The 60948-nt window shown below is 43.0% G+C and overlaps 1 protein-coding gene across 5 annotated transcripts; it reads right to left on the bottom strand.

Annotated features, from left to right (window-relative positions):
• Nucleotides 1-1258: 1258 nt before the first annotated feature.
• On the bottom strand, nt 1259-40869 carry Ddx6 (DEAD-box helicase 6). 5 transcript variants are annotated; one of them, XM_052758182.1, is made up of 14 exons: nt 40748-40869; nt 37731-38198; nt 34497-34560; nt 33211-33315; nt 19884-20013; nt 18993-19139; nt 17001-17095; nt 15524-15646; nt 13447-13575; nt 12246-12362; nt 10825-10888; nt 8437-8538; nt 6718-6900; nt 1259-5483 (listed from the first exon to the last, which is right to left on the bottom strand). In XM_052758182.1, the coding sequence occupies exons 2-13, from the start codon at nt 37928-37930 to the stop codon at nt 6725-6727; spliced, it is 1452 nt and encodes a 483-aa protein (XP_052614142.1). In that variant the 5' UTR covers nt 37931-38198; nt 40748-40869; the 3' UTR covers nt 1259-5483; nt 6718-6724. The 5 variants fall into 5 exon arrangements, with proteins under 5 accessions (XP_052614142.1, XP_052614134.1, XP_052614160.1 ...); XM_052758174.1 differs by lacking the exon at nt 40748-40869 and adding an exon at nt 40576-40685; XM_052758200.1 differs by lacking the exon at nt 40748-40869 and adding an exon at nt 40601-40673.
• Between the last annotated feature and the right edge of the window lie 20079 nt (nt 40870-60948).

Genomic DNA, 60948 nt, shown 5'->3' with positions numbered 1-60948 from the left:
AAAAAAAAAAAAAAAAAAAAAAAAAAAAAAGGCATGCACCACCACCATTTCACACAAAACTGTAAATGTTGGTAAACTGATTTAAATCCCAAACTAAACTTTTTTTTTTTTTTTTGGTTTTTCGAGACAGGGTTTCTCTGTGTAGCTTTGCGCCTTTCCTGGAACTTACTTGGTAGTCCAGGCTGGCCTCGAACTCACAGAGATCCGCCTGGCTCTGCCTCCCGAGTGCTGGGATTAAAGGCGTGCGCCACCACCGCCTGGCCTAAACTGTTATTCTAAGCTAGCACTTGTGCTATATATACTCCAAATCACGCCTAGCAGGCCAAATCCAGCAAGATCCTGAGTTTCTGAGGGGAGGGGTAAAGGAGATGGAGAAAAGTGATTGGGATCCTTTTGCCACAACCTCCAAAGCAGCTGAAACTCTGGGGTGTTATGCTGTTTTCCACGATCCATTTTTGTGCAATCCTTTGCCAGATGGAGACCTTTTCTTGCAGTATGGACACTCAATAGTTCAGCCTTCTTTGTTGATTATCCTTTTTCCACAAAACTGCAATGTCAAAAATCTATTGTTGGTGTGGTGGCACATGCCTGGAATCTGAAGCCCAGCTTGGGCTGCATACTGAAGCTTTTGCAATAAGCAAAGCAAAATTGTGCCATCTACTTTGGGGCTTATTTTTTTCCCAATCCTACAATGCTCTGGACAGTTACCTTTCAGCTGAGTCCGACATTTGTTCTTGTATATACAGCATTGCTGTGGCATGCCCACCCATATTGTCTGTCAGTTTATGGGTATTTATCCAAGTGTGTGAAGACTGGAAATGTAGACGGAGTCAAACTAAGGACACTCAGTGACCGGGGTTGCCTCCCAGTCCTGTTCTCCCCGACCCCATCTCTCCACCTGAGGTTGATCTTTCACTAGCAGATTTTGTTGCATCTCAGCAGCTCCGAGGGAAGACTGGCAAAGGTTGTCTTCGGAGTGTTTGGCATCTCATCTACTTTCCTTGTAGTTCTGTAAGACTCGTGAACATTCTGCTTGACAATGATTCTGGAGCTGATGACTTCGAATCCCAACTGATCTTGGCTTTCATCTGTACTATGAAAACTGTGTGAGGCAGGAAATCTAGGGTGGATGACCGAAGTCTACAGGTTTATTCAAGCAGGCACACAAGAAGCCTGCTGATTCACAACCTCAAATACCACAATAAAATGTTCTAGGATTCCTGGGGGCACAACTTCAAGAACATACATACAAGACACATTTGGAGTTCCAGTGGGCTTTTATTGAGATAAATTAACAAAAAGAAATAATCAAGATTTTACCAACCATCTTTTCTGAACCATGTATAAACTGTGAAGACTCGGGTCCTAGACATGTACATACAATGTAACACATTCCAACAAAAACATACCCCCACTGGAACAGTTGCCAATTAAACAGAAAGCCAATTTTCCCTTTCCCCAAAATGTTTTCAAAATTTTAAGTTCCCACTGTTGAAAGTGGAACTGGTCCCTTGTGGCTAGGGACATTAGAATTTTCTTTTTTACTGAACAAAAATTGTAATTTTTTTCTAATTTGTTTTGCTTCAAATAAGGGAAGTGACTTTGTTTTCTCCAGGCACCCTTCCCAAGAACCACTGGTTAAAATACAGCAGCCTGTATCTTTAACTAACCCAGGCCCACCCCTCCCTTGCCCTGCCCAGCTTTGTCTACTGGAGATTTAAATACACTTCTGTTGGAGTCTGTCAGCTGTGGAGGGGCAGAGTCCAGGCCAGGCCAGCTCCCTCTGACCTCAAATTGGTTACAACCCTTGGACACTTAACTCTTTATTCCAAAGATGAGTTTTTATATCAGAGAAGAAAATAGATTTGCTTTGGGAGTTTTAAAAAACTATCTTTATGAATATAAAGCAGAACTACAAACTCACCAAAGTCCACATAAATTCACCCCAAAGCTGGCTTATTTCACCTCCCATGAGGCCAATCATTTTGCCTGATAAAGACACTTGGCAAGAAAATCATTCCACAGTAACAATTTTAAAGATACACAGAAAGTTGAAAAAAATGTACCCAATTAAAATAACATGGCTTAATTCCCAAGAACTTATTTCATCTTTTTGTTACTCATCTGAAGGTCAGGAGTGTGGCTAAAGGCAGTTTCCCATGAGGTTACGAGCTTCCAAAGTGTTTCTAAATCCTTAGTGCAGACTCCCTCCCTTTTGGGACACAGTACCCTCCCCCCCACCCCTATTAAAAAAAAAAAAAGAAAAAAACGAAATCAAACAATCAGAATGAGATGTTTTGTTTCCAACACTTTTCATCAAAGCTTTGTGCTGCGCTCTGTTCTAACTGAGCACGATGGTGTCCAACACAAAGCAAGTGGCCAAGGAAAGATGCCCTCACCTCATTCTGAAGATGAATTATGACAACCACCCACCCCACCCCACCCCACCCCACCGGGCCAACCCACGATTACGATGACAGTACCCATTTGGAAATAATTTAGAACTAGCTAGGCTCTCCTTTCCAGGAAAAATCATTTTATGGTGAATTATTCCATTCCTAACGGAAAGTTTTGTTCACCTTCGGAACATAAAGAGAAAAACAAAACAGGCCCTGAGGCAGTAAGGTGTGTAACAGTCCTATAACTTATTACACAACTATATGACCAGAAGCTAAAACCACTGAGGTGGATATAGTCTGAATATTAAAAATAAGATAGAGTTCTCTCATCCAAATGAACCACTGGAAAAAACAAAACCATTACTTTAAAAATTACTGGAAAGAACCTGAAAGACAATCTCCAATAGTAGCAATGTTCCTTATTAGGAGGGATTTAAAAAAAAAAAAAAAACACAGACCAGGCTTTGACCCGGTCAGTAGGGCATCTTCCCATTACCAGCTCGTGTGAGCTGAGCACCACACCCCCCCGCAGCCTCTCCACTGTCCTGCGGTGGTACCAGCTAGTCCAAGTGCCACAACTCATCAGAGGCTGTATTCAGTAATGCTCCCATGTGGAGTCTGTGCTTTAAGAGGGACCTGTAGGCATGTGGCACCTGGCAGAGCAGCCCAAGGTTGGCAAGAGGCTGCATTTTTTGTTGACTCACCCACATGCCCTCTGGCGAGATACTAAATGCATTTATACTCCTTTCCTGCAATGTTCTACATGGATGATCCCTCTCATCTCGCCAAAGGCAGGAAGAAAGAGAGCCGCATCAGTACAAGGGCAAGATTTGTTGGTCAAAAGGATATTTTTTAAGACCCCTCCCCCACCCTCCCTAAAAAAGTGACTTCCTTAATTTGGTTTATGTTTAGTAACCAACATATACTGGACTTGCCCTCTGGGGTTTGTACTGTGCAGCTCTTGCTACAGTTGTTACGGAGTCAGGGTTATGTCTCATCAGGAGGCATCTGCAGGATTTTCATTCCCAAGGAACTTGGGATTGAGTCACAAATAGTTTTGCTTTAGAGCTAGGCAAAGTCAAAAAGCATCTTTGAATAATTGATTCCTTTATTCAGGTGAGTTAAGCATGAAAGCATACACATACCTTGTCAGTTCCAAGGTTTTGAAAAATGATGGAATATGGAAGTCAGTATTTTTTTAAATTTTGTTTTTTGCTTTTTTTGTTCCCTAGATGCCTCCTGACTGACCTAGTACACTGGGTTAAAAGGGAATTAAAAACATTAACAAAAAAAAAAAAAGAAAAAAAAAAGCTCACTGGTTCATTCATCTCACTCCTTTTGCCTGGAGATCAGGCCAAACATCGAGCTTGTTGGGAGGGGCACAATATACAGCAACACTCCCACCTAGAGCGTCTGCCAGCGACTCACAGTGCAGAATGACAGGTGGCAGCACAGAATGGGCGGCAAGCAGCTTTCTGCAGCAGTGACCTTGACAGTGTTCAGGGGTCGCCCATTCACTCCTGCCAAAGTGTATGTATCAAGGTGGGCCAAGGGCAACTCACTCCCACACCGCAGGTGACTGAAGACAGCTAAGCTTCACCACTGCCAAGCCCAGGGAGCTGGTACTGGCTGGTCCTCTGAAGTGCAAATGCATGCTTCACACACTCTGCTCTCAAACTGCACTCCATACCCTTCTCCCACTCCAAGGAAGATTAATCTTTGTTCCCCTATGCAGAACTTGGGAAGTTCCTCAAACGTTTAGAGCAGGGGAACCAACTCACGGAGCTTCTCAGAGCTCTCAGGAATCACAGATTTCTATCTTCCTTGCTCTCTGCTACAAGAGCAGTGTGGTGGCACAGAGTGCCTCCTGGGCTTCTGGGCCCCTTCCCAAGCCAGGGCTCCACAGGTCTGCTTCCTAGATCTAGTCAGAGGCCAGAGCACTTTAGAATTTAGTGTTGCAGAAAACTGAGTCCCTCTCATCTTTAGCTGCTCCCATAATCACTCTAATCCCCTTAATCCCAGCAACCTTCATCCAAAAAAAAATAATATATATATATGTATATATATATATATATATATATATATGAACCCAGAAAAAAACTTATTTACAAAGTTTATACAAGTATACACATCCAATTTTCTACGGGACGCGCTTTGCCACAGAGGAAAGAGGGTCAAGGCTCTGACACGTCTCCACGTCAAGTGCCATACTGCTCATGGAGGTGTGTGAGCCAGGGTAGTGTTCTGCTGTAGAGCACAGAGGCTTGTCATATGGCTCCTGCAGTGAGAGGCTGCTCTTTCCTTTGGGAGCGACGATGGTGCGTCTACTCAGCCCAGAAGAAAATTTTACTTGGTATTGTTTTTTTTTTTTTTAAATACATGTATTTACAGTGTGGATGGACTGCAGTTGTGAATCAACTCCTCCATATAAAGAAAAGAAAAATGGCGCTACCATCACTAGTCCACCTTCCGGCCCTGGGCATGAGGACTGGTACAACAGGAAGAGACTTCAACTTGAAACAAAAATGAACAGGCAAAGAAAAAAAAAGAGAAAAGAAAAGAAAATAGAACATGACTTTGTTGATTCCTTGGGCTGTGTGTAAAGATGATATTCTTAATGGTCTCGTAGCATAAGGCACTTCGCACAAATAAGTACTAAGCTCTTCAGGCTTAAAAACGGATGACTGATCAGGGAGAAGTTGAAATGCAGTAGAGTCAACTGTCGGAGAACTGTAGACAGGCGTGTCTGCTCACCAAGGTTCTTCTCCTTCCAGGGTTTCTCCCTCCTTTTCTGTTTCCTCTTTTCGTGTCCCCTTTCCCCAGAAAACATCTTTAAAAACCAGCAGTTAGTGCAACGAATGTTCAGTCAGCACACAGTGCAAACAAGTGGAACAAAAACGTCTATTTCTTCTTCTTCTTCTCATTTTCTCTTTACCAGTTAAAAAAAAAAAGAAAAATGTCTGAGCTCTTATATAACTCTTCATAGTTCCAAAATAAAGATGAAAAAACCCACAAAGAGAAGAGCACCCCCCCCCCCAAATGATGTGTCACAGATCCAAGGAGCCTTTTGCAGTTTGTCAAAGCCTATGGAAAAAGTTTAGAAATTTAAAATTAACACCCATGAAAGCAATCTAAAACAAAGAGACATGTTTTCACAACCTCTCCCAAACTCTCTTCAGTACTTTCTCCTGAAACTACTGGGGTCTACTAGTTCCCTGCAAGAATCTCAGCTGGATATGGTGACTCACGCATATAAATCTAAGCACTCAGGAGACCAAGGCAAGAGGATGTGAGTCAAGAGACCAAGGTATGAGTCTGTCTTAGGCGAGCTAGGGCTACAGACTGTCTCAGGAAAAGGGGGGAAAAATAATCAACCAACCAACAACTTTCCTCACATGCCCTAGGATTCTGATAGAAGAATGAATGACAGTCTCCTTCACAATAATAATTAAGAGGCCAAGTGTGGTGGTATTTACACATCTTTAATCCTAGCACTTGGGAAGTGGAAGCATGAAGATCAGGTTCTCAAGGCCATCCTACAGTAGATGAAGAGTTTGAAGGCACTTCTGGCTCCCTGAACTTTCTCAAAAACAAACAAAAACTGCCTTTCATTTTATTTTGGAGACAGGGCTATGTAGCCCAGAATGACTTCAACTTCACAACTCTACATGTAGTCCCCAGTGCTGGGATTGCAGGCACTCCCAACAGCACATGGCGGGAGATCCCCTGAAGCCACAGTAACAGTTAAGCCTCCTCTTCCTGCAGGACTGCAGATTTGTGGTCGTGCAGTGCCCTCTGTCTTGGGTTCAATCTCCAGCACAAAAGGTCTGCACTGTGACTGCAAAGTGAGGCGTCAAGCCCAGGCGTCTCTCTAAGGAAAACTTTGCCTCACACCTGAGCACAGCCACAAATGCAATGTGAGAAACCAGAGGAGCATTTTAAAAAGACATGTCTATAATGTGTTACATATTTGATAACAAGGCATTACAGGTAATTTGACTTAACTTATTAATGCACCCATCCAAAGAAAAAAAGGACAGGGTTTGTAAAAAAAAAAAAGGGGAGCAGGAAATCTTTTTATACAAGACTGCCACTGCCCTTTGCCTTGCATTATTCTGAGAACCGAATCTGTGTCAGGTGCCACTCCTATCACATACTCAGCACTGGCTTAGTCTCTAAGGACATGGTTGCCCCACCCAGGGGAGTCTTGGTTCTCATTCCTATTTCTGACACTGGGCACAGCTCCTGAGGCTGGAGGAGGAGGACCTTATTTCTTTCCTATGTCTGAAGGTGCTGATCACTCTGGTCAGATACATACGTGCTTGTTACGGTTTCTCGTCTTCTACAGGCTCGCTGTGGTATTCTGCCACATATAGGCTCTTGTCAATGTTGCTTGGGATAGGTTTAATTTCTGTTCCCAGTTGCTCCTCAATACTTTTCAGGTTGAATCGATCATCATATGTGATCAAGTTGATGGCTAAGCCAAGATGACCAAAGCGACCTAAAAAAAGTGTTTAATGAATTTAAACTATGCTAAAAAATTTAAAAAGTGGTAAATAAAATGAGTTAAAGCAACATGTATGTTCAAGTCTTTAATTTGCCAAAACATACAGCATTAATATTTTCAATTGGTGACATTCTGAATGGTAGAAACAAGACAGAAAAAACAAACAAAACAACTTATGGTTTTTCCTTTGGCTCATCAACTGTACTCAACAGGAACTGACTTTTCCGGGGCACCATTCCCTGAACAATATAGCATAACAACCGCTTACAAAGTCAGCCTGAGTGCACAAGCTACTGCAAAGAAGTCCTTATGTGTAAGATGTGCACCACTTATATGCAAATACCACATGTTTAAAGAGACTGAAAGTACCAGACTTGGATGCTGGCAAAGGTCCTGGAACCCATTTCACACAAACACTAAGGGATATCGCTATACTTAAGTTATTTTCATCAAATGACAAAATGGATGTTTGTTTGCACAGCTGTCAAATTATACAACCGAACAGCACATTCACATCACACTATCCAATCAGCACAGCTTTCTTGTACTCCATTTCAAAACACATAACTGAACAGCACACTCACGTCACACCATCCAATCAGCACAGCTTTCTTGTACTCCATTTCAAAATACACAACTGAACAGCACACTCACGTCACACCATCCAATCAACACAGCTTTCTTGTACTCCATTTCAAATTAAGCATGCAGTAATTACTTTAACCTTTTTTTCCTTTTGGGGGGGGGAGTGAGATACTACGCAGCCTAACTTTGTGTTAACAAGCTGCAGTTGCAGGTGGTTTTATCTACTTGATGTGGGTGTGGGAATCAAACTAAAGAACTTTACAGGTTCTTTAACAGCAACTCTTACCTCTCCAGTCTAACCCCGCCCCCAATTTTATTCACGGTCCTCCTGCCTCAGCCTCCTAAGCCCAGGGATGAGAGGGTATGTGTCACCATGTCAGTTTGAGTTTACTTTTTTTTGGTGTGTAGCAGGGGTTGGTTCTCAATTATGTAGTCCTGGCTGCCCTCAGATCAGTATGTAAACCCAGCTGGCCTCTGATGCAGGCGTCACCTGCTTCTTCTTCCCAAGTGTACACATCTAGTCAGCCTACTTTCAAAAGCACTTTTTAATTTTATTATTATGTGTATGTGTGTGCATGCACGTGTGCTGGCAGCTGGCTCGCTCTCTCTACTATGAGTTCCAGGACTGAATTCAGGTTACTGGGCTTGTGCCGCAAATACCTTTACTCACTGAGCCACCTTGCCGGCCTCCAGCTTAACTTTAATGAATGACATAAGCCACCATACACCTGTAATCAGACTTAGGAGGCTGAGGCAGGTGCATTTTAAGTTACAGGACAGCCTAGGTTAATTAAGTAGCCAGACTTTGTCTCTAGACACAAAGATTTACTAATGAAAAAGTATCAGACAACTAAACTTCTGTGCATTCACTGCTCTCATAGTTATTATACTTTACAAAAGAAAAATTAGTGATTATATTTGTCATCAAGATGTCTGTTCACTCACCCGATCTTCCAATACGATGAAGATAGGTCTCTGCCAGCTTTGGGAAGTCAAAGTTTATTACCACATTCACAGCTTGTATATCAATACCTCGGGTAAACAGATCTTCAAAAAAAAAAAAATTAGTAATTTTCATTTTATCTTATTTTATTTATTTATTTATTTTTTTTTTAGGTTTTTCGAGACAGGGTTTCTCTGTGCAGCTTTGCGCCTTTCCTGGATCTCGCTCTCTAGACCAGGCTGGCCTCGAACTCACAAAGATCCGCCTGCCTCTGCCTCCCAAGTGCTGGGATTAAAGGCGTGCGCCACCACCGCCCGGCTTCATTTTATTTTTGAATTGAAACAATTGGAACCACAATGCATTGATTTCTAATGTATCCTATGTTTATTACTTCATTCAGTTACTACTGGCACTCTTCCATGGTTACATACATTATTATAAACGACTTTCTGTTCCTGTAAAAGAAAAGTCTCAAAAACTATCTAGGGAACAGCAATGCAGGAAGATGATTGCATAAATGAGTCTTACATTGAATAACTAATGATTTTCTTATTCTACTGTCTATTTAATCTGAGACTTACAAATTCAGTATAGCTCAGAAAGGGAATTCTAGAAGTCCTTCACCCACTTATCTCGATGACTAGTACCCACCCATCACAAACCCTCAAACAGGGTCATAACTGGGTCCCTCGCCTCTCTGCATCCCCTTCCAAACCATTCACGACGTTGCTTTTTTCCTTTTTGGGGATAAGGTCCCTGGTGGCCCAGGCTAGTCTTGAACTCATGCTAGGATTACAAGCACTCACTATCATACCTTGTTAGACCTTTATGGCCCATTTTTTACCCAAGTCTTCAAACCCGAAATCCCCTTTTCTCCACATCTCAAACTTACCCAGTTTATAAAGTCAATTAATACAGCATCTCAGCTGAACCTACATGACTTTTATACTCTAATAAACACCAGAACTAGTAATATTAAACACTTCACATTACTCCCCTGTCAATCAAGCTCAATTTTTAAGACAGGCCTCACTCACTCTGTAGCTTTGGCTGGCCTTGAATTTGTTAGCAAACCAGGTGGGCTTTGAACCTGAAACAACCTCCTGCCCCACCCCAGTGCTAGCTTTTTTTTTTAGCATTTTCTTTTTACTGTCCTTTCATTTGTATACTATTTTAAGGCTTCTATCTGAGCTGCTACGGCAAAGCCTAGTACTTCCAATGAAGATTATATGGTATGCAAATTTTGCTTTAATTCCATATTTTCTGAATAAATCACCATTTCTTAAAGGAGAAGTAGCATTTTACTTTTATTTATTACTTTGCTTTTTTGAGATAGGATCTCAATCTGTAGCACAGGCTGGCCTCACACTGCCCTCAATCACCCCAATGGGTAGGATTTTATATATGGCTATTTCTACATTCCACACATAAGCAGGCTGACTGAGTGCAGTGCAGAAAACCCTAACCCTAGGATTGGTTCCCAGCATCAAGTAAAACTTGGCATATTGGTGCATACCCATAATCCCTGCACTCAGGAGAGGAAAAGCAGTCATCCTGGGCTACATGAGACCCTGACTCAATAAATAAATAAAACCAATTAATCAGTGTAGTACTTTATGTATTATATAAGTACTGTTAATTACTATCAATGTCTTCCCTTTTCTTTATTTTAGCGTTAGAGATTGAACTCACAGATCCTAAACCCCAACTTTTTACTTAAAAGTGGAAAAATAGGGGGGAGGTGCCTGATGGAAATGCAGTTTCTATTTTCTTTTCTTTTCTTTTTGGTTTTTCGAGACAGGGTTTCTCTGTGTAGCTTTGGAGCCTGTCCTGGATCTAGCTCTGTAGACTAGAGAGCTAGGTCTGCCTGCCTTTGCCTCCCAATTGCTGTGATTAAAGTCGGGTACCACTACTGCCCAGCCTAGTTTCCATTTTCTTATGTAAATTGAATTTGATTAACAACTTTAACATTCATCAATAAGCTACTTTATGGGTTTTTCAAATGCAGGGGAAAATATAATGGATACATCTATAAACAGCCAAATATTTCACTGCAATTTAAAAAAGTTAACCACTCAATAATATGACTGCCCAGGTAAGACATGCAATGTCTGGGCTGGACAGATGGCTCAGAGGTTAAGAGCACTGGCTGCTCTTCCAGAGGTCCTGAGTTCAATTTCCAGCAACCACATGGTGGCTCACAACCATCTGTAATGAGATCTAGTGCCCTCTTCTGGCCTGCAGGGATGCGTGCAGACAGAACATTGTATACATAATAAATAAATAAATCTTTAAAAAAAAAAGACCTGCAATATCATGGCTTCACTATGTTACAGAAAGTAATCCAGACAATACAGAGAACAGTGGCCCAAGAAATACAAAACACTTACCAGTGCAAACAAGATTACGGCATAAGCCATTTCGGAAATCATGAAAGACACGATTTCGATGTTCCTGTGGGGGAAAGGGAGGATAAACTATTTGAGTAATATTTATATACAACTTAAAATGTCCACCACGGTTTTTCCTACCCAATCAGTTCTTCATACAAAATATCTTTTTTACAATTAAAAAAAAGTCAGCTTACAAACCACATATATATTAGCTTAGCTTCATCCTTGTTTTTAACTTCTCTGATTTCAGTTATCCATAATCAACTTTGGTCTGAAAACTTTGGAAATAATCCCTAAGTTTTAAAGGACACACTTCTAAGGAGTGATGCAATTTGTATCCCCCTTTGTCTACGATGTGAACCACCACTGTGTCCAGTGAATCTACAGTGTATAGACATTACCCATGTCCTTTAACTATCTTGGTTACCAGATAAACTGTCACAGCTATCAGTGTTCAAGCAACTTTTCTGCAGCAGTCAAAAACTGCTTCACTCATTATGTCTGTGTGGTCTTCTTCACTTCATCAGGCAAGCATTTTATCATTTTGTCAGCCCAAGGAGGATAGGTATAAGATATGCTGAGATCACGTTCATCTAACCCTTATGACAATACATTGTTATATACTCAGTTTTATTATTCTAGTAAACCTTTTATTATAGTTAATAGTTAAACCATATCATAGTACACATGCATATACAATCTAGTATTGTTTATGATTTCAAGATATCCTAAGTAAGGAGAAGTTACTGTGTATTGAATTCTACAGCAGCACTTTCTGTAAAAAAAAAAAAAAAAAAAAAAAAAAGCCTGTATTGTTATCCTCCAATAAAGGAGTCACTAGCCACAGGGAACCAACAGAAACTTTGAAATGTACTAATTTGACTGAGGAACAAAACTTTAAATTGTAGTTGCTTTTAACTAATTTAAATGGCTACATGGAGCTATCTATTAAGGTTATTGCATTAAACAGAACAAATGCAGAAACTACCTGGGAAAGAATGAATTCCACTGTGTTCTTCCTGTGCCCTCCCCCTCCCCACAGGGTTTCCTGCAGCTCCGGCTAATTTCAAACTTACTATGTAGCAGAGAATGACCTGAATTCTTCATTTCCTCTCTACATCCTCTAAGTGCCGGGATTTCAAGCACAGACAAAGAGCTCTGACATTTCTATACTGTTCTTTAAGACTTGGTGGTTTAAATGAAGGGTTGCTAGGCTACTGAAGAATAGTTCTTTTGTTCACTCTTTTCTTGGTATGGGGGATTGGAACTCAGGACCTTGCTCTATCACTACACCCTAAGCCAAACAGTATATTCTCAAACACAGGCATTAATGGAACATCAAACATAAGAAAACAAACACTTAAAACAATTTTTTTTGGAAGGGGTTAAATCTATGCAAGTTCTAAACTTACACTCACCTGCCTCATTTTAGCATGGATATAGAAGCAAGAATAACCCAGCTGAGAAATCTTCTTGGCCAGTAATTCAACTCTCTGAGAGGAGTTGCAGAAAATGATGGACTGGTTTATCTGAAGCTGAGCACAAAAGAAGAGTAGGAGAAAGACAAAAACACTTGTTTTGCCAATCTTGAAAATATTATTTAGCAAAAACTTTAAGAAGTCTAAAATTGAGAGTCTCCTAAGAGATGGGAAGTTGTAAAAACATGTAAAAATTTAGTAAACAGTTGCTGATAACAACTATTTTTGTTTTTGTTTTTTTGAGACAGGGTTTCTCTGTGTAGTTTTGGTACCTGTCCTGGATTTCACTCTGTAGACCAGGCTAGCCTCAAACTCACCGAGACTCACTTGGCTCTGCCTCCTGAGTGCTGGGATTAAAGGCATGCGCCACCGCTGCCCGCCCGGCGCTAAGAATTGGTTTTGTTGCAGCAGAGTGTTTGATAGGGGCCACCTAACTGCCCCAGACAAAAATACAGATTCAGTGGTCACAGAAATCATGGCCTATAAAGCCACTGCTAACACCAAATCAGCAAATAAGAACCAATGCTTTGGGGCTGGAGAGAGTTCAGCGGGGGAGAGCATGCACGGCTTCTGCAGGAGTCAAGTGCAGTTCTCCACACTCTCACACACACATCTTAGGATTCACAACTGCTATAACTTTACTTCCAGGGGTTCTGACACCCTTTTCTGGACTCTTCCATTCCAGCAGCTGCACTCATGTGCATATAACCCCACCCAGACACAGACTCATACATACACATAACTAAAATAAGTAAAACAAATAAAAAGAACTACTGTTTCTAGTGAAAATACAGAGTTAGGTACTTGTGAGCCTCTGGTTGCGTTTTGTCAATAGATAAGCATGTAATTTCACGTGTTTTCACTTCTTTAAGCATTTCTTACTTAATAATCTATAGTCTCAAACCAATATAAGCCATGACTGCAAAAAGCTTACCCAATACCTATTTTCCCTGCACAGTCTGTCAGCCTTCTTGTGCTGAAGAGGACAGGACACATTTCAGCAATAGTGTAGGGCCATTTTAGATGAAATCACGAAGGAAACACTAAGACTTTTTGACAGTGAAGATAATGGGGAAGTGATAAACCTGATTTACTGGGAATTAGTGGAGGACAAGACTCAGCAGGAAAGCCCACTACTTACCCTGGAGAAAAGTGTATTGAGGCAGTGTACTTTTTGGCGCTCCGTTACATATGCGTAGTACTGGGTCACTCCCTTCAGAGTTAGTTCCTCCATCAGGTTAATCTCATAGGGTTTTTGCAGATGGGAATTCTGGAGGGGCGGAGAGGAGAGTAAAGGAAGTCTTAAGGTAAATACTGGGATTCTCGATTAAATTGAAAATGCATACTTTTTTTTTTTTTTTTTTGCTTTTTTTGGGGGGTGGGGTGGGGAGGTATTGAGGAATTAAACCTAAGGCTTCAGGCATGCTAGGTAAAGAGCTTTACCCCTGAACTCAATTTCTTTTTTCCTCTTCTTTTTCTTCTGAGACAAGGTTTCTCTGTGTGGTCCTGGCTGTCCTAAAACTCATTCTGTAAACCAGGTTGGCCTGGAACTCAAAGATCCACCTGCCTCTGTCTCCAAGTGCTGCCTCCCATTGCCGGGTGTCTGAACTCAATTTCTTACCCTAAATTTTTATCTTTTTTTGGTGTGTGTGTGTGTGTGTGTGTGTGTGTGTGTCTTGCTGTAATGGATGCATCTTTTTTTCAAAACAAGTATTCATAAAATAAACAAATTAACCTAAAATGGTAGATCTCAGATTCAAAATGTAGCTATGTTAGAGATGGGTGTAGTTGTACATGCCTGTATCCCACCATTCAGAAGGCTGAGACAGGAAGATAACCATGACCACACAGGTAGTTTCCGGGACATGTTTTGTGTACAAGATTTACCCAGCATCTATGGAATATGTCACCTTGGTATGAAGAACTAAATAAATAAAATTAGAACTCACTTTCTCTTTCTCTTTCTCTTTCTCTCTCTCTTTCTCTCTCTCTCTCTCTCTCTCTCTCTCTCTCTCTCTCTCTCTCTCTCTCTCTCTCTCTGAGGCAGAGTCTCACAGCCAGGCCATGGTGAATCACACCTTTAACCCCAGGACTCAGGAGGCAGATACAGGCAGATCTGAGTCCAAGGCCAGCCTGGTCTAGAGTGAGTTCTAGGACAGTCAGGGCTACATAGAGAAACCCTGTCTTAAAAAAAAAAAAAAAAAGAGAGAGAGAGAGAGAATGTCTATGACACTATGTAGCACTGGATGGCTGGAACACCAGGCTGGCTTTGAACTCATGGAGATCCAGTTTATATAATTTAAAAAATATATATATATATATATTAGCCAGATGTGGCTGCACATACTTTTAATCCTAGCACTTAGAAGGGGGAGTCAGGCCGGGTGGTGGTGGCGCACGCCTTTAATCCCAGCACTCGGGAGGCAAAGTCAGGCGGATCTCTGTGAGTTCGAGGCCAGCCTGGGCTACAGAGCGAGATTCAGGAAAGGCACAAAGCTACACAGAGAAACCCTGTCTCGAAAAACCAAAAAAAAAAAAAAAAAAAAAAAAAAAAAAAAAAAAAAAAGGGGGAGTCAGACCTCTGTGAGTTAGAAGCTAGCCTCCTGACCAGGGCTACATAGTGAGACCTTGTCTCAAAAATAAAACAAAAAACCCAATTGTTGTGGGAAGTCCTGAATGCTGTGAATATACGTTGCTATGATTGATTGATAAATAAAACGCCGATTGGCCAGTAGCCAGGCAGGAAGGATAGTGTAGGCGGGACAAAGAGGGAGGAGAAGGCGGGGTGGAAGAAGGCTGAGTCGGAGGCACTGCCAGCCGCCGCCGTGAGTAGCAACATGTAAGATACCAGTAAGCCACGAGCCATGTGGCAACTTATAGATGAATAGAAATGGGTTAATTTAAGATATAAGAACAGATAGCAAGCAGCCTGCCAAGGCCCTACAGTTTATAAGTAATATGAGTCTCTGTGTGTTTACTCGGGGAATTCAAGTGGGAGAGATTTGTCCTGACTGCCAGCAGGCTGCGACACAGGAAAACTTCAGCCACCCCCAATTATAATAAATCCATGAACCAATCTTTACTGACCACATGAAAAGAAAATCCTGAAATAGCATAAAGCATACACTCTGGTAATAAGATATAATTACAGGTAAAAGCACACACACACTCCTAAGTATCATGACCACACCGATTCCAAGCACAGATTTAATACTTACCATGAACTTTTGTACACTAAGAGGGAAAGTAGCGGAATATAGTAAAATCTGCCTATTTTTAGGTAGTGTGAGAATAATATCCTCCATAATCTGCACAAAATCCTGTGACAACAACTTATCTGCCTGTAATACAAAGAAAAGGCAATTTTAATGAGTAAGGCATTAAAAGTTTTGGTTAGCATATAAACAAAGGGCAAACCACAACCTACAGGCTGTTCCTGGCTATGAACATAAATTCTTTAATACATACAGTATCCAAGGTTACCTAGACAAATCCTCAGTAATTCAGGAGAAAAGGAGCCAAGTATGGCAGCATATGCTTGCAATCCCAGTTCCCAAGTGGCTGAGGTAGAAGAGCTGAGAGTCTGAGGTCAGTCTGGGCTATACAATGAAACTGTCTCAAAACAGAGAGAGAGGAGGCTACAATCCCTACCTAAAGAAAATTATTAAAATAAAGAAAAGGGTCCCCAGAGGGAGTGGCACTATTAGGAGGTGTGGCTTTGTTGGAGTAGGTGTGGTCTTATTAGATGAATTGTGTCACTGTGGGGGTGGGCTTTGAGGTCTCATACATGCCCAAGCCACACCCATTGAGACAGACCACTTCCTGTTGCCTGTGCAAGATGCAGAACTTTCAGCTACTTCTCCAGCATCATGTCTGCCTGCACACCACCGTGTCCTAACATGATGATTATGGTCTGAACCTCTGAAAACTCTAAGCCAGCCCAACTAAATGTTTTTGTTTATAAGAGCTGGCGTGGTCATAGTTTACAAAACCAAACCAAACCAGGTTCTGAATTCCAACCATTTGGGCTGAAACTGCAAACAGGCTGTCTACATCCCATAACAACTTTCTAAGACACCTTGACTTTAACAGACTGTAAAAATTAAGTAAAAGCATGTTACGATGTACTTAATGTTGACATAATATTTGGTGCTATTCCTCATTAGTCAGTAATCTAAAACAAACCAAACAGGAAAATATTCCAAAACATTAATACTGACAAGCTACATGCATAAAGCACTGCTAGATCCAAGAGACACACAGTTGAGTAAGTTTTTATTTTTAAGACCGGACCTCACTATGTAGCCCTGACTGGCCTGAAACCTGCTGTGTAGACCAGCTGACCTCCAACTCAAGAGACCCATGTGACTCTGCCTCTCAGGTGAAATACCTGGCCTCAGTTAACTAAGTTCTTAAAAGGAATTTATATTAGGTTATAGCCCAAAGAGACAACAAATTTCAAAAAGACCGAACAATATCAAGTAGCAGATTAAAGGGTTGATGGGCCTTACATGCTTTTAAAATGTATCACTGAATAGGAAGACTTAAAATGAACTTGGCTTGGTTATTTGGTAACATAAATATCTGGATGTTTACTGAAAGGTCAAACAAAAACAACTTTTGCTTTATTCACTGAAAACTGTAAGCAAAGCTTCTGATAGTACAGAAAAGTCCTTTTAAATGAAGAAACATTACCTCATCCAATACTATCATCTGGACATGGTCAACCTTTGCTACTCCTTTCTTGATAAGATCCAGGATTCTGCCAGGGGTAGCGATCACCACATGTACTACACGAGATTTACAGGAAAAAGAGATTCAGGAAACATACATTCTTATTAATTTTATCTTGCACACAACACACACACACACACACAAAATCTACATAATTTTATAGTATGTATTTATCATTCTAAACACTGTTTATAGAGATACAAATTAATACAAAAATGTAAAAAGATGTGTTTTGGGCTGTATATTCCCATTTCACCCCATGACAGCTAGATAATATTTGTTTCATTTCTACATTGAGTAGGCTAGTTTCCCAAATCACCAATTCCAACTAAGCGGCATACAGCTTTTGTCTTATGATAATCTGCAAGAAATAACAGCCAGACCACAGGGTTTCCCATACAAAAGACAGGCCTTCAATCTAGGCAATATTGCTCAGACTGTTTTAAAGGGAAAACAGAATGGTTACTAAAAACAAAAACTGTACAATTAAAAAATATAGCCAAGTTAACCAAATAATAAATAATACATATTAACATTCTGACCATACTTGATTTTAAATGTGCTCTTGCTATGTTGTTGACTCTTTTACAGCATTATACCATGGAGAGCCTTTCATGAAAACTGAATATAAGTCAGTCATTCTTTACTTACTCTGTGAAACTACACTCAGGCTATATACCTCACTGTATTTAGCCAATCTCCCAAAATATTTAAATTTACCTTCTTTTTGAGTACTACAAACCAAACCAGAGTAAACAACTTTCTATGTGTGTATGTATACACACACAAAAATGTTGTGTGTGTGTGTATAGCCTATTTACCCAGTTACTTGAAAATAGAAATCCATAATCTGAAATATTCTGCCATGTATATTGTATACTCATGTTATAACACAGCCTACTTTTCACAAATGTGCATTATTGATAACTAATACTTCTTAGCCTTGAAAATTAGAACAATTTTAATATAAATTCAGTACTTTGAACCAAATTAAAGAATACTAAAAAATATTTAATCCCAGCTTTCAGGAGGCAAAGGCAGGCAGATCTTTGGGAGTTTGAGGTTTAAGAACAGCCTGGTCTACACAGCAAGTTCTAGGACAGCCAGGCCTACATAGAGATACTGTCTCAAAAACAAAACCTGAAAATACTAATAAAGGTAAGTATCCTTTTTAGTTATCCATTTGTTTCTCTTCAAAGAAATGTTTTTCCACTGTTCATTTTCTACTGCAGCACTTCTGATCCTGGATTCCTTGTTTTGTTATGACGGGGCATCATGTGCTCTGGGCTGGCCTCGAACTCACTATGTAGGCGAGGATAACCTTCAACTTTTGAGTTTTGATCCTCTTGTTTTCACTTCCCTAGTGCTAGGATTACAGGCACATGCCACCAAATCCAGTTTATTTGGTGCTGCGGACAGGAACACCCAGGGCTTTGCATATGCTAGGCAAGCCTTTTACCAACTGAGCCACCCTTAGTCCCACTGTTAACTTTTATTTTTATTTTTATTTTTTGGTTTTTGAGACAGGGTTTCTCTGTGTAGCCCTGGTTGTCCTGGAACTCGCTCTGTAGACCACTCACAGAGATCCACCTGGCTCTGCCTCCCGAGAGCTGGCATTAAGGGTGTGTGCCACCACTGCCCGGCCCCACTGTTATTCTTAAAAATATTTTTTAGTTATTTTCTAAAAGAAAACACTTGGGGGCTAGAGATGGTTAAGAGTTCGTACTGCTCTTCCAAAGAATTCAAGTTCAATTCCCAGCACCTACATCAGGTGGTGCACAACTGCCTGTAACTCTAGCCCCAGGGAATTCAGTGCCTTCCCCATTGGGCACCTGCACACACGTGTGCATAACCACCCCTACACCCACATTAAAAACGCCTCTAAAACACCAGTCAACAAGAGGCGCTTGTGACTGCACCTGGTCAGAGCGCGGCTACGTTAGCCGTCCCTACCTGTGTCATCAAGCCTCATTATGTCATCCCGTAAGTTGGTTCCTCCCGTGGTCGCCATCACTTTGGCCCCTCCCATATGTTTGCTGACCTGGATGCATATCTGACTGACCTGGAGAGCAAGTTCTCTAGTGGGAACAATCACCATAGCTAGAAAATACCCAAGAACGGGGAGGGGGGAGAGAAACATGTCATATTTTAGAAGCTTAAGAAGCTATAAAAATAGTTTCACTGGGGGATTAAGTCTAATCACACAGGCATAACATAAGACAATATTTCTAAAAGTCTTAAACTACATTTGACAGAAGAGATTCACTAAACTATAGTAAATGACTCCTGCTCAGATTCTACTTACATCATATGAAAGTAAAGTGAGATAATTATAAACTTAAAAGTTGGAAAATTTAAGAACGCTTTAGAGGTGAAATCTTAATTATAGGAACTGACTCCAGAGAAAACTATAGAAATTTGCTTCTCTTCCATCGTCTAAGCTCTTAAAACTCCCAAAGCTCAAGTCTTTATAACAGAAGCACTTAGTGTTTCTACAAGGAGCCCTGCTTACACAGCTCCCACAAGGGAATTCAGTTTCATAGGCCATAAGCAATAACAACTCATTTAACCTCTCAACAATTCAGTTTTCTTAACTAGAGGGCAATAAAACTTACTTTTCTTATCACACATGGATATTCTCAACTGTGTGCCATATAAAAGTACCCTGAAAGTGGGAAATCCCCTTTAAAAGTTGGGATCACTTTTAGACAATTAGGCCAAATACTGTAAGAACAGAATAGTCTGTAACAAGTCTGGATTGCATAAATTTGGACCAAGAGTAAAACCTACAACGCTCCAAGTGTAACCAGACAGTTTCTCTCTCACACACTCTGTCCAACTAACCTTGAATAGTGTCCTTCTTCAGGTCCAGCCGCTCAAGTAAGGGAATGAGGTAGGCACCGCTTTTGCCTGTTCCATTTTTTGCTCTAGCTAAGATATCCCTACCAGATAAAGCGATGGGAATGCTCTCCTCCTAAAACAAGGCAACGGAAAAATTACTTGTGAATAAAAGCAGTCCATAACCAGATTCTTCTCTAAGTTACACTGAAGAATAAATACCCTTCTCCATACTGCTTTCAAGCGTACTGTTCAGATTTTGCATGAATGGCAAAGACCCAAGTGGATTAGCAGTGATCATTAACACCATTATGAACCAAAAATTTGCCAAAACTGTTCACAGAAAATATTCAACTCCGGAGTAACAGAAAGGGCAAGTGAGGTAGGCTTGGTGGTACACACCTCTCATGCCACAGGCAGAGGCAGGCAGATCAGAATTCAAGGCCAGCCTGGTCCTGACAGCCATAGACAGTCTCTCTATGCAGAGAAAAGATTCTGTCTCAAAAATCAAACAAAAAACAGAGTGCTTGTATGTGTATACAAAGAAAGTAACAGAGGAAAAGGAGATCTCAAAGAGCTATAATAGTCTTGAAACAAAGAGCCAGACACAGTAGCTCACGCCTGTAATCCAGTGGGCAGGAGGGGCAGGAGGTGAAGACCAGTTTGACTTATATAAGAGCCTGTGTGAAAAAAAAATCACACCAACAACTCCAAGGACAGAGTATATAGCATATGCTATTTTCAGGCCAGTAAAGCCAGGAAAAAAACTGAACACCGGACTGGAGATGTAGTGACTGAAGGCATGGTTAGCCATTTGTAAGGTCTTTGGTTCAATGCTCAGTACAAAAACCCAAACAAACAAAAAAACCCAAAACACAAAAACCCAAACAAGCCGGGCAGTGGTGGCGCACGCCTTTAATCCCAGCACTCGGGAGGCAGAGCCAGGCGGATCTCTGTGAGTTCGAGGCCAGCCTGGACTACCAAGTGAGTTCCAGGAAAGGCGCAAAGCTACACAGAGAAACCCTGTCTCGAAAAACCAAAAAAACAAAAACAAAACAAAACAAAAAAAAAACCCAAACAAAGAAAACAACAAAAAACAAAACCCAAAGCAAGAAAAAAATTGTAGATTAGACAGCTTCTCCTTACTTGAAATAGAAATATAGCAGTAACCTAAAAACATTTATCCCTGGGTCCTAGGAGGCACTTATTTTTTATTTTATCAACCTCCAGTGTCTTTCCCAACTTCTTCGTCCTGAATCATGTTCAACTGAAGACGCATCACTGAAGCGAAACTTCATTTTCTTGTTTTGGTTTTTCAAGACAGGGTTTCTCCATGTTATAGCCTGGCTGTCCTGAATCTCGCTCTGTAGACCAGGCTGGCCCTGAACTCACAGAGATCCACCAGCCTCTGCGTCCCAGCGCTGGGATTAAAGGATGCGCCCCCACTGCTCCCCTCACTTTCACTTTTGAACTTACTGTGTCATGTACGTTTTCAATAACCACAACAAAAATAGTACTTATTACCTGGGACACAGTAAAGGATAACCAAGTGACTGAAAACTAAGCACACACATAGAAATTGAAAGGGAAATAGGCACAAATTAAGACAGAACCCACTGTTCAGCTACAGATCCCCTACAAACAACCTGCTCACAAACTTGTCACTTAATGAGCTCTAAGTTTGACAAGAGTATTGTAAGACAAGGTGGTTAGAAAGCGTTCATGTAAAAATAAACTTAAAAAAATTTAAATTATGTGTGTATGTGTGTCTGTGTGTGTGTGTCCCTGCAGAAGAGAGTGTCCAAGTCCCTGGAGGTGGAGTTATAGGCAGTTATGAGTCACTGAGGTAGATACTGGGAACCCAACTGAGGTCCACTGCAAGAGCAAGTGCTCTTAATAATTAACCATCTCTCTCCAGCTCCATAAAAACCAAGGTTTTTAAAATTCAGAAAAAAAATTCTCTATAATTTTCTTAAGGCAAATATCTATGTTAATAATCTAGTAATTAAATTTAAAAAATGGTGGCGGCGGACGCCTTTAATGCCAGCACTCAGGAGATAGAGGCAGTCAGATCTCTGTGAGTTCGAGGCCAGCCTGGTCTACAGAGTGAGTTCCAGGAAAGCCAGAGCTGTTACACAGAGAAACCCTGTCTCAAAAGAAAAAACAACAACAACAACAAAAACTATGTTCTACCACCCTCAAAACTGACATTACAAGTCAGCTAACTACGTAAAACACTCTCATTTCTTATCCCCAAGCTTCATATAATGGCTCAACATCATTGCACTTCAGAGACAAACAGCCTTGGTCATGAAACACTAGAAAAGACAAGGTTACTAAAAAAAAGTGGAAGCTAGACATATTTAGGCATAGAACCCTTCACATTTGGGAGAAAAGAAACTTGTTTTCCTTACAAAAGCTTCTTTTCCCTTACTCATCTCAAAAAGTCAAAGCGTGAGAAACACTCAGTGCCCCCTGATTTGTTTCTTTCATATGGATTCTCTCAGTCTGTAGTCCTGGCTGGTCTCAAACTCTTGGGGAGCCTCTTGCCTCAGCGTCTTGAGTACTAAGATTACAGGCATGAGCTGCCAAACTCAGTGAAATATTTCAAAGACAATGTTTTAGAAAATTGTATTTTGTTTCAGAGCCTTTAGCCTCACCCCAACCCCTGACAATTCCTAGAGTAAATTAAGAGTTTATTTTATAACTTAACTGGCTCAGAAAAGTCAGGAAGAGCCCTTGCTGTACAAGCCTGCTGACCCATCCCTGGATCCCAGGAGGAAAGCAGAGGTCAACACCTGAAAGCTGTGCTCTGACCTCCACCCACTGCTGTGGATGTGCCCCCCCCACCCCCCCACCTCCTTCCCCACATTTTCAAAATGTGCTGGAAAGTCAAAGAATTGAGCCTGCTCAATGGTTCTGGAGCTCCAAATTCAAAATATTGTTTTTGAATAAAAGGCCAAATATAGTAATTTGCTAATTATACCAAATATATTTTATATTATCTAAATGGAGAATAACCATCTCTATATGGCTTTTGGAGGGGAGGGAGCAAAGGGTCGCTTGTAGCCAAGGCTGGCCTCTTAACCTGCTACATAGCACAAAACGACCCTAAAATTCTGATCCTCCTTATCTCCATTTCTCAGCAAGTGAGTCAGTCATCTTGCTCAGTTTATTTGGTGCTAAGGATCAAACCCAGGGCTCCAAGCAGGCTGAGCAGGCACCCTACTGAGTCACAGCCCAGGAGAGAGAGAGAGAGAGAGAGAGAGAGAGAGAGAGAGAGAGAGAGAGAGAGAGAGAGAGAGAGAAAGAAATATATACACATGACCACTTTTTAAAGTAAAGCTCAAGGACAGTTTGTTAAATTTAAACACAAACCCCGAGTAGGCCAGCTGTGAACTTCAGCAACTACTGGGAGAAAGAAGGAAAAGGGCCATGGAATTTAAAAAGTCAGCCACAGGGGGAACAGAGAGGCTTCAGAGAAAAGTGGAAGCCAGGTGGTGGTGCACGCCTTTAATCCCAGCACTCCAGAGGCAGGCGGATCTCGAGTTCAAGGCGGATCTCGGAGTCTACAGAGCAAGTTCCAGACAACCAGGGCTACGTAGAGAAACCCTGTCTCGAACTCTCCCTATCCACAAGGATACAGAACGAAGAAAAATGGTAAATTATGCTCTTCTGAGTAATTCAGAAAAGTGAGAAAAAAAAATTTTTTTTTTTTCTGGAGCTAAGGACCAAACCCAGGGCCTTGTGCTTGCTAGGCAAGCGCTCTACCACTGAGCTAAATCTGTAACCCCGAGAAATAATTTTAAATGATAGCTTTTCTTCAAGCTCTTCTACAAAAAAAAGGGAAGAGCCCCTTTCAAAACACAGAAAGTTTTCATTAATCATTACTAAAATAAAAATTAAATCATATCTTAAATGATGACAGATCACTTGTGTAGTATTTCTGAGAACACAAATACTGAATAGTTCTGTTTTTTTTTTTTTTTTTTTTTTGGTTTTTCGAGACAGGGTCTCTCTGTGTAGCTTTGCGCCTTTCCTGGATCTCGCTCTGTAGACCAGGCTGTCCTCGAACTCACAGAGATCCGCCTCGCTCTGCCTCCCGAGTGCTGGGATTAAAGGAATGCGCCACCACTGCCGGCTCTGTTTCTTAAAAGCAGATTTTTATCTTTTGCATGTGTAACCCTGCTGACTTGAGTCCCATACCCAAAACATGTCCTCTGATTTCCATGTGTGCCATGGAAAGTATCCACACACACTCACTCTCACAAACACACAAATAAAAATTTTAGAAATTAAAAATAAAAAGATTAGCCAGGTGGCGGCGGCGGCGGCGGCGGCGGCGGCGCACGTCTTTAATACCAGTGCTCAGGAGGGAGGGGCAGGTGGATCTCTGTGAGTTCTAGGCCAGCCTGGTCTACAGAGCGTGATCCAGGCAGGTTCCAAAGCTACACAGAGAAACCTTGTGTCCAAAAAATAAAATAAAATAAAAAGAAATACAATGTCCAGTGAGACAAGGCTGGCTGGGGTGGGTCAAAGTTCTTGCCTTTTGACTTTGAGCATACATGGAAAGAGCCATCTCCTAAAGGCTGCCTTTTGACCTGCACATGTATGTCATGGCAGCCATATGCTCACATTCACAATAATAAATGAAATTAGAAAAAAAACCATGAGCTATCCTTTAGCATAATATACCATGCCACCATAAAAAAAGACAGAATTCCTACTCATACTTGTTGATAAAGGCTAAGAAACAGAATTCATGGGGGTGGGCATGGAGATGTGGCATGGTGGTGGTGGTGTAAATCTTTAATCCCAGCACTGAGGCAGAAGCAGGAGGATCTCCGAGTTTATGGCCATACATGCCAAAACCCTAGGTGGGGGTGGCTTTTCTTCACTTGACACACAGTGCCTGGTGCACACAAGGAAAGCATTCATCACTGAGCTCTACCAATAGGCTTTTCTTTAAGACAGTTGTTATGTTACTATGTACCCTAGGCTATCATGAAATCATGAAACCCAGGCTACTACGTTTACAAGGGCACACACCTCCACAGCCCACTATCAGGAGTATTTCTAGCAAACCCTAAAAGCTAAAAAAAAAAAAAAAAAAAAAGTTACTCATGGTGGTTCAAAACTTTAATCCCAGTACTCAGGAGGCAGAGATAGGAGGACTGCCATGAGCTTGAGGTACCCTGGGCTATTAAGACACTAACTATCTCAACAACAACAACAACAACAAAAAACCCAAAATGCTGAAAAAAAAAAATGTCCAGTGACAAGTGTCCTGTTCAAAGTGATAAAACAGAGTAAGGAAAGTCCATTCACCTCTCTCGTTTGGAATTAAACTGCAACGGACAGTTAAATATATTTAAACTACATACTTATATGTTAGAAGGAAATACGGAACCTCAAATTTTTAGAACTAAAACCAAACAAAAGCCAGGAAAATACAGAGTCACAACCATTGATATATGCCTATATCAATTACCAAAAGAAATAGCTCTATGGTTTTAAAATTATTACAGAATAAGTCACAAACAGCCATGACTTCCATCCCCTACCATATTTTTTTTTCTTTCTTTTAGAGACAGGATCACATGTAGCCCAGCTGGCCTCCTGATGTAGCTGTGGATGGCTGTGAACTTCTGATCCTCTTGAGTGTTAGGATTGCAAGCATGTACCACTAGACCTGGCTGACAGTGTCAGGCCACCCGGTTTATGTGACACTGGTCATAAACCCAAGGCTTTTCAGACATGCTAGGCAAGCCCCCTACATCCTAGTCCTTAATGGTATATTTTCTACCTACAATCCAAGTCACAGGCATCAGATGATAATGCTTTCGGTTTAGTTTCACAGACAGCATTAATGTCTGCTTACTATACACAGCAGTCAACAAGAAAAGCCGTGAATTTGGCCTCCTTATGTAGCTGTGGATGACTGTGAACTTCTGATCCTCTTGAGAGTTGGGATTGCCTTCTGGTCTTAATGCCTTCTTCCTGCTTTGAGTTTATTTTGTTAATCTTCTGTTGTATCAGAAGCTGCCATTATTACCACAGGCTGCAGTTGTTTTTTTTTTTTTTTTGGTTTTTCGAGACAGGGTTTCTCTGTGTAGCTTTGCGCCTTTCCTGGAACTCACTTGGTAGCCCAGGCTGGCCTCGAACTCACAGAGATCCGCCTGGCTCTGCCTCCCGAGTGCTGGGATTAAAGGCGTGCGCCACCACTTTTTTTTAATGCTGTGGAATCAAGTAGTGTGTGGGTAGCCTGTTAAAAACTGCAGCCTGCCGGGCGGTGGTGGCGCACGCCTTTAATCCCAGCACTCGGGAGGCAGAGCCAGGCGGATCTCTGTGAGTTCGAGGCCAGCCTGGGCTACCAAGTGAGTTCCAGGAAAGGCGCAAAGCTACACAGAGAAACCCTGTCTCGAAAAACCAAAAACAACACTAAGACTGAGGTTGGGGATATAACCCATTCCCCACATTGCAAAAACACAAATAAAAAGTTAAGATAGTTGGTATTGACGGTTTCTCAATGCCTGGCTACAAAGTTCTTTAAAGGGTATGCATTGGGGGCTGGAGAAATGGCCCAGCGATTAAGAGTACTGACTACTCTCCCAGAGGACTAGGACTCAATTCCCAGCATCCCCATGGCAGCTCACAACCGTCTGTAACTTCAGTTCCAGGGGACCCGACACCCGTGGCAAAACACCAGTGCACATAAAATATAAATAAACAAACAAATGAAGTTTTATGAGTTTATCTTCTCCTTCATCTTGAGTTCCTGATATTCCTTAAGTTAGAACCTGTTAGTGTTCTATTGCTACAATTGAAGAATAGTACAATTCCCAATTCTCTAATATTAAGAGATGCTTCAGAATAGAGTAGCATCCACAAAGTTCAAAATGCCCATCTATCTGCATTTGGAGTAAATGCTTCCTCTTAAATCCTGATTAAGAATCTTAACTTCGACGGGCAGTGGTGGCACATGCCTTTAATCCCAGCACTCGGGAGGCAGAGGCAGGTGGATCTTTGTGAGTTCGAGGCCAGTCTGGTCTACAGAGCAAGATCCAGGAAAAGGCGCAAAGCTACACAGAGAAAGCCTGTCTCAAAAAACCAAAACCAAAACAAAACAAACAAAAAAAAAAAAGAATCTTAACTTCAGCTAGGTATTAGTCCCAGCACTTGGGAGACAGAGGCAAGAGGATCTCTCTGAGTTCGAGGCCAGCCTGGTCTACAGAGCAAGTTCCAGGACAGGCTCCAAAGCTACACAGAGAAACCTTGTCTCGAGAAAAAAAAAAAAAAAAAAAAAAAAAAGAACCAAAACCAAACCAAAAAGAGAAACATATCCAAACTTGTTATAGTGACAACAATAAAGAAATGCTGGACTTGAAGACAGAGAATTTGATTCTTTAGCCCTTATTTCAACCCAGGATTAGCTCAAGTAACAACTCACTAAAGGATTCAGAAGGCTGTAATCATATTGTATAAGCTATTCAGCCTTGTCAGACCTAGTTGACAAAATAATCCAACTTTCTTGACCTAGTATGGAATTCTGATGCTAACAGTAAGAAGTTTCCATTTCCCTCTCAATCATGGACCATCATTTCTTTGCCTTGTTGGATAAATTCAGGGTGTGAATATTAGTTTAGTGATAGTGTTTAACTGACATGACCAAGCACAAGGACCTGAGTTTGAATCCCCCAAACCCACATAAAAGCCAGGCCAGGTATGATAGTCCCTATTTGTAATTCCTTAACTCTATGGTGAGATGAGAGGTGGAGACAGAGAATCCTCAAGGTCCAGCTAGCCTGGCATATACAGCAATTAGGGGGAGGGGGAAGGACACAGGAGACCCTCTGCCTTAAAGTAAAAGACAAGGACCAACACCCAAAATTGTTCTCTGATCTCCACATATCACATCACATCTCATCTCATCTCTCTTTTCTTCTCTCTCTCTCTCTCTCTCTCACACACACACACACACACACTCAGAATCTCAAAGTTAGTGCAGAGCTAGCTGGAGCAGATTCCCAGGCCCTCCCAAGGAGTATGCTCGACCTTTAAAATAAAATCACTCTCTGGACACAGGCTCAGAGTGAGCACCCATCACAGATGGCTGCTACATCTAGAGAAGACAGTTTCATATGCCTCATTCTCCAACAATCTTACAGCCAATTCCTAACTAAATTCCATCTCTCAAAAATGGTTCAGGAGGTCAGACAGCTGTAGTGAACACCTTCAATCTCAACACTCAGGAGGCAGAGGCAGACTGAGCTCTGAGTTTGAGAACACCTGGTCTACAGAATGAGTTCCAAGATAGCCAAAGCTATCCTGGAGAGAAACCCAGTCCCGAAAAAGTGAAAAACAAAACCAACACAACACCACCACAAAGCCAGGTGTGACAGCACGGTCTTGTACCTCCTAAGGAGGCAGGACAAACAGGTCCCCGGCGTTCACTGATAACCAGTCTGGCCTACTTGGTGACTCTAAAACCTGTCTCAAACATCAACACAAAACGGGTAGATGGTAAGTGATGAGTAACACCCAAGTCTGCCCTCTGGCCTGTGCATACACACACACACACACACACACACACACACACACACACACACACACACACACACAACAGAAAGTTTATCTGAGAATTGATAACTCCTACCTGGAATCCCAGTACTTGGGAGGATAAGCCAAGAGGATTGCTACAATTTCAAGGACAACCTGGGTTATACAGTGAATTCCAGGCCAGCACAGGCTACAGAGTAAGGCCCTGTCTTCAAGCACACACAGAACAGCAATAAGAAAACCAGTAACGGGGTGGGGGGTGGGAACCAACCCACAATTCAAATATAGACAGCTTAAACATCTAATCTAAAAGGCTTTAATATTTGGGGGGAAGATATCCATTAAATGGCTTAGTGGTTAAGAACACTTGCTGCTCCTGCAGGGGACCCAGGTTGGGTTCTCAGAATCCATAGAATCTCCAACTCCAGTTTCAAGGAATCTGACACTGTCTTCTGATCCCTGGGACCAGGCCTGAGCATGGTGTACATACCCAGGGCCCCGGCAACGTCACACACATAAAATAAATAAATCAAAAAAAAAAAAAAAAAAATCATGTCCTTTAAAACTATACTCTTGGGGCTGGAGAGATAGCTCAGTGGTTAAGAGTTCTTTTAGAGAAACCAGGTTTAATTCCCAGCACCCACATGGCAGCTCACGACTAGCTGGCTATAACTCAGTTCCAGGGGATCCAGAGCCATCTTCTAGCCTTAGCCAGCACCAGGTGCATACACACAGTGTGCACTTACATACATGCAGGCAAAACACTCACATACATAAAATTTAAAAAAACTTTGAAAAATGAAACAACTGCAGTCTTAAATACTAGAAAAAGATGATCATTCATTTTAAGAAAGGAAAACGAGAAAATGGGATAACAGCTGAGCACAGTGTTACACACCTTTAATCCCAGCAGAAGCAGGCAGATCTGAGTTTGAGGCCAGCCTAGTCTACAGAATGAGTTCTAGTATAGCCAGGACTACACACACACAAAACCTGTCTTGAAAAGCAGAAATAAGAAAAGGAGTAAGGAATGAATATGGGTAGGTAGGAACGAGGCCCAGTGGTCCATGCCTTCAATTCTAACACTTGGGCAGGCAGGAGGGTCTTCAGTTAAAAGTTAGTTTATCTCTACAGCAAGATTCTGTATAAAGAAAAATGAACAGTAGAAGGCAGCCCATTTATTGTATGGCTGGACTCCTGTATTAGGTGATCTGCAAATTTCTTTTTGGATCTAGAATTCTCATATTGCTTTCTTAATTCTGAATGATTCTAAGAATCACTATTTTATGCTTTCCATAGATGCTAGGTTTGATCCTCGGTACTGCATAAATTGGGTGTAAAGTTTACGGTTATTCTTGGCTGCATAGGGAGTTCAAAGTCAGAAGTAAACAAGGCCCCTTTTTGTCTAATAATAAATTAATATCTCACACACACAGGCACACATGCAGGCAGGTGCTCGCATCAGGTGTGGTGGTCTACAGTTTTAATCCCAGAACCCAGGAGGCAGAGGCAGCTGGATCTCTAAATTCAAGGCTAGCCTAGTCTACATAACAAGGACAGCCAGGAATACACAGGGAGACCCTGTCTCAAACCACAAAGAAGCCACACCCTGTTGGGTGATATTTTGTTTGTATTCTGAAAAATAAAGCTTACCTGGAGATCAGAGATGGAGCTAGCCACTAGTTAACTATAGAGGCAGGTGGTGGTGGCTCACGCCTTTGATCCCAGCACTTGGGAGGCTCAGGCCTTTAACCTCAGGAGGTGGAAACAAGAATATAAGGCCCTCCTCCCCCAGTTGGGTCAGACGACTCGTAGAGATAAGTCTCTAGTGGCTGTTGCTCTGCTTCTCTGATCTTTCAGCCCAATATGACTCTGTTTTTTGATGGTCTTAGACAACCCTGTGAAACGGTTATTCGACACCCCCCCCCCCCCTCCAAAAGGGGCATCACCCATAGGTTAAAAACCACTATCTTAGAAGATCATTTCTAGGCTGTCCTATCTTCCTTGATATATAATATGAAAATGCAAACAACTCCAATTAAAAAGGTACCCACTGTGTAATTTTAAAATTATCTGTTCTTAGCCAGCTGTGATGGCACAGACCTTTAATCTTAGCTCTTTGGAGGCAGAGGCAAGTGGATCTCTGAATTCAAGGCCAGCCTGGTCTTACAGTAGAGTTCCAGGACAGCCAGGGCTATACACAGAAACCCTGTCTTGAAAAACTAAAAAAGAATCAGTACTTCATAGATTCCAAGGTCAGAGCATAATAAGCATAAGATAAATAATTCTAATTATCATGTTACACCAAAAGGAACCGCTCAATAAAAATGAAGAGTTTATCACAAATACATGTATGAACCACCCTGAAAGAGTGAAATTTGTAACAACTGAGACGCAAAAACATGCTTTTAAAGAAAATCATGAGTCCACACAAATATACATGAAGCAGGAAGGAGAAAGGCTAGTAGTAAATCTCAGTGGTAGAGTGCCTGGCTAGTGTGACCAAGGTCCTCAGTTCAACTCCTAACATCACAAACCCCAAATACTCTTTTAAAGGCACATATAAGAGCAAGTTCTTCTTTATATGGGCCAAATGTGGAAGGATTGCTTGAGCTGAAACTTACTACACAAAACTCAGTACAACCCAGACTGATGAGATCACGAGTAAGGATGGTAATTAGGAAAATACAATAATCAAGAAAGTTTGATAAAGACAATGATAATTTGTTTGGTCTTTAAATATTCTCTAGAATGTTGACTAGGAGGGGGCAAAAAGTAGTTGTCATCATTCATTATGGATTAAAAAAAAAATCAGACAACACTTGGACAAAATAATCCAAATTAATGACATCACCCATCAGACTATATGCACCTTCAAATTCGATACCCTGAGAAACCTGTAACACAAGTTTTGCAGTATTTTTGCTGAGAAAGCATGACTTGAGCCTAATCACAGGGACCCATCAGAGATGTCTGTTTAAAAAAATAAATCACCGGGCGGTGGTGGCGCACGCCTTTAATCCCAGCACTCAGGAGGCAGAGGCAGGCGGATCTCTGTGAGTTCGAGGCCAGCCTGGACTACCAAGTGAGTTCCAGGACAGGCGCAAAGCTACACAGAGAAACCCTATCTCGAAAAACCAAAAAAATAAAATAAAATAAAATAAAAAAATAAATAGAAGAGACTGGAGATGTAGCTCAATTGGTAGAGTGCTCTCCAAGCATGCACAAAACCCTGACTTCGATTCCCAGAACTATATAAATACAATATAAAGTTTTACAAGCCTATAACCCTAACTTTCTTGTACAGAAGGATTAGAAGTTTAAGGTTACTCTTGGCTACACAGAGTTTGAGGTCAGCCTGGGATACATGAGACCCTGTCTAAAAAACAACAGGGCCAGTAGATAAATGTATTTGATGCTAAGTGCAACAACCTGAATATGATCCCCAGTTCCTACTTAGAAAAAGAGACCTGACTGCTGTAAGTTGTCCTCTGACCTCCACACATCTGTGCGCACGCTCTTAAAGACACACACACAATGTTAAATCAAAAGCTAGGGGCTGAACAGACAGGGCTATTCCAGAAGAGCCCTGGTTTGATTCCCAGAGTCCACATGGCAGTTCACAATCACTTTTAACTCCAGTTCCAGGGGATCCAACACCCTTGCCTGGTCTCCTCAGGCACTGCATGCACACGGTATACAGATATACATGCAAGCAAAACACTCATACACATAAAATAAAATTAAATAGGCTGAGCATGGTGGCCCATGCCTTTGATCCCAGCCTGGTCTACAGAGAGAGTTCTAGGACAGCCAAGCCTATTACACAGAGAAACCTTGTCTCAAGAAAACAAAAAAATAAATTTAAATTCACCAAACAATAACAAAAAAGCTCTCTTTCTCTCACACACACATCATCCCTATTTTTAGGAAACATATACCAAGAGACTCACAAGTAAAGGGAAGTGATTCTATAATTTAACCTGTACAAGTTCGAGAAAGGGGCTAGAGAGATGGCTCAGAAGTTAAGAGCACTGGCTGCTCTTCCAGAGGACTTGGGTTCAATTCCCAGCACCCACATGGCAGCTCACACCTGTCTGTAACTCTCTCTATTTACATATATATGTATATATGAAGTTCAAGAAAAGGCTGAGAGTGCTGATGTTTGCCTGTAATCCTAGACTTGGGAGGCTGAGGCAAGAAACAAGAGCTCAAAAGCCAGCTTCAGCTACACTTCTAATTTAAGACTAGTATGGACTAGATGAAACCCTGCCTAAAAAAAGTTCAGAAAAATACTGTACATGTATACACACACACACACACAATCACACTATTCCCACAGGTCAAAAAAAATCAAGTAGGGGCTAGAGAGATGGCTCAATAGTTAAGAGTATTGGTTAGGCTTCCAGGGGACTCATTTAAATTCCTAGCACGCATATGGTGGCTCAACCATCTTTAACTCCAGTTCTAGGAGTTCTGAGGCCCCCTTCTTGCTTCTGCAGGTACTAGACATATATGCAGACAAAACACCCATATGTATAACTTTTGTTTGTTTATCAAGACAGGGTCTCTGTAGTCCTGGCTGTCATGGAACTCACTCTAGACCATGTTGGCCTTGAACTCACAGAGATCTAGCTGCCTCTGCCTCCCGAGTTCTGGGATTAAAGGCATGTGCCACCACCGCCCAGTTATAAAATGAGTATTTTAAAAAATGTTTGTTGAAGTGTATAACGCATGATACATAACTTTCATGTAACAAAAAGGGTAAACATACCTGAATAGGAGAGGGCTTTTCCCAGCCCATTTCAAAAATTCCCATTAGCAACTCCCGTTTTAAACAGTAATCTTCAAACTCATTTCCTTTTGTGGAGGTCACATCCTAATCAAACAAACCAATAAAAGAAAATACAATGCTGGTTCTTTCATAGTTAGCATGCTTTAAAAAAAAGTGCCTGATGGACCTGAACCTTTTATCTACTTCATCTTACAAATACATATATTTGTATAACTCAACAAATACACACCACTTAAAAATGGAGCTTTGGGAAAAGCCATCTATGACCACTGTCTAAGGCAGAATATTCCTACATAAATAACATTCAATTAATTACAAGATATAAAATCAAATCCTAGTTCTCCTACTCACTAGCTAATAGTATCTTGGCTATGTCTGGGTTTCTGAAGCAAAGAGCTTTGATATTTGTGGCCAGTAATTGTTTTGAGGCTATTCTATATGGATCCAGAGGTGATAACAAAAAAATACCTCTTAGCTATTGTTAAATGTTCCCTTGGTTACAAAAATCACCCTTGGTTGAGAATATTGGGATAGAAGAACTCTGAATGCCTGTTCTTACACATTCATATACAGTGGATACAATACCTAGTCTGAATATCTCACTGAGAGGCTGAGGAAAAAAACTTAGAAAACTAGGCTAAGATAAGCAGTTGGAAGGTGGGGAAGGGGTAGTGCCCAGCTTTAATCCCAGCACTCAGGAGGCAGAGGCAGGTGGATCTCTCTGAGTTCAAGGCCAGCCTGGTCCACAGAGCAAGCTCCAGGAAAGCCAGGGCTACACAGAGAAGCCCTGTCTCAAAAAAACAAAAACCAAACCAAACAAAAACAGAGATATGAATATGCACACATATACATATACACATTACTTTTAATATATGCAACACCTTATTATTACATAATCCCAAAGACTGGTAGGAATTTTTTTTTTAATCAATCTACCTATTAACTACAGTTTCAACCATTTCAAACTGCTTTAAGATTAAATTTATACAGCCTATGCTACATAGTGAAATCCTATTTGAAAAGCCTGAAGATGCTCAAAAAAATCTATCTGCTGGACTGTTGGGACATGCTTAACTAGACTCTCGGCACTAAGGAGACGGAGGTAAGAGAACCCAGAGTTTGCAGTAAGTCTGGACTATATAGGACACTATCTCAAAATAAAACAAAATACAAGAAAAGGACTAAACACATGGTGTCATTTCATGTAACTACTTTACTTCTAACTGTCCCATTCTCCCATTTTTGAATTCTACAACCCAACTTACCGAAGTTTTGATTCTTAGATCCTTTGGAGGGAGTTTTAAAGTCTTTTTCCAGTCATCACCAGGTCTAGAGAGAATATAGTAAACATAAAGTTATCACAATTCATAGCTTCCTCCTTAATGCAAATGTTTATTTCAAATAGTACCGCCCCTCTAAAAAGCACAGTAAGTTTAATACACTCCTGTACTTAATTAACAAGAGCATTAACGAACATGCTCTTTGGGAAATCATCTAAGGGGGATGACCTTACAAACAGAAGGGTTGAGAGCATCCATCCTCCTATGATTAGAAGTGTGTTTGTCAAAACATGTTTTATTTGCTCTACTGGTATTTTAAAAAATTTTAATTAGCCACAAACATTTAACACCTAGATTTCATGAAAAGGCTCAGTTTCTGGATTTTCTTGAAAAACTGCCAAATCCACAACAGTTCAGGGAGACACACCTTGGCAATAATGTTTCAAGTTCTTGTATGGTAACAGTTCGGCAGAACTTAGTAACTATAACCTTTTCTTTTTCCTTCTTTATTTAATCATAAGAAATTGAACCCCAGTCCTTGGAAAAGCCAGGGAGTTCCCAGTGGGCAACCTAGTAACCAGAACTGAAAATCAACAGGTGCTGCTTTTCGACAGTAAGTACCTTCTAATTCAGCACAGTACCCTCCATCACCCAAGCTTGTAACTTCTGCTAACTAGCTGATTCTTGTTAAAACCAAGAGTGTCTGTAGTCCCAGCTACTCAGGAGAATGAGGCAGAGAGACCACCTGAGCCTGGAAGTTCCAGGCTAGTCTGAACAACAGGAAGACCTTGACTCAAAATGCGAAAGCACAAAGTCCTAACATTTCTAACAGATGTAGTCTTGATTCTATTTCTTATCCTTCTGTGATGTGTCACCAATTACTTCCCCAACCCTCTATTCTCTCACACACAAACTAATAATTTTATCAGTAATTTATATAATGATGAAATGATGACACACACCAGGTGATTCCAGCATTTGGGAGGTGGAAGTAGGAGGTTTAGGAGTTCAAGGTTACCCCTGGCTACATAGTTACTTGGAGGCCAGTCTGGGCTACATGAAGTGCTATCTCAAAAAAAGCAAGTTAGGTAATTTATGTAAAACAGTCAGCACTAACACAATAAGAACTTAGCTTGATTTATCTAATGCTAGAGCCCACACAAAGAGCAAACAGTATAACACAGGTACTTTTCTTTTAATTTAAATAAAAGCCTGCTATATAGCCCACATTGGCCTTGAACTCATGATCCTCTGCTTCTGCAGACTGAACTTTCGAAGCAAAAACACCAGATAACCTAGTAAAATAGCTTGCCACAGTCAAACTCAACAATGCATGATATGTAAGATATAACACAAAAACTGGCCCACAAATTACACTCAAATATATCTTAAAAGTGAGAATGCAAAATGAGGAAAGAGGTGACACAGGTAAGTACTGAAGAGTTCTGAAACAGCTGACAAAAATCAGAATACTTCCAAGAGATAACACACTTAGAAAGTGCCAGAAGAAAACTATTCTCTCAAATCAAAAATTGTAAGTGAACAATACTTTCATAATGAAGTACATATCTGCCCTTAGAAACTGAAAGGAGCCTAAATTTTCCTATTTTTGTTAAAATAAACTTCATTTATAAAATATTCTCATTTCTATACTAGTTAAAACTAATCCCACTGTGCCACTAATTCCAGCACTTGGGAGGCAAAGGCAGGCAGATCTCTGAGTTCCAGGCCAGCCTGGTCTACAAACAGAGTTCCAGGTTAAAGGTTACGTAGTGTGGTCCTGTATCAAAACAACAAAACAGTGGGAATTCTTAGAGACCAACAGTAAATCACACAGCAATAAGTTATACATTCTAGTAGCCGGGGCCAGGGAAGACTACTTTTCCCAGAAAGATCCATAATACAGTTCAAATTCAGTATAGTGACACACACCTATAATCCCAGCATTCAATCAGGGCAGGGCTACAGAGACCCCATCTCAAAAACAAAACAAACAAAAAACAAAAACACAAGTCAATAAACCAAGTATCACTTACTATATGAAGATTTGTAAATGTTAAACCATTTTACGTAGGTCTGTATTTTTAACAGAAGCCCAACTTCCATTGGGGTGCAGTTTTAAATGTTAATTCCTTATAAATCAATCTTTAGAATGACAGCCCCCCCTCCCCCCCAAATAAAGGGTTTCTCTGTGTAGCTCTTGCTTTCCTGGAACTTGCTCTGTAGACCAGGCTGGCCTAGAACTCACAGAGATCTGCCTGCCTCTGCTTCCCGAGTGCTACAATTAAAGGTATGTGGTGCTGCCGCTGCCGCCACCACCCCATCCCACTTCCCCCACCCCCAGTGAGACTCTGGTCTTAAAAAATAAGTCTGAGGCTGGGTGGTGGTGGCGCACACCTTTAATCCCAGCACTCGGGAGGCAGAGCCATGTGGATCTCTGTGAGTTCGAGGCCAGCCTGGGCTACAGAGTGAGTTCCAGGACAGGCTCCAAAGCTACACAGAGAAACCTTGTCTCAAAAAAAAAAAAAAAAAAAAAAAAAAAAAAAAAAAAAAAAAAAAAAAAACCTTTAAATTTGCTTTTGGGGGGGGGGGGGGCGCTGGTTAAGAGCGCTGGCCTAGGTTCAATTCCCAGCACCCACCAGGAGGCTCCCTACCATCTGCAACTCCAGTTTCAGTAGAGACGTATATGCAGCAAAATGCCCATGCACATACAATTTCAAAACAAAAAAATTGTGCTACTTTAAACAAATTTTATTTTTCAAACTTTCAAATAGCCTCTCTAACTGTTGTATAAAGTAGGGCAAGTTGCAGTGGTAACATTAGAAGCCAAAAAGGGGGGAAAAAAAAAAGAGGTGTGGTGGTGGTTCACACCTGTAACCCTAGTACTTGGGAGACTGACACAGGAAGATTGCCACAACTTCCAGGTCAGCCTGGGCTACAGAGTAAGCCTGTCTCAAAAAACCAGAATGGAATCATTTTATTCACATTTAAACAAACAGCACATTTATTTCTAAACATAGTAATTTATAGATGCCTACGTTCATCACTTGCTCAGTTAATTATGGCAGAAATACATTATTCTATTACAAATACCTACTGGCCATAACAAAGTTATCCGCCCTCCATCTGCAATCAAAATGGTTAATTTAAGGCATGAGGCAGTCAACAACAAAAATACACAGAAACTGTAGGTCTCCAAGCTTTGCTTCTAACACTTACTTGATAGTGGCGGTCATGCTCTGTGCTTGCTGCTGGGTGCCATTATTGATTGTGTTGGTGTTTTTCAACTGGTTCATCTGTTGCTGTGTAGGTGTGCCCCCTCCTCCAGGGCCACCACTGGGCTTCACAGGGCCCCTCAGCTGACCATTCTGACTGGACAGACCCATTATAACAGGGTTCTCTGTTCTGGCTGTGCTCATGCTTTGTTAACTGCAAAGGTGTCTCTTTCAAACTTCAAAACTTTTCAAAGTCAGTAGAGAAACTGTAATAACAGTTTATGAAGCTCTCCAAAATGAAGAGATAAATAAGTCTTGCTCAATATATGAGTCCTTTATTGCAATTTCAGGCAAGCACCTGTGAGTCTCTGAATGGTAAGCAGCAGGAGTTAACTTGCTCTCATGCACCGGATCAACGTTTTTTTAAGCCCTCTAACAAGCTTGAATTATATCTGAATTCACTCACTCCAATCTGAAACAAAGAAAAAAAAATTAAATTAGCAAACAGCCAAGTCAGGGTGAAAAGCTGTTTCCTTTTAAAGAACTTCTAACAGTCACACGTAGACCAAATCACTAGTTGAGATAGGAAAGACAGAGTGAGAAACTGCCTTAAAAACCCAGTCTACAAGGATTCCAACCTCACACATTTAAAATTTTGAGATCAAAGAAACCTAGAGAAAATGAAGCAGAAAGATACTAAGGATAAAATTCAAATTCACTGTCAAATAACAATCTGGTCTTCAATCTCCTTTGATGAATTCTCTCCAAGTACTACCACCTCCAAAAATCATTACATTTAATTATATTAAGACTTGAAACTCAATTTATTTAATGTAAATTTGAACAAGGCAAGACAATTCACTAACATTTAATTTCTGACAGCAACCGAGATCTTAAATGAGAAAACTGTTTCAAACAATACAAAAAGATTTATCAGTTTCAACCACAGAAGCTGTCTTTTTAATTAAGTTTTTGTCCTTATCAAAATAAATGAAGCAGTCAAAAGATCTGTATGGAGCAATCTACATGTCAAAAATCTTTTGCTTGAAAAACTAAGACCCCCTCTAACTACAAAAAAACAAAAACAAAAAAACACAAAAACCAACCAAACAAACAAAAACCCTCAAACTAAAAACTGTTAGTGTTGCCTTTCAACAACATTTTTCAGAAAGTATATCCTAATTTAAAATAACATTGTTAAAAAAAAAAAAGAAATTTCCTGTAGTTAAGGGGGCAACCCCAGGGGGGTTAAACAAAATTGTAACTTTAATAAAATTCTCCCAAATACCCAGAGTAGTAAGTCTAATTAACAGTTATTTTAAGAAAGAGTTGGTCAACCTCCTCTATTTTAAACTGTTCCCCAAATGGAATTCTCAAGATTTAGTAAATAAAAAATTGCCAAGGACCAGAACACAAGCCCAACTTCTTTGGTTTTATCTTGTAACTCCCTTACATTTTACCCTCTTCCTAAACACTAGCTTAATCGGTGCTGGTTATTTTATTTTTTTTTTGCCATACACCAATGTATCCCACATCCAAAATTATAAAGTCAAAAGATATCTCAAGTTTTGTTAGCAAATACTGGTTGCTAAAACGAAACAAAAAACTTTATACTTGCTCACAAATGTGGCTTATCACATGAAGTTGTTTATTTGTTCTGTTAACAGGTATTTTCTGTATTGACAGGTTCATATTATGATCAACAGTATCAGGTACGTCCAACAGGAAAGCTTACCCGTTTGCAAAGTGCTAAGAGGATGAAGGGGGCAATCTCTGAATACTAAAGGACACCATCATTACTGTCAATCATGCACAGTAAGACCTCCTATTGCCTTAAATCCAAAGTGAGACTGCTCCCTTCTTAAAATGACACCTGCACGCAGCTTTACATCTCAGGGGAGAAAATATTCTTCCTACCTTTCCCAATTTAGATTTGCAAGTTATATTCCCACATTAAAAAAAAAAAAATCCACGAAGGCACGTAGCCTTAGTTGGGAGGAGCCACTGGCGGAGTTAATTACAGCACTTCCCAGACCGAGGTTAGCAATTGACAGTTTCACACCCAAGACAGTATCATCAGCTCCAACGAGGGCTTTTGTTTGCAAATGCAGCGCAATTTCTCAAAGCCTCAGCAGGAAGTTAGGGTTATTCTGAAGGAAAAGGGGGCTATGGAAAAGGGAAGAGCCAAGCCAAGGATTGGAGTCCGGGAACCGTAGGGCAGTAATTCCTCGCCCCCTCCCCCAACCCCACTCTTCAAATCCAGTTCTCCCCCATCAAAACGCAGAAGGGTCTGGTGCCCTGCAATCCTATCTGCGCCACAAGAGCCGGAACCAGCTCCGCGAGTAGGAAACAATAGGGACTCCCCTCGGAAAGCCCGGAAGAGAACCCCCAAACTGGAAAAAAGCCTCTCCTTTCCTCTACGTCTCCCTAAAGCCCCCCGTTCCCACCGACCTGCAAGGCCTACTTGCAGCCGAGGAGCTGCGGGTCCTCTCCTAGGCCGGTCTCTGGACAGCACAGCCCTGCCGCCCCCCACAGGGCAGCCGAGTCCCGGCCGCGGCCGCTCCATCCCCTCTCCCGTGGCCGCACGGCTGGCCCCGGGCACTCGGCCGCTCCTCCTCCAGACCGGGCCGCACACAATTCCTCGGCTCCACTCCTCTCCGCCTCCCCCGCTCCACTCAGCGGCCGCCCGCCCGCCCGCCCGTCCTCCCGGGGCCCGGCCTGGGCCTCGGGCCTCCGCCCCAAGCGTACCCCGACGCCCGCCCGAGGGGGCTCCCCGCGACCTTCAGGGCCCTGCCGACCCCGACCACACCGCCTCACCCCACGCCCCGCGGCTCGGGCCCGAGTCCTACCACCGAGGCCACTCCCGCTCCGCACCCTCGGTCCTTTATTGTTGACTCGAAGCTCCCAAAATGGCGGCGGCTCCTTCCTCCTCGGAAACCTCCGCCCGCCCCCACCCGGCCCCTCGCCGCGCCGCCCCGCCCCCCGCCGCCGCCGCCGCCCGCCGCCGCCACCCCGCGCTACCTCGGCCGCGGCCCCGTGTGTCGGCGCCCCCGAAGTCGCCGCGGGGCTGAGCCGACTCTGCTCCTCTGCCCCCTCCCTCGCTCGCCGCCGTCGCCGTCGCCTCCCTCCCTCCTTCCTTCCTTCCCAGCCTCTCCGCATGGCGGCGGCCGCGGCTCCTCCTCCCTACAAGATGGCGAGGGCTCGGCCGCTGCAGCCGCCGCCGCTGCCGCCGCCGCGGCGTCACGGCTTCCTAGGTGCGGCGGACGAGGGTCGGGAGAGACCCTTCTCTGCCGGGGCCGAGCTCAGGGACACATGGGGCTGCCTTCTGGGAGGGACGGACGGACGGACGGACGGACGGGGAGGCCTTGCCTGCAGAGCGGAGGAGACACAGTTGGGGCGTAAATGGTGGCCGGGGACAGTCGTCCTTGTCGTCGTCCCTCCAAAGCTGGCTCGCGGGTCGGGGCCGGAGGGAGGTCTGCTGACTCCCGACCAGGGACGCGCTCCGAGGGCAGCCTGCGCGGGCTCGGGGCCGGGAAGCTGACCTGAGATGGCCGGGAGGCTGGCTGCTGCGAGGCCAGGGCGCACCCTCCAACCCAGGGACGCGCGGAAGTGGGACCGGCGGGGCCCACGCTGTTGGGGACGCTGCAGGAAGGGGCACCGGCCCCGAGCCCGCTCCCGGGAACAGCGGGAGCCGGGAGCGCGCCCTCGGTCGTGGGCTACTTAAGCCCAGAGTGCAGGCGAGGTGGCCCTTTGTTCCTGCCCGCAGTGACACTCTTCTAGAAAGAAGGGCAGCCCGCCTCTACCAGCGAGGACTCACTTGTGGAAATGGGAAACCCGTAGCTTCTCCTGTCTGACCCTCACTGCAGAGATGCTTGTGCGTTTGGGTCTATGGTTTTCAGATCCTAAGGTCTTAACAGAAAAAAAGCCGTCTTGTTCCAAGTAAAACAAGCATTTAGAGATAAAATTGAGCTGGGCCAAAGGAAAAGTAAAATCCTGAGTCTCACGCAGCTGGTAGGCTGGAAATACGGACAATGGCCAAACCCCATGTGACAATAGACTCGATCCCCGAACACCGACATTAACGGGCCCCGGACATTCAATACTTAGTCACTAACTGGCAGCTCCCATTTTTTTTTTTTTTTTTTTTTTTTTTTTGGCGCGGCTTCCAACTTGAGACCAATCAGAGAGAGCCAAATATGTTCTCTAAGCCAAAGATTCCCTGCTTCTAGCCCTCCTCCTGCTTTCTTGCCAACAACATCCAATCAGAATAAGCCTGAAGCCTTTCTTCCCTCCCACCCCAATTTTTTCTTTTACGGGAGCGCTTAACTTTTTTTTTTCCCTTTGAGGGCTCAAGTCTTTACCTAACGCCAGTGGATGCTTGCTGACCTCATTGCCATAGCAAGCCCCGAACAAATAACAGCCTGTTGTCATTTGGTAATTCTGATTTAGTTCCATAACACTGTGCTTTGTTGCAAGACAACTTCTTGCATTGTAGCTCTGGCTAGCCTGGAACTCATGGGTGGGATTTACAAGAGTGTGCCACCACACTAAGTACTGTATTATTATTATTATTATTATTATTATTATTATTATTATTATTATTATTATTATTATTATCATTATTATTTTATTATTATTATTTTATTTTATTTTTTTATTTTTTACCTTTTACAAGTCTGAGTTTTTAAAGCATGACATCTCCCATCCAGGTTTTAAAATGGCTACTTATGCAAGGGCCCGCACCTGGAGAGAAGCTAAGTGAGCTAAATGATCCCTTAAGAAGAGGTATGAGGTCTTGTGTGTCCCTTCTTGTTGTTGTTTTTGGTTCTTGGTTTTTAAAGACAGGTTTTCTATGTGTAGCCCTTGCTCTCCTTGAACTCTGTAGCCCAGACTGGCTCAGACTCAAAGATCTGCCTGGGCCTGCCTCCCCCAGTACTGAGGTTAAAGGCGTGAGCTACCACTGCCGGGCCTAAAGTTGTTTTTATTTCTTTCTTTTAAAATGTATTTTGGGGCTGGAGACATGGCTCAGCTGTTAAAGGCTAGGCTCACAACCAAAAATATAAAATGTATTTTATTTGATGTGTATGGGTGTTTTGCCTACGTGTATGCCTGTGCATCGTATGTGTGCCTGGGGCCTGAGGAGGCCAGAAAGGGGCCTTGGATCGCCTGAGCTGGAGTACAAATGATTGAGAGCCACCACGTGAGTGAGAACTGAACCAGGATCCTCCGTAAGTGCAGCCCATGGTGGTGCACTTAACCGCTTAGCCATCTCTCCAGCCCCTCCCTGTCTGTCCCATTCTTAAGTGGTAGGGATTTGGAAGGACGCCTGTCTCTCGTGGGGTCCCTTTCCCCTACAATCCCATACCCATTCAAGGTACGGTACCAGGCCCCCCCCCCAAAAAAAAGCGGCGGCAGGTGTGTGTATGTGTGTGTGTTAACCTTCACAAATTTTCAAAGGGAATTGGGTTCGAGTAATGACAAAAACTAAAGGAAGGAGGCAATTGAAATGAGATAAGCTGTATGAAATAGCTGTCCCCTCTCAGTAGGAGCCCTCCTGCTAGCCCTTCAACAGCTGGCCTACTTTTAAGGTGGTCAAATACCCTTTCTACTTAGCTGTCTATGGCAGCCCTTTTCTGGCGGGAAGAACAGGAGGTTCACACTTAAATTGGCACCATTTGGACCTTGTCTTAGGGTTTCTATTGCTAGGAAGAGACACCATGACCACAGCAACTCTTTTTTTTTGGGGGGGGGGGTGAAAGCTGAGAGATCAGAGGAATAGAACAAGCCACAGCCAACCTCACCTTACCAACTCCTCAGCCTCCAGAGAGCTACTTCCTGTATACTCATGCCTATGTACCTTTCCCACAGCAACTCTTATAAAGGAAAACATTTAATTGCGGTGCCTCACAGTTCAGAGGCTCAGTCCATTATCATCATGGTGGGACATGGCGGCATGCAGGGAAATGTGGTGCTGGAATAATAGCTGAAGAGTCCTACATCTTGCAGGCAAAAAGGAAGAGGTCTGAAACACTGGGCAGTATCTTGAGCATATGAGACCTCAAAGCCCACCTCCACAGTGACACACTTCCTCCAACAAGGCCACACCTCCTAATAGTGCCACTCCCTATGCGATTATGGGGGCCAATTACATTCAAACTATCACAGACCTTTTTTTGGTTTTTAGAGATAGGGTTTCTCTGTGTAGCCCTGGCTGTCCTGGAACTTGCTCTGTAGATCAAGCTGGCCTAGAACTCACAAATCCACCTACCTCTGCCTCCCCAGTGCTGGAGTTAAAGGCATACATGACCACCTCCCAGTCTCCATTTGGACTCTTTTGGTGTGGGTTCAGTTTTACTGGTTGTGACATCAAATGGTCACAATGCGTATTTTCTCCTTAGTTCAGATTAGCACTGAGCTAAACTTCCAGCTCATATTCTTATTTTTTTAAATAGATTTTATTTACTTATTATGTATACAGAAGAGGGCACCAGATCTCATTACAGATGGTTGTGAGCCACCATGTGGGTGCTGGGAATTGAACTCAGGACTTCTGCAAGAGCAGTTGGTGGGTGCTCTTAACCTCTGAGCCATCTCTCCAGCCCCCTCATATTCTTATTTTTAAGGTGAATCCTTAAATCCATTAATGTCTTTAAAAAATACTTTTTTTGGGAAAAAAAATATTTTTTTGGACCAGGCTTGTGTTCACACCCTTACTCCCATCACTTAGGAGGCAGAGACAGGCAGATCTCTGGGAGTTTGAGACCTTCCTGTCTACACAGTGAGTTCCAGGCCAGCCAGGACTACACAGTGAGATCCTATCTTTAAAAAAATCAGGTAAAGGTTTGTGGCCAGATGGCCCAGTGGTAAAGATGTTGCCACTAAACCTGACAACCTCAGTTTGACCCCAGTACCAGAACTTAATGCTTTAGGTTGTCCTCAACCTCAAATATCTGCCCACATACAAAATTAAAAGTGATTTTAAAAAATACAAAGGAGGATCTTGAGAGATGGCTCAGAGGTTAAAAGCAACTTTTTTGTTTGTTTGTTTGTTTGTTTGCTTGTTTGTTTTTGGAGACAGGGTTTCTCTGTCTATCCCTGGCTGGCCTAGAACTCTGTAGACCAGGCTGGCCGCGAATTTCCAGAGCTCCACCTGCCTCTGCCTCCCAAATTCTGGGATTAAAGGTGTGTGCCACCACCGCCCCATGCAATTGCTACTCTTGCAGAGCATCTGGGTTCAATTCCCGGCACCCACATGGCAGCTCACAACTGACTAGCTCCGGTTCCAGGAGATCTGACACTCTCTTCTGGACCAGGCACAACCACACCTGCACATACATTCAGGCAGAACACGCATACACATAAAAAAGTGAAACTAAAAATGAGACATTTGCTAATGCATATGGTATCTTTTTTTTTTTTTTTTTTTTTTTTTTGGTTTTTCGAGACAGGGTTCCTCTGTGTAGCCCTGGCTGTCCTAGAACTCACTTGGTAGCCCAGGCTGGCCTCGAACTCACAGAGATCCGCCTGGCTCTGCCTCCCAAGTGCTGGGATTAAAGGTGTGCACCACCACCGCCTGGCTGCATATAGTATCTTTACATTTATAAAATAGATACTTTTTCAGGAAAATGATTCAGAAATTCACCTCCAAGGTAAACAAATAGAAAAGTACTTTAGCAATAGGACAAACAAGGGTGGAAAGGGGTTAGCCACATTTCCCCAAACAGCCAGATGTAGTTTGCAGAGTTTTAGTCTCTATGACAGGTAACATCCCCTCACTACTACCAGCTAGCCGGCTCAGCCTACCAGGTGTCTTTGGGCCTCATCAGGGCACATGTATGGTCTGCTCATCGCCCAGAGGTCTTGTTGTTCATTTTGCTCTTTCGTTTTCATAAGATTACTATGCATCACTAGTTTTTACCTATTAATTTGAAAATAACATGTGGCTGAAAAGACAGTGAAATCTGGAAACTAGCTTTTTAGGCATAAATTTACTTTGGTCTATTCAGATCAAGAAAAATTTGACAGGGTCCTCGTGCCAGATGCCTTGGTCCCCTTGGGGACTTTCCAAGTTAGTTCTGGAACAGACAAATAACATTGTGACTTTGTTGAGTTGCTGGGATGCTGGGATGGGTACCAGGTCCCACCTGTACCTGAGCCTGTGACAAGATGCTGTTTCTGAATACTCTTCTCTGAATGGACAGCAAAGCGCTCAAACAATCATGAAGAGTGCCCAGCCACTGAAAGTAGAACTGTAATCTTAACAATGAGGCCTGAAGCCAGGCGGTGGTGGTGCACACCTTTATTCCCAGCACTTGGGAGTCAGAATCAGGCGGATCTCTAAGACTTTGCCAACCTGGTCTAATTGGGATTTTCAGGAAAACCAGAGCTACAAAACTAGAGAGAGCCTGTCTCAAATATGTATATAAAATGATATTGTTTTGTGTGTATGCAGGATGCAGATGTTCACAGTGCATTTGTGCAGATCAGACAACAACTCTGTAGGCTCAGTCCACTCTTTTTACTTTCACTTGGGCTCCAGAGTTAAATTCCAATTGCTGACTTTGCATCTACTGACAGCAAAGCGCCTTTACCCGAGGAGCCATTCTGCTAGCCCCAATCTATCTCTTATTGCATTTATTTATTTATTTATTTATTTATTTATTTATTTATTTATTTATTTATTTATTTAGCTATGGTTATCCTGGAACTCAAAAAGATTCACGTGTTTCTGCCTCACTGGGCACTGAGATCAAAGGCATACACTACCATGCCCAGCTTCTCTCTCTCTCTCTCTCTCTCTCTCTCTCTCTCTCTCTCTTAAATACTCTGTCACTCCTTCTAGTTCTTAGAATCTCACTTTGTCAGATCTCCCCACAACTTGGATTCATGCTCAAAATTTTCTCCATTCTTTCCTTTGTTTGAATCAGGGTCTCAGGTAGCCCAAGCTGGCCTGAAGCTTTCTCTGGAGATGACCCTCAACGCTTACTCAGCAGATGACCCTCAACTCTTACTCTACAGATGACCCTCAACTCTTACTCTACAGATGACCCTCAGCTCTTACTCTACAGATGACCTTCAACTCTTACTGTGCAGATGATCCTCAACTCTTACTCTACAGATGACCCTCAACTCTTACTCTACAGATGACCCTCAACTCTTACTCTACAGATGGCCCTCAACTCTCACTCTACAGATGACCCTCAACTCTTACTCTACAGATGGCCCTCAACTCTCACTCTACAGATGGCCCTCAACTCTCACTCTACAGATGACCCTCAACTCTCACTCTACAGATGACCCTTAACTCTTACTGTGCAGATGACCCTCAACTCTCACTCAACTATTACTCTGCAAATGACCCTCAACTCTTACTCTGCGGATGACCCTCAACTCTCACTTTATGGATGATCCTGAACTCTTACTCTACAGATGACCCTCAACTCTTACTCTACAGATGACCCTCAACTCTTCTGCTGCAGATGACCCTGAGCTGAGTCCCCTTGACTTTCCACAGGTTTCTCTCTGTTCAGTCAACAAACTGAAACAATGTTCCCTCCCTCATTCAGCCCCTGCTAAAGGTCTCCTGGGAACAGCAGCTATGCCATGTGGGGAAAAGCCCTGCAACTTTTCCTCTATATTATCACTTCCACCCCCATCTCCACGGCCATGATTGCTGCCACCATCCCAAGCCAGAAGTATTTTTTTTTCTTTTTTCTTTTCTCTTCTTTGGATTATTTAGGTAGCTTCCTGGACTTCCTCTCCCTCTCCCTTTCTAGCCCATTGTGCACATAAAGCCACAGGAATTTTCCAGTCAGATCACCAGCCAGCTCCAAAGGCCTTACAATGATTCTCTGTTACAGACAGAATAAAATGAAGTCCCCATCTCTCTTCAAAGCAAGAGGCTCCAACAGTAGGAGCTGGGCCTACTGCTCTGAGTTACTGCTAAGACTATTTTCATGATTAAAAAAATTGAGTTCTTTTACTTATGTGAGTGTTTTGCCTGTCTGTATGTCTGTGCACCATTTGCATTCCTGGGGCTAGAAGAGGACACCAGAGTCCCTGGAGCTGGAGTTACAGGTGGTTGTGAGCCCCCATATAGACATAGGGAACTGAACCTGAATCCTGTGAAAGAGCAGCCATTGCCCTTAACTGTGGAGCCATCTCTCCAGCCCTTCCTTCTTCTTCTCATTGTTAAAGATAAAGTCTTATTAAGTAGGCCTGACAGTGACCTCCTGGTCTACCTGCTTTATTTAGCCTCCTAAGTGCTGGGATCACAAATACGCACCTCCCTGCATTCTGGCACAATTGCGTGCATACATAATGGGATTTGAAGTTGTGCCCTCCCCTCATTCTGTGTGCCATTTATTTGAAATGTCTGGCTTATTGGCTTGGCCAGCCCGACTCAGATCCACTTCTCCCACTGAGGATTGCTGATCTGTCCCCAGTGCTCCTCCGCATTCCTGCTACACGGGGTTCTTTTATTGCTAAGGTGCTCCTGGCAGGTTGGCTCAGAAGACTCTGGATTTTTCCAGGGCAATTGTCAATAGTGCAGCTGGTAATTTTCTAAAATCTTCCAGTGTGGACTGAACAATAAGTTATATGGCCTACTGTGTTTATAGCTTTGTGCCATAGCTGTTCATAAACATGTTTAATTCTCTTTTTTGGCTTTTCAAGACAGGGTTTCTCTGTGTAGCCTTGGCTGTCCTGGAACTTGCTTTGTGGACCAGTCTGGCCTCAAATTCACAAAGATCTGCCTGCTCCTGCCTCCCAAGTGCTGGGATTAAAGGCGTGCGCTGCCACCACCTGGCTAACATGTTTAATTATAACACACTGAGGACAGGAACAAAATCATGTTGATCTTTCTTTTGCCAGTGACACACAGTAAGGGGCCTTATATGCGTAAAGTAGAAGCTCAGGAAATGTTTGGTGAATTGATTGACTAATAGATCAAAATAATGCACTTGAAGAGTCTTTCATGATGTCTAACACATAATAAATATGCTTTATTTATTTATTTATTTATTTATTTATTTATTTATTTATTTATTTAATCTTTGGGGTCAAAGTCTCACTATCAGCGCTGGCTGTCCTGGAACTCACTCTGTAGACCAGGCTGGCCTTGAACTCACAGAGATCTGCCTGCCTTTTCCTTCTAAGTGCTGGAATTAAATGCATGAGCTAGCCTGGCAATGGCCACACCTTTAGTCCCAGCACTCCTCCGGAGTCAGAGGCAGGCAGAAGAGGCAGCTCTCTATGAGTTCAAGACCATCCTGGTCTACAGAGCGAGTTCTAGGACAGACTCCAAAGCTACACAAAGAAAGTCTGTCTCAAAAATCTAAAATAAATAAATAAATAATGCATGAGCCACCACACCCAGCTAGTTATTTTCTTAAGAGTTCAACAAATGATGCTCTCCCTTCTCTCAGATAGCTCCAAATGGCATGTCTTCTTCCAAGCTCTCTGTTGAACGGTACCTGGCCTATACACTGCTTTATTTGCTTTTTCTGGATTTCCTGTGTTGTTATAGATTACTGTAGATTTGAAGCTTGTTTTAAATCTAGACGTGGTGTCTTACAGTTCTCCATTTCTCTTAGCAGACCAGCCCCCCCCCCTTTTTTTGTTTTGATGTGAGACAGGGTCTCACTCTGTAGCCCAGGCTGTATTCAAACTCACGATCTCTTCCCTCAGCCTTGCTGGCTGGTGCTGGGATCCCACAGGCAGGCACCCCATGCCCCACACAGGTTCTATTTGTAAATTGGTTTGTGGAGAGCTTTTCTACAGTTGCTCACTGGTTACTCTGCAGGAAGGAGTGAAATGATGAAGGTGGACTCTGGTTAGGTGCCACAGTCATTTCTCTACTTGAAAACACTTATTTTGGTGTTCCAGCCCCCAAAGCGGGAGCCCCAGATGTCTGCACTGCCGCTGCCTTTGGCAGTAGCTAGAACACAGGTGTGAACAGACAAGCAGTCTTTACGGCAGAACACAGAACGGTGTCTTTGGAAGTAGGGGAAGAATCACGGAGTAATAAGCCCTCCCAAAGCCTGTCCGCTCATCTGTGAAATGAGGCTGATACACGTGCTTCTGGGGGGTGGAGTGTAAGGAAAGTAAGCGAGAAAAACATGTGGCATGCTTAGCATGGAGCCTGACTCACTGCATGCCACAGTAAACAATGGCCATTTTGACTCTGGGCCATCTAGATGGCTTCAAAGCTGGTTTGATGCTAAAGGTGAAGCTACCTTTTGCAACGACATTCTCAACTTTTCAATTAAATCTTGTTTCTAGCATCAACAAGCTGTAATTACTTACTTATTCATTCAACCATTCATGCTTTTGTCATTCACTCATCAGTCATTTTAAAAAGATTTATTTTTAATTGTGTGTATGCTCACACATGAGTGTGTGTGCATGCGCGCACTCACACATGTGCCCCTGGAGACTAGAGGTGTAAGATGCCTTTGTTACAGGTTATGAGCCATCTGAGGTCGGGGCTCTTACGTGCTCTTAACCACTGAGCCATCTCTCTAGCCCTCATTCATCATTACGTATTCTCTGCCAAGTAAGCAATTAGTGCTGGTAAATGTTTTTGGATGGTGCCAGCAAGATGGCTCAAAAGGTGAAGACATTTTGCCACCAAACCTGATGACCCGATGACCTGAGTTTGATCCCAGAATCCACCTGGTTAAAGGAGAGAATCGACTCTTGAAAATTGTCCTCTGACCCCCACATGCATCCCATGGCACACATACATACATACATACATACACAAATAAACACATGTAAAAAGAAATCTAATGCTACTGAATGAATAATAGAATAATATTAAATATCCTGGGGAGATAAAGACTTTGGGAGCTATGTCTGCCTTCACATTGGCATAGAATGCCCCATAGCCAGGATCAGGTCATCAAGCCAGATGTTTAAGGTGTAAATTCAGCCACATCAGTAGTTTGGAGCACAGCCAAGAAGACACACCATTCCTTTAAGCCTCGTGACTTGTGACCTCCTCCAAGCAGATGGGTGCCCCAAGCCCAAAGGGAAAAATCAAGGTGTTGGAATTCTGTTTCTCCGCTTCCTTCCTTCCCATCTAGACCCATCTCCTATGGAATCTAGCCTTACCTCTCTCCTCGATATCACTTCATTCAGGGACGCAAGCAGGAGTTAATCACTCTCACCTTTGTGGCACCAGTGAGCAAATTTCTATTACTGTGCAGATCAATCAGTATCCGGGGTAAAGCTATATATCTGGCTCCCTCTGTGTCTTACACACTTTTGTGTCCAACAGCATGCACACGCCCTGGCATTTGCTGGATGTTCTGTACATGTTTACTATAAGGGGCTCATGAATCAGCTACTCATTCCTTCCCCTTAGTCTCCTGGAGCACTAAGTCTGTTGGGTTTCAACTCTAAAATATTTTCTGGGGGCTGGAGAGTGGCTCAGCGGTTAGACATACATGCAGGCAAAACACATCCATGTAAAAATTAAAAATTAGCTAAGCCTGGTAGTGCACACCTTTAATCCCAGCACTAGGGAGACAGCAGCAGAGGCAGGTAGATTTCTGTGAGTTAGAGGCCAGCCTGCTCTACAAAGCAAGTTCCAGGACAGCCAGGACAGTCACACAGAGAAACCCTGTCTTGAAAACAACAACAACAAAACCAAAACAAACAAAAAGTTAATGCCCTGAGCCCACCCAGTCCCTCTCACCTAGTTGTCCCCACCTACATTCGGACACAATCATCCTGTTTGCTGCTGTAGTGTTCTGACTGAGGCCTCCTCCTGACCCTCCTGCCTCCCTCCCACAGAGGGCCCTGTTCACACTTCAGCTCTCTCAGCTGGGACCTTTGTGCTGTCTTTCCCTGCAGCATCCCGCTCCACTCCTTGGTCTTTAGGTTTCCAGATAAATCTTGTTCATCAAAGAAACAGACTCCAAACCTCACCCTGCTGTCTGTCTCTTACAAAATTTGGTTTTTCTAAAATCCTCATCAAAAGCTCAAGTTGTTGGCGGGGTGGTGGTGGCACATGCCTTTAATCCCACCCAGCTCTTGGGAGGCAGAGGCACGGGGATCTCTGTCTCTGTGAGTCAGAGCCCAGCCTGGTCTACAAAGTGAGTTCCAGGACAACGAGGATTATTACACAGAGAAACCCTATCTTGAAAAAAACAAAAACAAAAACAAAACCACACACACACAAAAAACCCAAAAAACAAAACAAAACAAAAAAAACCCTCAAATTATTTTATTTCTTCATTTGCTGACTTGCTTGTCATTTGTCTCCCTTGTGAGAATAAGCTTCAGGAGAGCAAAGACTAAGTATATTCTGCCCCAATGCCTAGAATGTTCTAGCCAAACAATTACAAGGACTCTAACCCTAGCTATCCGAAATTGCAAACTGTGTAGCTTTTCTGAGTTATTCATTTTGTTCATTTATTTACTTGTGGGTTTGTTTGTTTGTTTGTTTTGTTTTTTGCTTGTTTTAAGACAGGGTCTTTCTGTGCACCGTGACCTGGCCTGGAACTTGCTCTGTAGACCAGGCTGGCCTCAGACTCACCGAGATCTGCCTGCCTCTGCCTCCCATGTACTGAGATTAAAGACTGCACCATTGACTCATGCCCGGCTTGATCTCTTCATTTTAGCATGTGAATAGTTTGGCTGCCTAGACCGAAGAGACGCCTCCGCAGACCTTGTCTCCCCCACTACCTGCACCCAAGCCTCTGCCCCATTCCTCTTCCCTAAGTGCTATGGGGAGCAGGTTCTGCTAGACTTCATCCACAAAACGTACCCAAAGGGAGCCGTGCTGACTGATGCCATCGGTGACTTTGCTGCGCATTCAGGGGCAGATGACCCAGTTCTTGGCTTTTCCACAGCTGTATTTCCCCAATTTTGTTCTGCACAGTCCTTTGAGCTGCTCTGGTGAAAAATAAAATGTAATAAAGCGCTTTTGTGTTCCTCCTCCTCCGGCATACCTCTTGGTTTTGTTGTTTCTTAGGCAGCGCTCCACCACTGAGCTGCACCACAGCTATAAACTGCTACTCTGTGTGGGGGTGGGGTGGGGGAATGTGCATGTGCAGGCCCTCACCCCTGCAGGAGAGGTGGAGACTGGGGAGTGACAACGGATGTCTCCCTCAATCCCTTCGCTATCATTCACTTTTCTAAACAGGGGCTCTTCGGAGCCTGGAACTCCCTGGCTAGACTGGCAGGTCAACAAGCCCCAGGATCCACCTGCCTCTCCCCCTCGGTGCTAGGGTTACAGCCGTGTCACCTGGCTCCACACTTACTTTATACACTAAGCCATCTCCCTAGCCCTGTCATGACTCTTTATCATCCTATCTTTCAAATGACTAGAACAGAAATGACCTCACTCTCTCAAGAATCTTGGCTAAGCAGAGGAAAAAGAAAGTGATGGTGAAAGGGAGAACGGACTTGGCAGGGTGCTGCTATTCTAGGGTGCTATGGGTTAGTGCATGGTTGGATACTCAGAGTGGTGCTGCAGTTTGGAATAGTAAGGGGACAAAAGAGTTATAAAGCAGTGGGTTCTTAGCATCCCCTGTAGGGCATGTGCTGGCATAACCCAGACAACACTTGAGTGCCTTGTTGCACAAATTCTAAAATGGTCTTATGATAAAATACCCAGAGCCAGATATTGGGGTAAATGCTGAAAGAGCAGAGAGACAAAGGAACAAGCCACAGCTACTTCTCACCTTGCCAACTCCACGAATCCTCTGACTGAATGTCTCTGAGTCGTCAGCCGAAGGGGGTCCAGCCAAAAAGGGCTTTAGTTCCTGTCTCCTCAAGCCTTATATACCTTCTCCGCCCAGCCATATCACTTCCTTCCTAGTGCTGGGATTAAAGGCATGTGATTTCCAAGTACTGGGATTAAAGGTGTGTGCCACCACTGCCTGGCTCTGTTTCTCTCCTAGACTAAATCAATCTCATGTAGTCCAAGGTGACTTTGAACTCACAGAGATCCATCTGGATCTCTGCCTCCCGAGTGCTAGGATTAAAGGTGTGTGCCACCACTGCCTGGCCTCTGTGTTTAATCTAGTGGCTTGTTCTGTTCTCTGATCTTCAGGCAAATTTTATTAGGGTACACAATATATCCCCACAGTGCCTGGGTGTACTATTGTGTAGAGCCTATGTACATCCTGTTGTATAAGTCATCTCTACATCATTTACATCTCATACAATGTAAGTGACATGTAATCAGGTGTTGTACTCTATGTTTAGTAAATGGTAACAAAAGGAAAGGTCTGTAGGTGTTTAGTACTGATGCGATTGCTTTTTCAAATATGCCTAACTTCAGGTGGATGACCGCAGAGGTGGAACCCACAGGTGCAGAAGGCCAACTGTTTTGAATAAATGACCAACCTTTCAGAGAAGCTGGGAGAGCTGCAGCAAAGCATCCAGACAAAATGCAAGACACCCAGTTAAACTGGAATTCCACACAAATAATGTTTTTTTCAGTATAAATATGTTTCAAATATTGAATTATGGGATTTAGGGATGTAGCTCAGTGATAGGACACTTGATTGACCAGCATGTGTAAGGCCAAAGGTTCCATTCGCAGCACTAAAAAAAAAATTAAATTGTAATGAATGGGGATATACGAGAAAAAGATTTGTTGTTTATTTGAAAAAAGATTTATGTGTATGCATGTGTACCTACATGAATTTATGTGTACCACATGCATACAATGCTCTCAGAATCTGGAAGAGGGGGTGGGACTTTCCAGAACTACAGTTATAAATGATGTGAGCTGACTGATGTGAACAGGGCATTCAAACCTGGGTCTTCTGCAAGAGCAATAAATACTCTTACCCACTGAGCCAACCCTCCTACCCATATTTGAAATTTTAATTTAAATCATTTCCCTATTTTTTATTTGCTAAATCTGAGAGCACTGCTTGAGGGGAAGCTGTGTAATACTGTTGTGGAATATTACTTTAAGATGTGTTACATTTGTTTATGCTGTGGAACATTTGTTTTAATGTTGCATTCTTTTTTTTTTTTTTTTTTTTTTGGTTTTTCGAGACAGGGTTTCTCTGTGTAGCTTTGCGCCTTTCCTGGTACTCGCTTTGGAGACCAGGCTAATGTTGCATTCTTTTATGTTGCATTTGTTTAAACCTCTGTGAAGCCGTGTTACTTTGCATATCTAAAACACCTGATTGGTCTAATAAAGAGCTGAATGGCCAATAGCTGAGCAGGAGAGAGAAATAGGTGGGGCTGGCAGGCAGAGAGAATAAAAACGAGGAGAAATCTGGGAGGAGAGGATCAGGGAACAAGAGAAGGAGGACTCCAGGGGTCAGCCACCCAGTTACACAGAAAGCCACAGAGTAAGAAGAAAGAAAGATATGTAGAAATAGAGAAAGGTTGAAGCACAGAGGCAAAAGGTATATGGGATAATTTAAGTTAAGAAAAACTGGCAAGAACCAAGCAGTGGGGGCGCACGCCTTTAATCCCAGCACTCAGGAGGCAGAGGCAGTTGGATCTTTGTGAGTTCGAGGTCAGCCTGGGCTACAGAGTGAGTTCCAGGAAAGGCACAAAGCTACACAGAGAAATCCTGTCTCAAAAAAAAAAAAAAAAAAAACCAAAAAAAAAAAAAAAGAAAGAAAGAAAAGGAAAGCTGGCAAGAAATAAGCCAACCTTAGGCCAGGCATTCATAAGTAATAAAAAGTCTCCATGTGTAATTTATTTGGGAGCTGGGTAGTGGGCCTCCCAAAAGAGCAAAGAGTAAAAAAAAAACAACAACCAACTATACAATACTATGTGGATGCTGCCCCACCTTTGAGCCTGTACACAAGGGTGGGGGAGAATGAGGTCATCTGTTAGAGAACTGGGACAAGCCAGGTCCAGCCTGATGTCCAGAAAAGAGCAATAGGGGCTGGAGAGATGGCTCAGCGGCTAAGAGGACTAACTGCTCTTCCAGAGGTCCTGAGTTCAATTCCCAGCACCCACATGGTGGCTCACAACCATCTGTAATGAGATCTGGCGCCCTCTTCTGGCCCACAGGCATACATGCAGACAGAATGCTGTCTACATAATAAATACAAATCTTAAAAAAAAAGACTCTCAAAAAAATCTGTTAAAAAAAAGAAAGAAAAGAGCAATAGTTGTTTTCTGAGACACATTGAATAGGTGAGGGAGACAGTGACAGCTCAAACAGTTGAAAGTACAGGGGGCGTGGCCACAGAAACTTATACTTGGGTCTGCAATCTGTCATTTGATAGCTAGATGACTTAGGATAATTTGCTTTATATTTCCAAGACCATTTCCACACCCAAAAAAAAATTATCATCAATACAACAGGACTGCATTAGTAACTTTTGCTCTCTGTAGCCCATTTAAGGCAAGAAAAGACTGTTTTGGTTCATTGGTTCAGAGAGATTCAGTTCGTCACGGCAGGAAAAGCCTGGCAGGGCTCACTGAGATAAGTGCATGGGGACTGATGTTCCCACATGGATCAGGAAACAGGAAGTCCAAGCAGAAGCTGGGAATGCAGGCAGAACTCTCAGAATCCCACCTTTAGGGACCTATGCCCTCATTCATGGCGCTTTCTAAAGGCTCCACGGCCTTCAAAACAGCTACAAGCTGGGGACTGAGTATTAAACCATAGGGGACATTTTAGACTCAAACCCTAGCAAGTATCTAGTTCTGGAGTTACTGTGAAGATGAAAGGAGATATGGTCTGTATAGAAAACTCATCTCTGGGCCTGACCCACCAAAAGCTGCTTAAGGAATACATTTATTTTTATTAGATTTGTTTATTTTATGTGCATTAGTCTTTTGCCTGCACGTATGTCGGTGTGAGGGTTTCAGATCCCCTGGAACTGGAGTTATAGATAGTTGTGAGCTGCCATGTGGGTGTTGGGAATTGAACCTGGGTCCTCTGGGAAAGCAGCCAACTGAGCCATCTCTCCAGCCCAAAGAATACATTTATTAATTAAAAATAAAAATCAATCAAAGATGAGTGTGGTACTGATCCCTGGTACGTCAGCATTTGGGAGACTGAGGCAGAAGTATCTTGAGTTCAGTGCAAGCCTGAGCTACATAGTGTGTTCCAGGCTTGCCTGGGCTATAGGTGTTTGGAAGGAGTCTGGTGGAAGATCCACCTCAACTCCCCTCCCATCTCTTTCCCTAAACCCACCCCTTCAAAGCCCACCAAACACAGCCCTCCCCCAGAGAGGCTCAAGACCACTCCCACAGGGTATATAAGCAGTATCCTAGAAAAAAGACACATGGTTCTTCTGGTCTCCAGTCCCAGTCTCCTCTCTGTGGGCCGGGGAATCGCCTAGGAGTGCTTTACCCATTAAACCTGGGCTTTCCAATTCGATCTGATTCGTTTTGCTGTGTCAGCAGAGAGGCCTTCAGGAGGCTTAAAACTTATCAATAGGGTGAAAACCTATCTCAAAATTAATTAATAATCATAAAGATGAGCAGTAATCAAATACTTGCAATATTTATTGTGTGGTATGTGTTTTTATTGTTGTTGGTGTTTGTTTTTTGGCTTTTTGAGACAGAATTTCTCTGTGTAACAGGCCTGGTTGTCCTGGAACTCTAGATGAAATTGACACAGAGACCCACCGGCTTCTGCCTCCCAAGTGCTGGGATTAAAGGCATGTGCTACCATGCCCAGCATTGCTTTATTTTTAAGACAAAGTCTCGCCGGGCAGTGGTGGTGCATGCTTTTAATCCCAGCACTTGGGAGGCAGAGCCAGGAGGATCTCTGTGAGTTCGAGGCCAGCCTGGTCTACAGAGCAAGATCCAGGACAGGCACCAAAACTACACAGAGAAACCCTGTCTCAAAAAACCAAAAAAAAGCCGGGCGGTGGTGGCGCACGCCTTTAATCCCAGCACTCGGGAGGCAGAGGCAGGCGGATGTCTGTGAGTTCGAGGCCTGGGCTACCAAGTGAGTCCCAGGAAAGGCGCAAAGCTACACAGAGAAACCCTGTCTCGAAAAACAAAAAAAAAAAAAAAAAAAAAAAAAAAAAAAAAAAAAAAAGACAAAGTCTCTTGAACTCAAACTCACTAAATAGCTGAGGCTATCTTTAAACTCCCAAGTGCTAGGATTATAGACACATGGCACTATGCCTAGTGTTGTTCAAATCTAGATGGTCTTTTAATAAAAAACCCAGAGCCAGATATCAGAGTGAAAGATCAGAGAAGCAGAACAGCCAGCCACTAGTTCTTACCTCTACGAAATCCTCAGCCTAAAGAGAGATCTAATGTATTCCTGCTGAGCTCCTGGCCTGGTTCCAGAGAGCAGCACCTAGCCCTGCTCCTTCCTTTGTTTAACCACACCTTTTGTTTCTCTTACCTTTTGTTTCTCTTATTGCCCTATGTGAATCTTGTCTGAGAGTCAAGGATCAGAGAGTCCCCTAAGGATCAAAGGCCTATGCAAAACTTGGTTCAGGACACCTGGAAAACCGTGGAACCTGAGAAATCAAGGAATTTGCATTTGGCATTTGGTCTCTGGGAGCTCCTTTTAGGCTGTTTTGAAGGTTTGGAAATTAACTGGCTAAACTGTAATTAGAGAGAAATAAAAATGCCCTAGGGGAGGGGATAGTGCTTCAGTCCTTCGAGGCTGAACCCCTCTGCAGCCATGAAAGGCTAGATTCATTCTTAAGATGCCTCTGAGTCTTCATTCCATGGACCCGTGTGAACCCACACACCATGTCGTGACACACAGCGACAGAGAGAGTTCCTGTTTCCTAATGCTTTATGTACCTTTCTCTGCCCAGACATCACTTCCTGAGATTAAAGGCATTTGTGATTCCCAGTATTGGGATTAAAGGTGTGTGCCACCACTGCCTGGCTCTGTTTCCAATGTGGCCTTGAAGTTACAGAGATCCAGATGGATCTCTGCCTCCTGAGTGATAGGATTAAAGGTGTGTGCCACCACTGCCTGACCTCTATGTCTAATCTAGTGGCTGTTCTGTCCTCTGATCCTCAGGCAAATTTATTAGGGTACACAATATATCACCACAGCCTAGCTACTGGTGTGTGTGTGTGTGTGTGTGTGTGTGTGTGTGTGTGTGTGTGTGTGTGGTGGGGGGCTATTCCTGTGTGCAGATGCACTTGCCTGTGTAGGTGATTTTGGAAGCCAGCAATTGATGTAGGAACGGCCTTTCTCAATTGCTTCCTCACCTTGTTTTTTGAGGCAGGGTCTGTTACAGAGCTCCATAGCTTATTTTGGCTAAACTGGTTAACCAGTGGGCACCCCTCTGTCCCTATCCACTTGTCTCTGCTCCCCAGAGCTGGGGTTACATATACATGCTGTGATGCCTGGCTTTTTCTGTGGCTGCTAGAAATTTAAACTCAGGTCCCTATGCTTGCAGAGCAAGCCCTCCCCCTTCCCCCCGTCTCCCTCCTGAAGCCGTATTGCTAACCTCTTGACTACTCTCATTTCTTTTTTTAAAAGAGACAGTGTCTTGCTACACAGTCCTGCTTGGCCTGGAACTTGCTGGGTAAACCAGGCTAACTTCAAACTTGCAGTGGCCCTCCTGCCTCTGCTTCCTACGTGGTGGAATTACATCTGTACACCAGCATGCTGGCTGCAATACACACTAGTACAAAGGAAATAAAGGAACCCAAGAGGGGCATAATGAATGGCTTCCAAGAGAAAATTAAGTCTACACTGAGCCCCCTGAGATGAGTCAGACTTAGCCAGAGGAATAAGGACGGGGGTAACAATAGAATACAGAAAGCCCACAGACAAAATGGAGTTTGACAGGGTTGACGTAAAGTGGTTCAGGTTGGATAGAGAATAGAATTATAGGGGAAAGAAGAGGCCAGAGAGAGGGAAGCAAGGGCCAGATCATGGGCAGCCTTGTGGGTCAGCTAAGGAGTTTGCTTTTTATCCCGTGGCTGTGAAAAGTCATTAAAGCAGGTGGTCAAATTCAGGTGCCTTCAGGGACAAGACAGGTGACAAAAAGGACATGATACAAGGGGCAGTGGGAACTGTGAGACTTCAGGAGCACATGGTTCCTGAAAAACTGCCAGATTCAAGTACTGAAACCTTCACCCTAGGAAAGGGCTTTAGCAGTGCTGTGCCACGTTATGTGACATTGTTCCCTGGGAGATATAAACAAACATCTGCTTACACAGATAGGGAACTGATGACAGATGCAGGGAAGGATACCACCAAAGCTGGTGAGCCAATGACTTTTTCTTGGGGTTACTAAAAGGAGTATGGGTGAGGGGTTACTTACAGGAATAGGCATGACTCAAGGCAGCTACCTCATGGAAAGTCCACCTAGCATGGGTGATGGCTCACAAAACCTAGACCCCTGAAGCTCACCACACCACTAACAGGCAGCTCAGACAGGCCAGGGAGGGTCTCTTTCAAGGAGTTCAGTTGGTCTAAGTCTCTTCCAGACAGCTCAACTGGTCTCCACCTCCTCAGCAGTCCTGACTCCCGGTTTAATCTGGGAGAGGGCGTGACCTACTGCTTCTGCTCAGTTTCAGGGACTTCCTGGAACTTCTGAGTTGTTCACTTCCTCAGTCCTTTTTTTGTTTGTTTGTTTTGTTTTTGTTTTTTCAAGACAGGGTTTCTCTATGTAACAGCCCCTGACTGTCCTGGAACTTTCTTTGTCGACCAGGCTGACCTCAAACTCATAGAGATCTCTGTGCCTCTGCCTCCCAAATGCTGGGATTAAAGGTGTGTGCCATCACCGCCCAGCTTCTTCCTCAGTCTTTTTTTTTTTTTTTTTTGGTTTTTCGAGACAGGGTTTCTCTGTGTAGCTTTGCGCCTTTCCTGGAACTCACTTGGTAGCCCAGGCTGGCCTCGAACTCACAGAGATCCGCCTGGCTCTGCCTCCCGAGTGCTGGGATTAAAGGCGTGCGCCACCACCGCCCAGCCTCTTCCTCAGTCTTAATGTGCCTCCTTTCAGAATTTCCCCTAGTCTTTAGAACTTGCTGAGTCTTATCTAGCTTCTTCAGAGGAAATTGCTACACAATGTATTTTTATTTTAGAACAAGACGTTAGAATGTAAAGGCATGGGAGGGGGCGCTAAATCAGAGAGAGGAAAACCAGAAGCTCTCCTAATGAAGAAGCAAAGTATGAGCTAGGATTGAGAGTGACACAAGAAAGTGTCTGCTTGTGGAGATGTTTCGGAGGAAGAGGATAGCTCTTGTAGATAAGTTCAATGCAACGCTAAAGGAGAAGCCAAGGTTACTACTGCTATTGCATGCGTTGAAAGATAACAAGGTCCGCCGGGCAGTAGTGGCAC

The sequence above is a fragment of the Peromyscus californicus genome, unplaced genomic scaffold, assembly GCF_007827085.1.
Source record: "Peromyscus californicus insignis strain IS unplaced genomic scaffold, ASM782708v3 Scaffold_11__1_contigs__length_118956290, whole genome shotgun sequence".
Classification (NCBI taxonomy): domain Eukaryota; kingdom Metazoa; phylum Chordata; class Mammalia; order Rodentia; family Cricetidae; genus Peromyscus; species Peromyscus californicus.
Note: the sequence above shows the minus strand (reverse complement) of the source record. Positions and strands in the feature narration are given on the sequence as shown.

Bases quoted from the DNA above. Each gene is read 5' to 3' on its own strand.
- Ddx6 (XM_052758182.1), bottom strand. From the start codon at position 37,930: ATGAGCACAGCCAGAACAGAGAACCCTGTTATAATGGGTCTGTCCAGT. The intron at 34,561-37,730 runs GTAAGTGTTAGA...TATTCTCTCTAG, and splicing joins AGCATGACCGCCACTATCAA to ACCTGGTGATGACTGGAAAA. The intron at 20,014-33,210 runs GTATGTTTACCC...GCCTTGTTTTAG, and splicing joins AAAAGCCCTCTCCTATTCAG to GAGGAGAGCATTCCCATCGC.